The sequence below is a fragment of the Siphateles boraxobius genome, unplaced genomic scaffold (assembly GCF_051911475.1).
Source record: "Siphateles boraxobius isolate OS27281-9 unplaced genomic scaffold, OSU_SipBor_1 61, whole genome shotgun sequence".
In the NCBI taxonomy this organism is placed as follows: Eukaryota; Metazoa; Chordata; class Actinopteri; order Cypriniformes; family Leuciscidae; genus Siphateles; species Siphateles boraxobius.
Genome location: NW_027509188.1, coordinates 289,555 through 361,643, shown reverse-complemented (window position 1 = coordinate 361,643; position 72,089 = coordinate 289,555). Strand labels below are relative to the sequence as shown.

The following is a 72,089-nucleotide window of genomic DNA, read 5'->3' as shown; positions in this document are numbered from 1 at the left end:
GTCACACAGCTTTAAGGGCCACATGAGGCGATGGTACAGGGTGAACTGGTAGCACCAGACCTTAAACTTGCCAGGTAGAGGGCTTTGGTCGATCTTCCTCAGACCAGCAGTGAGCTGTGCAGTCACCGAGAATGCCATGTTTTTGTCTGACAGGTCAGCTGTGTATAGCCTTCCCAAGCTTTTCACCGGCTGTTTTGCCAGGCGTGGAATCTCCTCGCCATTCACTGTGAAGGAGATGTCGTCTCTCCTGGCTCCTTTGCGGATTGAGACACTGCGGGATTTGGATGGCTTTATCTTCATCCTGGCCCATGTCAACAGTTCCTCAAATCTCTTTAGGAGTCTGTGAGTGCACGCTAATATACCAGCTACTGGCCAATGAGTCATGGAATTTGTAACTGCTTATCAAACCAAATTCACATATAGATGCCAAATAAAATGCTACTAGGATGCAAAACGGCTTTAATGATGTGAACATGAATTTCAAACAAATAGTAAAACAAATGCATAAGTTAAAGCTTAAAGTTAAAGTGATTTGACAGTAAAGGCAAGTGAGTTGCATAACATTTGTTGTACAGTAAAGTGTAAAGTATTGGTGTTTCACATCAAAACAGTATCGATTAAACTGACAACATGAACATAACATGGAATTTTGTGTTAACTTTTGTACATTCTCCTACACTCAGTACCTAAACTAATGAGTAAGTAAAGTATGTCAATGCTTATACGTGGTTTAAGCTGTGGTTATAAATGTTAAAATTTTAACAACAATGGTATTTTTAGTACAAATTGAAAAAGAAATATTACATTGTCCATGTACAGTAGCTGGGGAAAAGTCTAACCTATGTCAGGTTGTGACAAACCACTTCATTCATAACCATAACGGCTGTTTAAATCTGGCCCCTCCACTGTTTTTATGGAAAGCACCACTGAGGAAGCTTCAGGTCTTGATGCTACATCATAGTGCAACACTGTATCAATAAACCTGTACTTTTCGTGTAGATGTTGCAAGGCATGTGGTGGCACCTTTGTTGCCATTAGACTGCACAACTGTCTTTGGTTTTTTACTGTCCATGGCACTGATTTTGTGAAAATCTCCAGGTAAGTTGCTCCAAGAGACCAGATGTCTGAACCTCTGGAAGCCTGTTCAAACTCGACCAGACATTCTTGGGCCATATAAAGAAAGCTTCCACCCATTGGCCCTATTCTTCCTCCAGATTTCCATTACACAAAAGTAGATGTTAAAACTTCATGCTGATTTGTACTCAGCTTTCGCCAAGATAAGCACCAACTAAGACGTAGCTCTACAGCAACCTATGCTTCTCTATCCATTTACGCTTCTTTCCATATGGTGATGTGAATCTACTTCTGTCTGGTGTTAATAGCTGCAGTGTATTTGCGCGTCAGCACACACAACGGCTGCAACCACAGTGCCGTCCCCCATAACAACCCTCTGGATTGAGCTGAGTAGGGGACATCTCTAGGGTCTTCAAGTGGGCACCTTCCGTCCTCAGTGTTTCGTCGATTAGCCCACGACACCTCAAGAGGGCTCGACAGTGACTCTGGCATCCCAGAGTAACCCCCCTCCGTCCCCCACTCAACTCAGCCCAGCTTACTTACCTTTACCTCCCTCCTGCTGCTGAGGTTGCTCCTTCCTCATAGTTCACATGTGACCTAACCACAATCTCTCCGCAACCCGACCATATGCGCCAAACCGTTTGACTAAGGCTGTCGAGCCCCACTGCCGTCATTAAAGCAGGTTCAGGGCAACGGTTCCGTATGGCATACTACCGCAAAACACAATATCTGTCCAAACACGAATCCTCATTCACGCAAAATACACAGGAACATAATATTACGATGCAAACTATTCAAATAAACCAACAGACTCTTCGAGTTTTCAAGAATTCTTCGAAACCGTAGCATGGCGGCCTGTACACAGCCAGCCAGAATCTTTCCGTCTCAACCACAGCCAGTTGCTGCTCCTTTCTGCTGCTTCAGATAAGTTCTTTACTGTGTGACGCAACTCTTGGCCACTGAATCTGACGTCTCCGAGGAACCGGGTTGTAGCGTATGCCACAAATCCTCGACAACCCACTTCCACTGGATAAACCCTGACTCTCCATCCTCACTGTTCTGCTTCAGTGGCCAGATGAGCACTCTTCACTCTTTCTTCCTCTCATATGCCTCATCTACAGCATCCTCCCAGTAAGTCTGCTTCCTTGTCGCAGTACAACAGTGACTCTGATGTTGGCAAGGCCCCAGTCTGTCAGTACAGCCTTTTTGAGAACTGGTCGATCTGTTTAAAGTAACAAAATAGTTGAAATAATCATTTAATAATAAAAAAGTAATTATTAATTAATTAATTTATAATTATATAAATAATTATAAAAAACAAAATATTAAATAATTTTGTTTGTAACTAGAAAAATAACTTTTTTTAAAAAATACATAATATATTATATTACCAAAACATTGTCTGGCTTTATGCCTTGATGGATGACATTTTTGGAATGGATGTACTCAATGGCCATTGTGAATTCCAGGGCAACAAAATAATTGTCATCTCCTTCAATCTAACAAAAAATAAAATTGAAATTGAAATTACAAACTTATAAAAGGGTTTTACATTTCAACGAAGAGAGATACATATGCAAAACCTTCACACAAAAAATTACCAAAATTCAAACTTCCACATACAGAGACAATTTTGTTAAGGTTATGTTGTCTCCTCTGGTTTGCTATACATATGTTATTGTTTTACAATTAAGAAAGTTGTTATTACATGATTAGAACCAACAGGTAGATACGATGTAATCAGCTATGACAAAGTTATTTAGAAATAACAGTTGCCTATGCATAATAAAGATTACAAAATACTAACTCTCCTAAGTTTTGGCCTGGTTTAATAAACAGGGCTTAGAATCAAATCTAAACTGTTTTCGCTTTATTAGAGGAGAGTTGCCACATCACACGGCTTTATTGTTTATGCATGCAATGTTTTTTTCACATTTGTCATACTGTATTACAGCATGGTCACAAACATCAGCGTCCACTTTGAAACCAGTCACTTCTCTATATAAACAGGTAATTAAGATATTTGATAAGAAACCTATGATATGGCATATTTGTGATATAATACAAAAGCACAAGATTTTTACTTTTGAAAATTTTGTAAATTTTTGCATTTTGAAATTGACTTTTAAATGTTTGAACAACTGTGTGTCACCACTATTCTCTGACCTCATAGAGAGGCGTCAGGGCTCTTTTAGATCTTCCACCAGAGCCTCAGTTAGTGGGGATTGTGTGCTACCAAAGTTTAGAAAATCTTTTGGTCAGTCCAGCTTCTCCTTCCGAGGGGCTACACTATGGAATTATCTACCAATTGGATTCAAACTGCAGAACAATATTAACATCTTTGCCAGAGAGGTCAAACAGTGGCTTAAATCGGGCCAAAGTTGTTCTAATGTGTAAAATGTGCCTTGTCTTGTTTAAAAATGTGTTTTTTTATCTGTTGTAAAAGCCTATGGACAGGTGTTGAAAATTAGCACATGTGCTATTACTCTTTAAACAATGCATCTGGTTTGTCCAATGTTATTGCTATGTCCATATTTAATTAATTAATTAATTAAGCCAGGATGAGACCTTAGGTCAATTAGGACATTGAAGTAGCTTTTATAAATATGACTGATTTAAAGAAAATGACTGGTCTAAATCTTGAGACAAAACAATGGCATTGACATATTTTAAGAGTCGAACAATATTGGGATGGCTCAGTCACCTATAAAATACAACGAAGTGTAGAGGCATTAAGTAAATTAGCAAAACACTTTATGCACAGCCAAACTGTTACAAAAATGAAAACAATCTAAGTACCACACAGTAAAAAAGCATTATGTTGTTGTTCCAAACTGTTCCATTCTCCCCAACTGTTAATTATTATATAAGATTTAAATTAAAAATAAATCTTTAATTAATGATGCAAATTAATCTTACAGTGAGACGAGAATCTCATGCTGGATGTCTTGGTCTGGAAGACCTGCTGTGTACAGAATCTTTTTTATGGCAGCTGGGGTACCCTGAAAATAACCTCTATATACTTTTCCAAATGCACCTTCACCCAACAGGCTCTCTGCATTGTAATGGATTAGGGACTCATCCACATATGGCAGCCTCGGAACATATACTATATGTGGTAAAGTTGAGATTGGAAAAAAAATGATATAATTTAATGCATACGAAACATAACACACTTGATTTTGTGGACAACTGTCTTCATCTACATATCCTATGCCTTCTTGCATGGGTTTCTCTGCAACAAGTTCTGGAGGTGTGTAGCCACTTGCACTTTGCTCTGAAAAATCAATCAGATCCCCTTAAAATGGAAATTCTGCAGTGATTAAGGCTGCTCGTACTTACTTATTTCCACTTAAAACACAAAATGTATACAATTTTCTACACAAGGACAGTTCATTGTGCCCACAGATGTCAAGCTTCAGAAAGGACAAAAACTAGCAATTTAATATACATTTAATTTATGCAATATATTTAAAGTATTCTGGGGTCTGTTGCACCAGCTGTGTAAAATTTTAAACTATTTGTGGAGTAAACAGCACTAGGTTTTTTTGCAATACTAAATTTTACTAATTTAATTTTACTAGTTAATACTAAACTAAATATTCATGATTTTCACTATTACGCTTAGTCGTTAAAAAGTAAGCCCACATATGAAGTAGAAAATTATGGAAGCTTTTGATCAGCAGTAACAGTTGAAATACAAAAGCAGACTGACTGAATTAAACTAAGAACTAATTTCTTATCTCACAGACCGCAATCCTTTTCAAATATGATGATGTTGTAGTGACTTTGACATACATAATTCACCTTTGTTCTTGGCATTGTTCCTCACTGTTGTTCAGGGATCGTGGTCCCTTTAAATCTTCTGTATGCGTGATGACGTGAGACGCTAGTCAGCGCCATTTTGGAGTTGAGTGTTTTTGTTTTCAATAATAAACGACACACGCATTCGTGTGCTCAATGTGAGAAGTTGTCTCTTGCGATTTACTACAATTTCCACACTGGTGACCCCGACATTAGTCTACTGGACGTATCCAGTGACCCAACACGACCATGGCCACTAACGCTGTCACCCTCAAACTCCCCGAATTCTGGGAATCGTCGGCATCGGCTTGGTTTGCCCAGACTGAAGCGCAGTTTGCGTTACGAGAGATCACCGCGGATACAACAAAGTATTACTACGTTGTGTCGGCTCTCGGTAATGCAACAGCATCGAGAGTGGTGAGCCTTCTTACAAACCCTCCGGAAACTGAGTAGTATGCAGCACTCAAAGCCCACCTGTTAAAAACGTTCGGACTGACGGACGCTGAGAGAGCCGGTAGGCTTTTCTCCCTTCAAGGATTGGGTGACAGCAAACTGTCCGAGCTCATGGATCATTTGCTGGATCTTTTGGGTGAGCACAGACCCGATTTTCTTTTTATACAGCTTTTCCTGCGTCAGCTGCCTTCACAAGTGAGAGCTGCATTAGCCAACACCACAATCACTGACTGTCGGAGACTGGCCGAGGAGGCTGATAAATTTTTCCTGGCGAGTCAGGGACATTGCGCGGCCGCGCTTTTTCCCGCGCACATCGCTTCGGTGACACGGGACGGCTCCACCTTTATCGCGGCTACCACTTCTCGGCGGCAGCAGTCTTCTGGCCCCCAACAACCTTCAGGCTTGTGTTTTTACCATGCGAAGTTTGGAACTAAGGCTAACAAATGTCGCCTACCATGCAGTTTCGGCGGGTCGGGAAACGCAGGGGCCGGCGCTCAGTAGTGGCCATGAGTGTCGGCCGCGTAGGCAGGCTGCTTTTCATCCATGACAGCATCTCCGGACGGCGTTTTCTGTGCGACACAGGAGCACAGAGGAGCGTCCTGCCTGCATCCCGTTTGGACATGGTGACTGACAGCCACGGCCCCCCTATGGAAGCTGCCAATGGAAGCCCCATCCGCACTTATGGACAAAGGTACGTCGAATTGTGTTTCGGAGGACAGCGCTTCGGCTGGAACTTTGTTACAGCAAAGGTGGCCGTTCCCCTCCTCGGTGCTGATTTTTTGTGTGCACATGGACTGTTGGTAGATGTAAAGAACCGCCGCCTGATTGACGCCGTCACGTTTTGCTCTTATACATGCACGCTCAGCGGGCCCGACTCCATACGACTGTCTAGCATGCTTTTAGTTTCTGATAATTTCCACCGTCTGCTTGCCAGGTTCCCAGCTCTCACTCAGCCCACTTTCTCTGCATCTGCCGTGAAGCATGGTGTGGAGCATCATCTCGCCACTACTGGTCCGCCCGTGTATGCCCGTGCTCGGCGCCTCGACCCGACCAAGCTTGCCGTTGCAAAGGTTGAGTTTGCGAACATGGAGCGCCTGGGAATAGTCCGCAGATCCGACAGCCCATGGGCATCGCCTCTTCATATCGTCCCCAAACCTGCTGGCGGCTGGCGTCCGTGTGGCGACTACCGGCGGCTTAATGAGGCAACGGCACCTGACCGATACCCAGTCCCGAACATACAGGATTTTTCAGCACACCTGTCTGGCAAAGTGATTTTTTCGAAGGTGGACCTTGTTAGAGGTTATCATCAGGTTCCGGTACATCCACTGGACATTCCCAAAACGGCAGTGATCACACCGTTTGGTTTGTTTGAGTTCCTGCGCATGCCGTTCGGCCTTAAAAACGCCGCCCAATCTTTTCAACGACTCATGGACTCTGTGTTGCGGGACCTGCCTTTCCTTTTTGTGTATTTGGATGACATCCTAGTAGCGAGCACGTCCAAGTCTCAGCACCTCGCGCACCTCCAAACCCTTTTTGAGCGGCTTAGCCAGCATGGACTGATTATCAACCCCGCCAAATGCCAGTTCGGCTTGACCACCATCGACTTCCTAGGACACAGAGTCACTAAGGACGGGGCAGTCCCCCTCCCGTCAAAGGTGGAGGCGGTCGCACAGTTCCCGCGCCCTCTCACTGTCAAATCCCTGCAGGAGTTCCTCGGCATGGTAAATTTTTACCACCGTTTCATCCCTCGAGCCGCTCAGCTCATGCAGCCTTTGCATGAGGCCTTGAAGGGTAAACCCAAGCACGCTGTATCCTGGAATGAGAGTAGAGACAGGGCTTTTGCTGCCACTAAGACAGCCCTAGCTAACGCCGCCATGTTGGCACATCCTTCTCCAACAGCCCCCATCTCCATCTCCTCGGATGCCTCGGACTATGCTGTTGGTGCTGTATATGAGCAGTGGGTAGACGGGGCCTGGCAGCCGCTGGCTTTCTTTAGCCGTCAGCTGCGCCCCTGTGAGCGGAAGTACAGCACATTCGACCGGGAGTTGCTGGGTCTCTACCTCGCTATCCGACACTTTCGTTCCCTGCTGGAGGGCCGACATTTCACCACTTTTGTGGATCACAAGCCGTTGACTTTTGCCATGGCCAAGGTGGCTGAACCGTGGTCCGCCCGCCAGCAACGTCATCTGTCCTACATTTCTGAGTTCACCACGGACTTGCAGCACGTCGCCGGTAAGACCAACCGGGTGGCGGACTGCCTATCACGGGCTGTGGCAGTCCACCTGGGTTTGGATTACGACCGCATGGCAGCGACTCAGGCCACAGACCCAGATGTGCAACTCCTGAGGACCTCGGCTACAGGGTTGCAGCTCGAGGATGTGGTTTTTGGCGATGCCGGCACCAAGCTCCTGTGTGAGATCTCCACTGGTAGTCCTCGGCCGGTCGTTCCCTCGGGATGGAGGCGACAAGTTTTTGATGCCGTCCATGGTCTCTCCCACCCGGGTACGAAAGCGTCACAGAGACTGGTGGCAGGGAAGTTTGTTTGGCACGGCCTCAAGAAGGACGTTAGGGATTGGTCTAACACCTGTGTTGAATGCCAACGGGCCAAAGTCCATCGCCACACTAAAGCCCCGTTAGGGTCTTTCTCGGTTCCGGAAAGACGTTTTGACCATGTAAACGTGGACCTGGTTGGTCCTCTGCCCTCCTCTCACGGTTTCACATATTTGTTCACCATGGTTGACAGGACCACCCGCTGGCCCGAGGCTGTGCCTTTGACGTCAGTGACGTCTTCCGAAATGACACGGGCATTTATTGGCACCTGGGTTGAACGTTTCGGCACTCCTTCGGACATTTCCTCTGACTGAGGCGCACAGTTTACTTCTGAGCTGTGGGCCGCTGTCGCACAGAGCCTCGGAGTGAAACTCCACCGTACGACCGCATATCACCCGCAAGCTAACGGACTCTGTGAACGTTTTCATAGGTCAATGAAGGCTGCCCTGCGCGCTGGCCTCAAAGACAGCAACTGGGTCGACAAGCTCCCGTGGGTGATGCTGGGCATCAGGACCGCGCCAAAGGAGGACCTTCAGTCCTCATCCGCGGAGTTGGTTTATGGACAGCCACTGCGGGTACCAGGGGATTTTGTCCCTAGCACCACGGTTCCCTGGTCTGCTACTTTTCAGCGGTCCACTCTACTGGACAATGCGAGGCTTTTCGCACCTGTCCCTACTTCCCATCACGGCCTTCCTCAGTCACACATACCCGCTGGACTTCAGACGGCTGACTACGTTTTCATTCGCCACGATGCCCACAGGGGACCTCTACGTCCGCCCTACGAGGGCCCATTTCAGGTTCTGGAGAAGGGGGACAAACATTTTGTGGTGGACAGGGGCGGGAAACCGGAGCGACTCTCTATTGACCGCCTCAAACCGGCTCACTTGGACGTGGCCAGGCCTATTGACCTGGCCCAGGTCCCACGGCGCGGACGGCCTCCTGCTCTGCCCCCACCCCTTGCTCCCCTCCCTCCCAAGCCTCCCACACTCCATGTCCCACACCCGTGCCAGGGCGGGTTGCCGGCTGCAGTGCGGTCTCCTCCTCCTTCCGTGCAGCACAGCCGCTGTGGCAGGTTGATACGCCCACCTCCCCGTTGACTGTTATTCACCACTCCTGATATGGTGAATTCTGGGGGGACGTGTGTAGTGACTTTGACATACATAATTAGTGTGAATGCTTTCAAGCATTCAGACTATTGAAATCCAAATCTTTATTATTAGTGTGAATGCTTTCAAGCATTCACACTATTGAAATCCAAATCTTTATTATTATTATTATTCCGTATTCTTCCACGGTCGCTTATAACTCCTCTCTACTTTGTGCTACAAAAACCATTCAAGTATCAAAATGTTCAGCTTTTCAAGGACATGTGTGCTATTATTTTTCTTTTTTATAACTTTTATACTTTTTAAATTATTAATCTTTTTGTGCATTTTTTTAAACATGTAAGTCAATGGAGAATTCTTCAAATCCTGCTTTATGCTCCTTCTGCTTTCAAAGCCCACTACTTGTGCATACTTTCAGCTATTTTTGTCATTTCAACTTTAAAATGTTGAGAAATCTTTAAGCTATTAACGTTGTATTCAACTTTTTGAAATCTTTTATACTTTTTTCACAATCTCTACTTTAGTCTCATGAAGTTTTTCAAGCCGTTTCTCAGATTTTAATGGAAGCGGATGAGAGAGACTGTTCAGAGCTAGAGCACGTGATGTCATCTGCTAGAGTGAGCCAGCTTGAAAACTAATCGTAAAAAATAATTTTTAAATCACTGGCCTGGCCACAATTTTAACTCTTCGGGCATGTAATTATACTTGAAACGTAGGTATTTTTGTTGTGCTTCCTCGCGTGTGTTTAGTAAATCCCTCGGACTTACAGTTTTTCCTCTGTGTCCTTCCAAAGGACAAGAGTGACAGACAATCCTCCATTGGCAGCAATTATAAATTCAGGTCAAACTTTGGTCCGTAATGCTCTGATCACTAGTTTTTCAACTTGCCAAAGTGGTCTCTTTTTTCAACTCTATCCACACAAAAAATACATCACATCGTTCACAAAGGCCTTGTCTCGCTCACGGTCAGGTCATTTCGCCGATACAACCTATAGTTTTGTCTCTAGGGAGGTTTGTTCGAGGCCAAGTATCAGCGATTTTGCCCTCTGTCTAAATAGGAAAGCTGATTGCACAGGTGATGTTGATTAGCACAGATCAAAGGGGCACAGATCAAAGGGAGACACACATAATTGGTCCTGTGTTCTGATTGGTGCACAGTCACTGAGCTCTTTTCTGAAGGAACTTTACAGGTTTTTGTTGCATTTATGCTTCTGCTTCTCCTGTTCTCCCTCCCTCTTTCTTTCTCTTTGTAACTAATCTATCTTTCTTTCTTTCTACCTAATCCTTATTTCTTTCTTTCTACCTAATCTTTCTTTCTTTCTAACTAATCCATCTTTCTTTCTTTCTAACTAATCCTTCTTTCTTTTTCTTTCTTTCTTTCTTTCTTTCTTTCTTTCTTTCTTTCTTTCTTTCTTTCTTTCTTTCTTTCTACCTAATCTTTCTTTCTTTCTTTCTACCTAATCTCCTTCTTTCTAACTAATCCATCTTTCTTTCTTTCTAACTAATCCTTCTTTCTTTTTCTTTCTTTCTTTCTTTCTTTTTTTCTTTCTTTCTTTCTTCCTCCCTAATCTTTCTTTCTTTGTAACTAATCCATATTTCTTTCTTTCTAACTAATCCATCTTTCTTTCTTTCTAACTAATCCTTCTTTCTTTTTCTTTCTTTCTTTCTACCTAAACTTTCTTTCTTTCTACCTAATCTTTCTTTCTTTGTAACTAATCCATCTTTCTTTCTTTCTAACTAATCCATCTTTCTTTCTTTCTAACTAATCCTTCTTTCTCTTTCTTTCTTTCTTTCTTTCTTTCTTTCTTTCTTTCTTTCTTTCTTTCTTTGCATTTCAGTTAAGCATTTTAAGCATTCACACGCATGTTCCGCAGGAAATGCTCTGTTTCTAGTTCACCTTTGTTCTTGGCATTGTTCCTCACTGTTGTTCAGGGATCGTTGTCCCTTTAAATGTTCTGTATGCGTGATGACGTGAGACGCTAGTCAGCGCCATTTTGGAGTTGAGTGTTTTTGTTTTCAATAATAAACGACACACGCATTTGTGTGCTCAATGTGAGAAGTTGTCTCTTGCGATTTACTACAATTTCCACAATGTTGCCTTTTGCATTACTTTATATTATGTAAATATGAGCTTGAGAGTGGCAACACTAACCAAATGAAATACATGACATGCTAGTAACTGAAATGCATGATATTTCAACACTGTACTGTTTACAAATTTGGAGGTGTATGTAACTAAATTAAATACATCATGAAGGAAAGATATAATGTAATATAATAATGCACCAATTTTGATTTTTCTTGATAATCTTGACCTTTTTGGATTGGATTTGGAGCTCTGTTTAGTCAAAAAGCATATTGGCATTATTGATACATTTTTGTGTTGTAAGCAAATAAGGACATGTTTGAATCTGCTAAATCTGGAAAACAACCACTGATTGAGATTCTGTTCCACGCTAAAACCTATCACATGGCTTTGAAAGACTTGAAATCTAGTGTACAACATGCAAGGAATACTTTTGGTCTTTTCCAAAAAGCATTTGCTACTATAAGCTGAAATTTACATCAAATTTTAATTTGGGGTGAACTACCCGTTTAAGGATATATCAGCACTAGTGGATCTCACTGCATCTGATTCTGAATTTAGATCTATTATTAGTTGAGGATGTTTCTCTCACTGCATCTGATAAATTAATGAATAAAGGAAGGATTAAATAAAGGAATGAATGAATTAATAAATTCATTCACTATGAACCTAGAACTTAATCAGTGCTTTCTGATCTCCAAGCACATTGACCTGAACCTAAGCACCTCACTACACTTTGGTCTGTAGGTCTTCCTAAAAATCTGGATCTCTTTGGTTGTAAATTCTACAAACAAACAACCATTAAGATAGATCAATCTTATCTAAACATCCAAATATTCAACAGTAATTTCAGTAAGACTTTATTTACAAATATAAATGAGAAAACTGAAGTTACCAAAGATAAGTCCACTTCACTTTCATCAATTCTTTGAAAAAGAAGGGAGCAATACATAAATAAATGGAACACATACTAAACATTATAATCAATGAACAAATATTATGTATTACAAAACATACATGGTATTTAAAATGTAATCAAAACTTATGGTACATACCTGATATTGAGCTGGTTTCATCAAGGCAAATTAAATCTGTAGATACATCATGCAATTGGTATTTTATTAAGATAAGAGCAAGTTTATAACACACATGACATATAATTTCAACATTATGATACCCATTTCTCTACATCCAATGTAAATTGTTCGCTTCCAGAGGGTTGGGATCTCTGCCATGGATCCAAATTCCTGGTTGAACTGTTCATTCCTCCACCTAATCCCATCTGGATTACAGAGGGTAATCACACTCCCCTCTCTCTCTTTGTCTGACCAAAAGGCTTCCCGGCCAAGTTTTAGGAGCTCATCATACCCCTCAGTGCCTGTGATAATCATCCGTGGTGGGGCCTCTTCAATGATGATTTTTTGATATCTGCCTGGTCTTTTCGCAGTTCTTGGTTTAAACTCCATGGGAGTCATTTTTATCTTGTAACACGAGAGAAATAATAGGTTGGTCTAACTGATGACATAACGTCTCGGTTACATATGTAACCCTCGTTCCCTGAGTAGGGAACGGAGACGTTACGTCGGATGACGACGAATGGGGGTTTCGCCTAGAAAGCCAATCATCTTCGTGTATTATAAAACGAGCCAATGGCGATGAAATGCCATGGGTCTGCGGAATTTGCATAGCGTAACTCCGCCCCACCTCGTGGGTATAAAAGGAGGACGCTCGGCAACATGCAGATATGTCTTCGCTGAGGAGCCGAGACTGAACTCAGGCGTCTACCCAGCGGTACAGCGGAAGTGGCAGGGAGACGTAACGTCTCCGTTCCCTACTCAGGGAACGAGGGTTACATATGTAACCGAGACGTTCCCTTTCGTAGTCACTCCGAGTTACGTCGGATGACGACGAATGGGGGTCCCCGTGAAATCACGCCACCTTCACAGCTGTCTTCCAGTGCCCTGCGAAAGTCTGATCCCCCTGTCGTGATACTGGCACAGACGAAGGAGTCCTACTTAACACAGGAATACCAAGGTACACTGGGAAGCATATCTCAGAGGAGATATGCCGCAGCATGCCTACCCGTAGGGAGGACTTAAGATACACATATGGCCGGAGGGCTACATATGGAGGAACACTGGAGTGACCAGCCCGAGGGGTGGCAACTTTCAACTCCAGGAGGGCAAGATGGCTTGCCAAGGGAAAGACACATGCTCAAGGAGGCTTACAGTGGAAATACACATGTGGGGGTTACTCAGGGAGGAACCATGCACACGGAGGCACCTAGCCGACGCCCAGGCAATAGACACTGGCGCCAGCATCAACAGTGCTGGAGGAACTCAGGGCTTCAGAGAGGAAGGCTCACCTGAGGAATAATCGCACGTATCCAGTCCGTGGAGTGGAAAGGCGAGCAAGCGAAGACACCTGAGCGGGTCCAGTACTAGCTGACTGAAGCGAGTACACGAGAGGACACAGGCTCCACTCGGAGATTATAGAATCTGGCGAATGTGTTGGGTGTCGCCCAGCCTGCAGCTCTACAAATGTCTGCCAGCGAGGCGCCATGCGCTAGAGCCCAAGAGGAAGCCACACTCCGGGTGGAGTGGGCTGTCACACCAAGGGGGCACGGTCGGCCTTGCTGTTGGTAAGCCAAAGCAATGGCGTCCACTATCCAGTGAGACAACCTCTGCTTTGAGAGAGCCTTTCCCTTCAGTCTCCCACCATAACAGACAAAGAGCTGGTCTGAGGTCCTGAAACACTGCGTTCTGTCTACGTAAGCGCGGAGAGCGCGTACTGGACAGAGCAGTGCCAAGGCTGGGTCTGCCTCCTCCCGGGGCAGCGCTTGCAGGTTCACCACCTGGTCCCGGAAGGGAGTGGTGGGAACCTTGGGCACATATCCAGGCCGGGGTCTCAGGATCGCGTGAGAGTGACCGGGCCCGAATTCCAGGCACGCTTCGTCAACGGAGAATGCGTGCAGGTCCCCTACCCTCTTGATGGAGGCCAATGCAACCAGGAGCGCTGTCTTCATAGACAGGAACTTAAGCTCCACTGATTGCAGAGGCTCAAAGGGAGCCCTCTGCAGGGCATTTAAGACCACTGAGAGGTCCCAAGAGGGAACGAGAGGAGGACGAGGAGGATTTAGTCTCCTCGCTCCTCTCAGGAACCTGACGATCAGGTCGGCATCCCCAGAGACTTACCTTGAACTGCTTCGTGATATGCGGCGATAGCGGCCACATACACCTTCAGGGTGGAGGGAGACAGCCTTCGCTCCAACCCCTCTTGCAGGAAGGAAAGCACGACAGAGATCGAGCATTTCCTGGGGTCTTCTCGACGAGAAGAGCACCAGTTGACGAAGAGGTTCCACTTCAACGCATAGACATGTCTCGTGGACGATGCTCTAGCGGAAGTGATGGTAGCCGCCACCGCTGGTGGCAGGGTACTCAAACCTGCCTCGTCCCGTCCAGGAGCCACACGTGGAGCCTCCAGAGATCGGGTCGAGGGTGCCAAAGGGTGCCCCGTCTCTGAGAAAGGAGATCCTTCCTCAGAGGAATTGGCCAAGGAGGTGCTGTCGTGAGGAGCACCAGTTCGGAGAACCAGGTCCGGGTGGGCCAATACGGCGCAACCAGAATGAGCTGCTCCTCGTCCTCCTTGATCTTGCACAAGGTCTGTGCGAGAAGGCTCACTGGGGGAAACGCATACTTGCGTAGGCCCCGCGGCCAGCTGTGCGCCAGTGCATCCGTGCCGAGAGAGCCCTCGGTCAGGGAATAGAACAGGGCGCAATGGGTCGAGTCGTGAGAGGCAAACAGATCTATCTGTGCGTCCCCGAACTGGTCCCAAATCAGCTGAACCGACTGGGGATGGAGTCTCCATTCGCCGGAGATGGGCCGAAACCGTGACAGCTCGTCGGCTGCAAAGTTCCGATCTCCCGGAATGTAGATAGCACGAAGGGACCTCAGGTGCTTCTGACTCCATAAGAGGAGGTGGCGTGCGAGTTGCGACATACGGCGGGAGCGTAGACCACCCTGACGGTTGATGTACGCTACAGTCGCGGTATTGTCTGAACGGACTAGTACGTGTTGACCCCTGAGCAACGTGAGGAAATGGTGCAGGGCAAGGCGTACTGCCAGCAACTCGAGGCAATTGACGTGCAAAAGGTGCTGGGGTCCTGTCCAGGAGCCCGCGGCAGCATGTCCGTTGCACATGGCGCCCCAACCCGTGGAAGAGGCATCTGTGGAGACAACAACATGCCTGGAAACTCGTTCTAGGGGAACTCCGGCCCGTAGAAAGCTGAGGTTCCTCCACGGAGTGAAGGACTGACGGCAGGTCGGAGTCACTGGGACTCGGAACGTGCCGTGATGCCATGCCCACCTCGGGACTCGATCGCGAAGCCACAGCTGAAGCGGTCTCATATGAAGCAATCCGAGCGGCGTTGCTGCGGCTGCGGATGCCATATGCCCCAGGAGCCTCTGAAACAATTTCAGTGGGACCGCACTCTTGCCATCGAACTGTCGAAGGCAAGTCAGCAGCGAGTGTGCGCGCTCGCTCGTAAGCTGCGCGGACATGGCGACCGAGTCCATCTCCATACCGAGAAAAGAGATCCTGTGCACGGGGCAGAGTTTGCTCTTCTCCCAGTTGACCCGAAGGCCCAGACGGGCTAGGTGCCGAAGCACAAGATCCCTGTGTTCGCAAACCTGGTCTCGAGAGTGAGCTAGGATCAGCCAGTCGTCGAGATAGTTCAGGATGCGAACCCCGTGTTCCCGAAGGGGAACAAGGGCAGCCTCGACGATCTTCGTGAAGAAGCGAGGAGACAGGGCTAGCCCGAAGGGGAGAACCGCGTACTGGTATGCCTGCCCCTCGAAAGCAAACCGTAGGAACGGTCTGTGTCGAGGTAAGATGGAGACATGAAAGTAGGCGTCCTTCAGGTCTATGGCTGCAAACCAATCCCGTGGCCGCACACATTCAAAAATGCGTTTGGCCGTGAGCATCTTGAACGGCAGCCTGTGAAGGGAGCGGTTCAAGACGCGCAGATCCAGGATTGGCCGTAACCCACCGGATTTCTTGGGGACAATGAAGTACGGGCTGTAAAACCCTGACCTCATCTCGGCTGGAGGGACAGTCTCGATTGCACCCTTCGCCAGCAGGGTAGCAACCTCCGCTCTCATGATAGGGGCATTGCCACCGACCATAGTGAAGCGAACGCCCCTGAAGCGGGGAGGAGACCGTGCGAACTGAATCGCATAGCCGAGCCTGATAGTTCTGGCGACCCAGCGAGAAAGGCTGGGAAGCTCCAACCAAGCTGTCAGATACTGAACCAGCGGGGTCATACGAACCACAGGCGTCCCCCCGGAGGGGCAGCGAAGAGGAGTGACCAGCCCAGGCGAGGGTGGCAAAGCGGCCCGGAGCGGGGGCGCGGTCATGCTCCGCGTCCTGACAGAGGAGACCAGGGAAGGACCAGCGTTCCACGGGGGTCTGCTCTGCCAGGGGTCTGGCGATAGAGGGGGACGAGAGTGGTGAGGTCCGGAGACGGCACACACTGTCGCCCGCACCCTCCGGGACAGAGGGGGACGGGAGTGGCGAGGCCCGGAGGCGGCACACACTGCGGTCCGAGAACTCTGTGACAGAGGGGGATGAGAGCGGCGAGGTCCGGGGGCGTCGCGCACTGTCAACCGGCTCTGTGTGCTCAGTGATGGGTGTATTGATTCTTTCTTTGACCATAATAGGGTACTAGGGTAATAGGAGAACAAAAGATTCTCCCCCGGCCCTCCGCCGGGGGAAGGAGGGGGGCTGCAACCACCTCCTGGGAAAAAACCGACACCATCACTGAGCAGCCCGTCTCAGGAGCGCCGCTTAGCCTGGCGTTTAGCGGGGCGCGGGGCTGGAGAGGGCTGTGGCGCCTTCCTGCGGCCGCCTCCACGACGCGGCCCGGGTGAAGGCTGCTGCTGGGGCCGTGCGGGAGGGGAGGGAGCCACAGGAGGGCGCCCTCGGCGGCGAGCAGTCTAAGGTGTCTGTACCGACGGCTGGGTGGAGGCAGCAGCAGGCCGTCGGGGCAGAATATGTTTAATCGCCTCAGACTGCTTCTGTGCGGTTGAGAACTGCTGGGCAAAGTCCTCAACCGCTCCGCCGAAGAGGCCGGCCTGGGATATGGGGGCGTCGAGCAGACGGGTACGCTCGGCGTCCCGCATATCAGCCAGGTTCAGCCATAGGTGACGCTCCTGGACCACAGAGGTGGCCATCACCTGACCCAGGGAGCGTGAGGCCACTTTCGTCGCTCGGAGAGCGAGGTCAGTGGCGGCACGCAGCTCATTGAAGAGCCCTGGGTCAGTCCCCGCCTCGTGCATATCTCTGAGCAGCTGGGCCTGGTAGACCTGCAAGGTGCTCATCGCATGCAGAGCGGCAGCCGCCTGTCCTGCAGCTCTGTGAGACCTCGCCACTAAGGTGGACGAGAATCTACAGGCCTTGGACGGGTGCTTAGGATTACCACGAGATGAAGCACTCTGAGGACATAGTTGCATGGCAACAGAGCGTTCAACCGGGGGAATCCCAGTGTACCCATGGGCGGCTGCCCCATCGAGGGGAGGAAAAGCGGAGGAAGCTGACGAACGTACACGGGAGGTCAAGGGAGCCTTCCATGATTTCGTCAACTCCTCATGCACCTCCGGGAAGAATGGCATTGGGGTTGGCTGTGGCCGTGAGGCGGCAGCCGCACCCAAAAACCAATCATCCAACCGCGAGCGCTCAGGGCAGGGCGGAGGGTTCCACTCAAGCCCGATGCTCGCGGCGGCCCGGGAGAGCATGGCCGTCATCTCGGGATCTGATACGGGCAACGCTGGAGCTCCAGAAGGAGGCAACGCAGCCGCATCGTCACTTCCCGATGACTCTTGCCCGCCTTGTGATGCCGCGATCGACATCGAGTCTTCCTCTGGAGCGCCGAATGAAACACCCGGGGCATCGAAGGATGAACCCGGTAGAATCACAGCGGCACTCGCGGGTTGCAACACTGTAGAGGGGGGCGTGGTCCGAGGACGCATCGTCGGATTGTCCCACACCGTAACCCTCAGATCACCCTGTCCACCAGCCGAAGTACAGCCTCTCGTGGAGGATGTAGATCGGGGTGTGGATGAGGGGACTCTCTCCCGAATGAGATCATTGAGTCTAGACCTCAGTGTTGCGATGGCCATGTTCCCACAGAAGGAACATGAGTCATCCACAAGCGCTGCTTTAGCGTGCTCTAAGCCCAAACACGCAAAGCAGCGATTGTGCCCATCAAAGGGAAGACAGGAAACGACCGCACCCAGAAGAACACGGGCGAGACATCTTTAAAAAGACGTGCCACGTGCAGCTCTTTTAGAGAAAAAACTCAGCGATGCTGAGGCGACCAGGGAGAAACACACAGACTGGCAGATCACTGCTCAGATCGCAGGCAATGTGAACTCGCTGGGTACCGCCGTCACACCAACACCGGAGAGTTCGCTCGTCACAGAAGATGAAGTCAGGATTGGCTTGTGGAGTGAAGAGAAGCTCTTGGCTCCGAAGCGAAAACATATCTGCATGTTGCCGAGCGTCCTCCTTTTATACCCACGAGGTGGGGCGGAGTTACGCTATGCAAATTCCGCAGACCCATGGCATTTCATCGCCATTGGCTCGTTTTATAATACACGAAGATGATTGGCTTTCTAGGCGAAACCGCCATTCGTCGTCATCCGACGTAACTCGGAGTGACTACGAAAGGGAACTTTAATTTTCCCACACATATGCTATATAAAATCACAATGGTACAACTACATAGCAAAATTTGACAACTTTTATGCTGGCTTGAGAAAGTTTAAATTAATTTTGACAGAGTTAAGTTTGAAATTTTTAAACTCGTGAAAGTTTTAAAAGCTCAAATTTTGGATGTATGGATAGGCCAGAGTTTGGAGCTTCAAGCTTGAAAGCCCAAGCTTAGACCACTAAGTCTAAGCCCAAAATTAGAGTCAGACATTTTAGTTTCAGAATAATAATAATAAATTTAAATAGCATTTTAGTAATTTGGCTTTTTCAAACCAATTTAATAATAATTAAATGCTTAACTAGTAAATTAATAAATTGGCTTTCTAAAGTCGACTTTATAATTGCAGCAACTAACCTTTAAAAGGGGGTTTCCTTTTTGACGGAAAGGAAACTGGCATTTCTTCACCTTTGGTTTCATTGACTGTTTTGCTTTGGTAAAAATCAGTGGCGGCTGGTGAAAAATATTGTAGGTACGGCTGTCTGTGCCGGGGGTCTGGGGGTTCTCCCCCATAAAATTTTGAATTTCATAGATGTGATTTCCTGCATTCTGGTGCATTTTAGGCCTTAGGCCATGCCCCTTGCCTATACCAATAAAAGGTAATGATAATGAACAAGTTGCATGTCTATTATGCTCCGTGTCCAGATAGAAAAAGTGCAAATGCATAACGATAAATTATAATAGGGAATACAACAAATAATAGGGAATACAATAATCTAGTTCTTTTATCAATCCCCATCTGTAGACTACATATCTTTAAAGTTCACTGTAGACAAATTGACAATTGGATAATAGTCTGTGTTGATACTAGAGAAATAGAGAAGGCTCTCAAAGAGAGGGTGGGACAACATTCTTGAAGTGAACACCAAGTATGAGAAGAAAGATGATTTTATCTAGTATGAAACACAGTAATCCAGCTCAGAATTTTAAAAAACAACAAAAAAAGCAAAGCAAACATAGTTACATTCCTATTGAGATCACTATTTTAATGGCAAATGTGTGTGAAACGTGTGTATGTGTGAGAGAGAGAGAGTGACAGAGACAGCCAATAAAGCTTATTGAATTGAGATTGTGTGTGTGAGAGAGATAGAGAGAGAGAGAGAGAGAGAGAGAGAGAGAGAGAGAGAGAGAGAGAGAGAGAGAGAGAGAGAGAGAGAGAGAGAACCTGGAAGTCGGTGTGCCACCACTTCATCCAGCACTGCCGTTCGTTTGAATGACTTGGAAAAAAATTCAGAGAACCCCCCAATGTGTGAAAAAAAGTAGTCTCTTTGACTCTTTCTCGTGTGCGCCGGCGCCGCCATTGTCAACTTGTCAAGAAAGACTAGCTCCGCCCGCCGAATCTCACTGCCACGTGACCACACCAAGTAGAGTAAAACTCCATGTTATTCTCCGATGGGCACAGAGGCAAAGCGCCCATCGGAGAATTATTACTGCGCGTCACTGATTGGTTGAATTGATCATATTTAGTGACGTTTTGATAGCATATCAAAGCTCCATTGGTTAGATAGCAAGGGCGCCCTTTCTCGGCGCCCCGAGCATAAAACTACACATATATGATGTTATTGTTATGCGGCACACAATGAAGCTGGCAGACAAAAATACCCCCACTCCCTCGTTCTAGTATGTAAAACACGTACACCTGTCCTGTACAGAAGAAAGTCATGTTTTTGTCAAACTTTAAACTTTTTTTTTTTTTTACTTGGTAGGAGCCCCAGCGCCCATAATAGACCAGCCGCCACTAGTAAAAATATGTGCTGCATCTGTAATACAGACATAAGATTACCGTTAAACTATCCTTTTGAAATGAAAGAATTGGCAACCAAGCAAACAAAACAACTCTTTTATAATGAAAGTTGAATTTACTTTCCTTGGCACCCTTGGTAAATATGAGCAAACCAGGGTATGGGAAAATGTGTGTGTATCATTTATTCAAAGTATTCACTAACTATCTGTAAGGAACTCAGCTTTTTGGAAATATTAATAATCAATAATATCTTGTTATTATAAATTATAAATATTTGGGTCAGTTAATTGGATTAACTTGATGTGGCTGAATTAATATTACAATCAATTAATCAGTTCTTCCAACGAACTCTTTTGATTATTAATTTATTCTAAGAAAAGGGTATCTTCCATGGCCACCGAAGAATAATTATTTCTTCGCCTGTACAGTACTTTGAGCCAGTAGCAAAAACCGTGATCGTAAAGTGACTTGTATTGCAAACAAAACAGAATCAAATACATATTATGTACCAGTTTTATTAACTAAATATAGATATTTATATGAATATAAATAAACCAAACAACATACACACATGAATACATAAATAGGTTAGTGATAGGATGAAATTGGAAACCGGAAGAGGGTCTATGAGAAGAACCATCAGAATTTCATTTTCACATTTCATTGAATTGAATACTTGCATTTGTAATGGGAACAATTCTTGAAGTTATTGAAAATTGAAGTCGTTGATGGTTCCGGCAGTGTCAAGTGGAAGTGGGTTGAGCGTTCTCTATCTCCAGGAACGCATGACTGGTTTGGTGAAGGCCTGGGACTCTGTTGAGGCCACGCCGAGCACCCAGGAGAAGTGAGGAAGTCGGAAGGATGGGTGATTGGAGTCTTTGTTGGTTGGAGTCTTTGTTCCAAAACTCCTGAGATTGTCCTTGGTTCTTTGTGAGAGAGTCTTCTCTCTTTTCCATGAGGCCGGATCTGGTTGGAATCGAGGCCTGCTGGGCCCTGGGGCCCCCGTGGAGGGGGAGGGGGTTCCCCAGAATCACCAGAACAGTGTTGCGGCTGGATGAAAGAACTAAGAGAGGGAGGTCACATGTGGACTGTCTCTAATAAGGCCTGGAAAAGATCCTCCCCTAAGGGTTGAACTCGACCAATCAGAAAGGGGACATGTCTGAGAGGGAAAGTGGCTCTTAGTTGATTTACGGATCTTTGTCCCTAGCATGATTATACCCTCATTAATGCTCAAATAGCTATAACACATCCACACTGCATTCTAGAAGAAGGTGATGTACATCAAAGTGTGAGTCATTAAATGAGGATTAATTAGGTAGGAGGCATGATACAGGTGAGGTTACATTGATCGTTAGTTGGTTGTATACCAGGATACATACCATAATATATACCTAATAGTACAACAGACAGTAAACCATTTACACTGTTTCTTTCACAGTTTTATGCATGTTCATTTATAGATCAGTTAGTCTATGATTAATGCAGCAAAGTCTGTTTTAAAGAGGGTTTCTGTTTCATAGTCTCTCTCTTGAGTATGTGGCCACATTCCTCGGAGGTTGTAAAATCTCCTTATCATGCCCTGTAACATGACACTGTTTCTGCCCTTGTGTTTGTTCATTTGGGCTGTGTGAGGAGTTTCATAAACCTTTGTATATAATGAATAATTAGTATGTGTCTGATTGGTCCATACCCTACATATGTAACCCTTAATCATTTTTTTTTTAAATGTGTTACTCATGCTTGGTGTAAGCCCCCTTTGGCAAAATAACAGCTATGTAGAATGCATGACAAGGTATCTGAGACTATTCCTCCATTCTTTAGATTCAGAGGTCTAATGGACTCATTTCGTCAGGTCATTCCACAGGTTTTAGATCAGAATAACGAAAAGGAATGCCATGACCTCTTTAAAGGTTAAAGACTAGGCCCATTTTGCTCATGTTTACCAAAGGTGACAATATTCTGTAGAATGCTATACATTTTCTTACCCATGAATGCCTTCTGATTTTTTACTTTGCTTGTCTCTAGAATGTTAAAGAGAAAAACTAAATATATAGGCTAGAAGAAAATTAATTAAATACATTTAAGTATTTTAAATATATAAAGATAAATAACAGGATACCTGATGTTCCTTCTCTTGCGCTGTTCCTCTCCTCCAATTAATAAATGGTTGACTCTGGCATCAAAGCCCTTTTGTGTAAGCTCATCTACAAATCAGGCAGAAGTAAATACAATTTGTATAAGTTTCCATTCTATGCACATGTAATGCTAAAATATCCTCATTAAAATATCATAAAACAGCCCATTACATACCATTATCCAGTTGTTGTCTTAGACTGTCATAAGCCTTCACCTTATCCATATTTCTGTTCTGAAAACGTTGTAATACAATATGACGTTAGCAGGTTAAGTGGTGGAAATAGCTGATTTAGTGATATTCACTGAGCGGACTGACGTCTGGGGTGAGGGGAGATGGTACCTACTCTCAATGATCTTTCAGATGCAATTAAATATAAAAACGTGTATTAGCCTATCTATCATAATAATATATAACAATATAAAATAATTCACTTATTTCCATCCGTCACCATCCCTCATTTCTAGCCTTATTAGCCTACTTGCTTTTGATGAGTCTAACGCTATTGATTGTCTAACCTTTAAAAGGGGTTTTCCTTTTTGACGGAAAGGAAACTGGCATTTCTTCACCTTTGGTTTCATTGACTGTTTGAAATATAATAGGGTGTCAAAAATGCAATTAAATATAAAAACGTGTATTAGCCTATCTATAATAATATATAACAATATAAAATAATTCACTTATTTCCATCCGTCACCATCCCTCATTTCCAGCTTTATTAGCCTACTTGCTTTTGATGAGTCTAACGCTATTGATTTGTTTTAAAAATGTTTAAAAGAAGTTTTAATCAAGCAGTCTAATAGCTCGAAAGAACGCTTTAACTTCACGATTGTGAAAACTATTGATAGTTTGCCTACATACAAGCCATAGCTAGTTGAAATATGTCATCTAACTTTTTAAACGTGCAAACTCGTGCGCGATGGGCATGTTCTCTTCTGTATACAACGTAATTAGTGTAACATCTGATAAAAGCAAATATATCACTATTACGGGTTACCTCCTCCATCAGCTGTTGCTGTATCTGATCTGAACCGCGTACAGGTGACGTCACATGGGGGGGGGGGGGGCAATGCGAACCTCTAAACTCCACCTGAGTCCGTTTCGCCCGATGCCTTTTAGTCTGATGCTTTTTAGTCTGATGCCTTTTTTTCTGATGCCTTTTGGTCTGATGCCTTTTAGTCTGATGCTTTTTCGTCCGATGCCTTTATGTCTGATGCCTTTTTGTCTGAGGCTGTTTTGTCTGATGCCGTTTCGTCAGATGCCTTTATGTCTGATGCCTTTTTGTCTGAGGCGGTTTCATCCGATGCCTTTATGTCTGATGCCTTTTTGTCTGAGGCTGTTTCGTCTGATGCCTAATTGTACTTGACCTGACACCTGACACTGTTTTTCTGAGACCTGAAGCTTTTCAGTCTGAGGCGCGATGCCCCTTTGTCGTATGACTGAAGCCTTTTAGTCTGAGACATGATGCCTTGTCTTCATATGTCTGAGGATGTCCTAAAATGAACACCGTACTATTGGTATTATCAACAAATTGCTTAGCTGGAGAAAACAATGATAAATGTGCACATTTAATAAAATTTTCTATTTTCTTTTCACTAGTGGATGAGTGCAGAAAAAGATGAAAGTCTCTTAGAGACACATTCAGAAAAAAAGGAGGCAGAGAGGAAGCGGAGTGGAGCAAGGGCGAGCAGTGTCCGGCCCAGTGTTAATTTCGTTGACGAAAATAATGACGAAAACTATTCGTCAACGACATTTTTTCACAGACGAAAACGAGACGATAACTAAATAAAACCTAGTTTTGAATTACAAAAACTATGACGAAAATCTATTGACATTTTCGTCAACGAATAAAAACTAGACGAAAATGTTAGATAGTGACGATCTGGGAAGCGATCCAGTCAGAACTGATGTCCTGCATTTGAGGTAGATGCGCACATTTGTAGGCTACTGTAACATGCTGATCTACCCAGCGCTCTCATAAAACGTTAAAAAATGTAGAATTAGTAAAGAATGAGTAGAGCAGACATATAGATCTGAATAAGAGTGACGACGCAAAAAAGTACGAAAAGTACGAGTACGAAATTGAGCTCTCTTTCGTGTCTGAATGGACAAACATACACAACATTATGTCTAAATTTCCGTTTTGGAGAGTATTCATGTAAACTATGTCGGTTATGTCTTAAACAGTTGTGAGTGTATAGGATGTGCATCAGTGCAATTGGATCCGCATGTAATTGGACATGATCCGACGTCTTAAAGTGACGGTGGATAATAAACCTAATGCGGTCTGTGTCCTTAATATTGATCAAGCAACAAAAGAAAAAGAGAAACGCATTCAGTGCTCGTTAATAGCTTTAGTAAGGATTAATTATATTTAATTCATACTAATAAATATGTCTGCTTGAAAGAATAAAGAATGCATGCAAGTAGTTATAAAGAATGCATATATCATTCATTGAAAAGAAGACTGTTTTACTTTAGGAAAAGTGGTTTTATTTAATTTTAAGATATTTTTTAAGTCACAATAGTTAAATCTGTATCTGTATTCATGTTCAAACTTAAAAATCATTCATATTAAAAGGTTAATAGATATTTTCTCCTGGAGTATATGGGTTTGGACATTTAAGAGAAATTCTAAATTAATGCACTACAATTTAACTAAACCCATTATATTTTAGTCGTTTAGTCGTATGGCTGTGGGCCATCATAAATGTTAACTGTGGGTCTTGCCACCTCTTCCTCATCCCAGTTAGACGCCATAGTAGTCAGTGCCAGTCTGCTAGAATTAGTTCAAGTAGCTGAGTACGGCTGAGGCTACATTCCATCGCGACTACCTCGTGTGACGTCATCGGGCGAGTTGCGTAAAAAATAACCCTTACTAACCAAAAACTACAAAAACTAGACTTTAACACCATTTTGGAGACATTTCTAACTTTATATACATATCTTGACTGCTATATCTACCCATTAATCGACAGTGGTGTTTAACCTGCACCATGGCCTTTAAATAGGAGGGATTCCCTGCTGATAGGTGCTCACTAATGTCAATCATCTCATTCATTCGGTTACACTTAATTTGATATACAGCTGACTTATTTACTGCATCATCATTACTGAACACTGAAAGAGTTTACCAAGACACATGAAAGCTGTGATTGGAAATTAGGGTTATTCCACCAAATATTGATTTCTGAACTTACCGTGGCAATTTCTCGCTTGCGGCAGACGGTGTCTCTCGACCTCGGGACAGGGCAAGCAGAGAGGTTTGCGTTCACAGACGGCACGGCGGTAGGAAGTAATTTAGCACTTCTCTCACTCTTTAAACCAAGTGAGACCATCTTAGCGTCCCCTGAGTTGTAATCCTCCTCTTTGAAATGCGCGCTGCATATTCTCGAGTAGGCGGTGACAGAGCTAGCTGAAAAATCTGCCCGCCTAATCTTCACAAACTGCACCCAGTTTCGGAAGATCCCTTTGTCCTTGGGGAAGGAATGGACCCTATGTCCAGTTTTGCTGGAGTTCTTGCACCCGCCACAAACACAGTAATAAACCATTTTGACTAACGTTATTTATGATTTACTCTTTATATATCTCTAAGCTATCTGTTATGCTATGCTATCTCTCACTATATATACTATGCTTATCTATCTATCTATCTATCTATCTATCGTTATCTATCTATCTATCGTTATCTATCTATCTTTACTTATAAATCTGTCACTGTCACTCTTTCACTAGCTAGCTACTCCTCGCATCACTCTCCCTCAATTGTAAGGCGGGCCGTGGGCTTTCGTCTGTCGTCCAACAGTCATCAAGTACCTCATGTGACGTCATGGAATGCATTGTGGGAGAAATAAGAATCATCGCTAAGCTGTAGCTAAATGCTAGCATATCACCTACTTTTCCGTATTATATTTTAATTTTTGAGTACCCTACAACATCAAATACAATGGATAACTGTTTAAATGTTTATTACCAACTAGAAAATTGCCACAAAAAAAAAAAAATACCTGCACCATGGCCTTTAAGAGCTGGTTGGTTATGGCCTGGGATGCGTCACGTCCGACTCCTCCTCCTTCTGTTGTTGACAGTGGCTGTAGGTATGTGCGTTAGCGTGTAGTAATTTTTTTGTTTTTTGTTTCTTGTATGTATGGGACTGACAAGTAGTGTTGTGTTTAGCCTGTCTTTCCTCTCTGGTTTCCCTCGGCTTGTTGCGGTGGGTGCATTCACTGGCTGCTCGCCTTTCAGGTATGTGCGAACTGTTTGGGGAAAACGTATTGTTTGTTTTCGTTCGGGGGTTAAGGAACGGCTGATTGTTTTGAGTTATGTACAGTGTCCCTGTAGTCCAGCTGAACAGCGGATTGCATGATTTGAGTATCCGTGTCTGTGAAAGGGCAAGGACATTGTGTGAACGCATCATCCCGTTCTGGTAAGTGTTATTCGTAGTAGCCTACGGGCTGAAAATTTAACAATTGAGGCATAAACTCTTAGTGATGTTTTTTTTGCATTGGCTTAGGATTTTCCCTCTCATCTGGGCGATTTGTTTTGCCTGCTGGTGTTATAATCGGTTCTGGTTTTTGTCTTTTCTGCTGTTGCTACAGTTTACCTTAACTTGTTGCTTCCTCGTGCCGTCTGTGAGAAGATCCCACTGACGAAGGGGATCGTTGCTGTCTGGTTTTACCTGATATATTGAGCTAACTCTACTTTGTGTGCTGAACTTTGTAGGTGGACGCTTAACGTTATTAGTGCCCAAAAATCGGAGCACCAAAAACCATCTGCTTGTGAGCCCATTGCGGGCATTGAGTTATTTGTTTTCCTTTTCGTTGTTTACACCTTTGTATGATAATTGTGATTGTTTACTAGTTGATATTATTACTATCTGCTCATGATTGTACCATAAACACCATCCAACTGAGCTTGCTAGAGTTAGTACTCTGAAGCCGGTCATTAATTTGTTTTGTTGCTTTTTCTTTTGTTATCTCCTTTCAGGTGCTGGGGTTCCATGGGTTGAGGATCTCTTGTGGTGGTGGTGGTGGTGTTTCTCCGAATGTTTGCCGTGACACTTTTTGAAGTCTTTGGTGTGAGTGTGCTTTCGGTGAATTAGTTTAGTGATCCCTCTCCCCGTGGTTTACCTCAGCCCTGTCAGTCTGTGTGTTCTTTTTTTGTTGTTGTTTTGTCTTTGTGATAAGTGTAGTAGTAAAGAAAATGTGGTGTGTGTGTGTGTGTTTTCATTTATTCCAATGTGTATGTCTTTGTTTATTTTGAATGTGTTTTTGTTACTGAAAAACTTGCCAGTAATGCTCCAAGTTGTCTTTTTTTTATGTGATTTATCCTGCTGCTTTAAATTAACTCCTTATTAATAAAACTTTTGTACCGTTGTATGTTGTCCATATTTCCCGGGGCGCAATTTCCAGGGTGGCGTAGTCGAAATTCTCTTTACCTGTAATACCAGCCTTCCGCCACATAAGCATAATTCTAACATCTAACCTTACATCTCCTTTAGGTCTACCACTTTAACCAAATTTACTCTGAAGTTTGTGTCGAAACCAGTGGAAACTTCTGAGATCCTGGCTAGAGAATATCAAAAATATAACAGTCTAGAATAGTCTCATGACTGTCACAGTGTTGAGTGCAGGTTGAAGGAGAAGGCTGAGTCAAAGGCTTCAATTCAAACTTTTTATTCAAATAACTCACAGGAACAGATAGGCAGGATGATGGGCATGAACACTCACAAGTAACGCAGTGGGTGAGCGCCCTGAAGGCTGACCAGGGCGTGACTTAACCGGGGCAGGAAGCCTCCAGGGCGGAGCAGGATGAGCAGGCGGCCATAGCGGAGTAGGTTGCCAAGGCGGAGCAGGCTGTGCAGACGTCCAGTGTGGAGCAGGACGTGCAAACGGCCAGGGCGGAGTAGAACGTGCAGGCCAACAATGCGGAGCAGGACGTGCAGGCGGCCGTGGCAGTGAAGACCCCTCGGGCGGCCGTGGCGGTGAAGACCCTATAGCCCCCCCCCCCCAAAAAAATACTTGGGGAGAGTGACTGAGTCAGGACAGTGTTCTGGGCTGGATGGAACCAGCAGTGAAGGCTCTGTTCTGGACAGGACCAGCGGCGAAGGCTCTGGAAGGGCGCTGGCGAGATCCTCTTCTCCTGGACCGACGGTGAAGGGAGAGTTTCAGCTCGCTAATACCCACTCCACAAAGGCAGCGAAGTTCCCCCGAGGCCCATCTCCGGGCAGGCGTGCTTTGGTCTCGGCGTTGAGGCCTGCCCGGAAGAGCACACAGAGGCTGGTGTCATCATAATGAACTAGAGGTACCAAGTCCAAATATCTCTGTGTGTGGGCCTCGAGGGACTGATCCTCTTGGGAAAGGAGAAGGATCTGTACTGCTGCAAAATCCATATTGTTTAGTAGGTCGGTTCTTCTGTCACGATGTTGCATTATGCCTGGTTGTTCCGTTCCGTTCTGTTCTGACCTGTTCTGTTCCTGTTTGTGAGAATTAAAGATTATAATTGTGAACCTGCTTCCTGTGCCTGCTTCAGCCAGCCCGTGACAATGACATATTGAGTAATCAACTGAACTTATAACCTTTTCCATTTTTTTTTTAATGATTTGAGATCTAAGTTTGCTTCTACTTAGTAACAGAAGGGTTTGCATATGAAGAACCAATCCAATTGTAGGGAAATTATGTAATGCATCATTTTTGCCATGCTCCTATTCAATAAAAACTGTTGTATTCTTTTTGCTGGTGGGATTCTCTCTGAATTTTGTCTGAGATCCTCCGGCCGTGATTAAAGCAAATTCAAAGGCATTGTCTGAAGTCTGTCTAGTTAATGCTGCGCAGCAAGTTAGTTATGGAAGCTTACTAGATACTTTGATAGTGTTTAGGAAAAGGGACGAGACGTTGTCCAACTCAAAGCCAGATATATTTGAGTTCAGCTCATGAAAAATGGGGGCAAAAACAAAAGTGTTGCGTTTATAATTTTGTTCAGTTATATATATATATATATATAGTTTAACCATTTATTTAATTGTGTTTGACATTTGTTAAAATGAAAAAAATAAGTTAAATCTTTGCTGTGTAACAATACTGTTTAAATTAAGTATATTGTGGGGGGATGTGCTGTAGAGACTGCCTCACTGTTGGTGTACTGATCACATGACCATGTAGGTGTTGCTTTCACACTTGCAAATGAGGGGGTTGACAAGGTGTGGCCAAACAAATGTTTTTTCAAACTTTTTATTTTCAATACAAATCCCTCACAATTCACAGAACTTAACATTATGATAGTAAAATACAAATGTACAGGGTTTAATGACAAGTCTTTTCACACCATTCTGTCCTGCCAGGACACACTGCCCTCGGGGGAGGTGAAGAAAGTGGCAAAGCTCTCCCTAACAGCACAGTCTTCTCTTGATGCCCTGTTTCCCCCCATGTTTTTTACTGGCGCCATGTGTCTCTCCAGTTCCTCTGCCTCTTCCAGCAGCCGTACTTGGGGCAAGGAGGAAATTGTGCAGGATGCATGCTGCCACCACAAGTGTGTCCACATTTTTGGGGTGCAGATTAATCTTGCGATGAAAAATCCTCCAATTTGACGCCAAAATACCGAAGGCATTTTCAACTACCATCCTTGCTCTGGAGACTCTGTAGTTGAAAATCCTCTTCCTGTGGATGAGACTCTGTCCTGAGTCTCATTAGGTATGGCTTCAGAGGGAATGCTGCGTCACCCACCATGACATGTGGGACATCCCCAAGGTGAGCAGCACGAGGCAGAGAGGTACCAGGAGGAACGTGTAGAGTGTTGTTCTCCATTTCCCTCCCCAAATCTGAACCTGCATACACCCCACCATCAGAGGTTCTTCCAAAGTCCCCACCTGTATGCACCTGGACCGGTGGTCTGCATCCACGAATGCCAAAAGCACGATGGAGAAAATCTTTCTGTAATTCAAGTACTGACTACCGGACAGGGGTGATACTTGAATCACAATGTGTTTCCCATCAGGTGGTTCCCACCAAACGCAATTTGGCCACAAGATGGTAAAAATCTCCTTGTTGAGGCCTGGGATAAGGTCTAGGTCTGAAATAAGGTCACAAAACACATACTAAACATGTGTCCACAAGACTTTGACTAATGGATGTTGTCGCCTAGAGTTTTTGCTTCAAAATGATCTGAAAATCATCCTTCCTAATCATTCACATAAAACAATACATTGATTTAAGTTTTGTAAGACACATTTTGTTTGGAAAGGCAATATGCGTGAATGATGAATGATACATGATCATTCATGCCCCCACGCATGTTTTATGTTTTATCCTTTCAATAAAACATAAAACATGTGTGGGGGCATGAATGATCATGAATAATGCTGTGACTCACACCTGAGAAGACAATGACATGCATAATGAGCTTTTCAGTCAGGTGTGTCACTGAGAGGGAACAACAAGAAAGCATGCAAGGACAAAAATATATATATATATATATAATTTTGCAAGTTATTGCTAATGCCTGTATATATGTTTGTTCATGTTTGCAATGCAAACTTTATAGATCAAGCTGATAAATTGGCAGGGGTATTTCATACATTGAAGTGGGGTCAATATTACAGTCAGTGAAGCACTTGTCTGCTATGATAGCTAGCAGTTAATACTTTAGCATGTTCACTCGTGGATAATGGTTTAACGCTAGCTTCTAGCTAGCTGTGCATTAAGTTTGCATGTGGTCAATTACCGCAGTAAAGATAGTTTGCGGTTTGATATTCAGATTTCGTTTCACTGTGGTCGCAGTGCAATGTCGTAGACGTGCAAATAAAATCTCATGTCGTTATTCATGATTTGTCAATTTTTTGTGGCGACTTCCGGTCCAAAATCAGTGTGTTTTTTTCTGAATTTTGTGATGAAATAACGATGATGGTTCAATTGCAAGTAAAAAGTATTTATTGTGATCAGGGTGATGACAGGGAGCGATATGGAAATAATGTCCAGAGATGATGAGCACTTGGCAACACAGGAACGTGGGACAGCCCGTCCAATGGTGAAGACTGAAGGTAGGTGATGATGATGAAGAGTAATCCGGGTAAATGGCGATGAATACAGAAACCAGGAACCAGGAAGTGGGTAGCGGGGAGGATCGAGTTCTGGACGAACAACGAAGACACAGGAACAGAAGACCAGCAGGAACACAGCGAGAGACAGGCAGGAACACACAGGAACATCCACAACGCTCTGACAAAAACAGTGTGAAAACAGAGAGACTAAATGGTGATCGCTTATCAGCTGCAGCTGGCGCGCTGATTAGACGCGCCTGATCAGAATCAGCGGCAGTGATCAGCGACACCGCCCACACGTAACACACACACATAATACGAGAACAGAGACAGTGAATTCATGAACCGTGACAGTACCCCTCCCCCTAGAACCACCTCCTGGCGCTCCCAGAAGAACTTACCTGTTCATTGTAATCATCAATAAGGGAGTGATCCAGAATGTCCCTAGCCGGAACACAGCTTCTCTCCTCCAGACCGTAACCCTCCCAGTCCTCCAAATACTGGAATCCGCGTACCTTCCGTCTCGAGTCCAGAATACGATTAACCGAATACATAGGCTCACCGTCTTCGAGTCGCGGCGGTGGGGGAACCGGAGCCGGCGGATTAAATGTAGAACGAAAAACAGGTTTCAATTTGGAGACATGAAAGGTGGGGTGAATTCTCCTGTACGCTGGAGGAAGTTTGAGGCGGACTGTCACCGGACTAATGATCTTGGTGACAGTGCACGGGCCAATAAATTTAGGAGCTAACTTATTAGACATGGAACGGAGCGGAATGTTCTTGGTAGAAAGCCACACTTTTTGACCCACGACATATGGGGGAGGCCTTGACCAGTGGCGATCGGCCTTAGCCTTAGTGCGCGCCCACACCTGGAGCAGAGTCTCACGCGCTCTGGTCCATGTGGGGTGGCACCTCTGGACGAGTGAGCAGAGGGAACCGCGACTTTGGATTCCAGACTAGAAAAAATTGGTGGCTGGTACCCTAGACTACACTCAAATAGAGAGAGGCCCGTGGATGACACTGGTAACGAGTTATGTGCGTACTCAACCATAGAAAGTTGTTGGCTCCAGGAAGAAGGATTCTTGGACACCAAACATCGCAACACTCTCTCCAAATCTTGATTGGCTCAATCGGTCTGACCATTGCTCTGGTGATGGTAACCCAAAGACAGACTGACTGTGGCTCCCAGGAATTTACAGAACTCTTGCCAGAATTTGGATACAAAATGTTTTGACATGCCCTGACATTTGTGCTTTTTTCAGTTGCTTATAAACATATTAATGGCAAAGGTGTAATTACACTCTATTTAGCACAAACAGGGCTACCATAATATGTGGGCAACATGTATGTACATGTTTGCATTTTTCAGGGAATATTGTTTATTCATGGTTATTGAAAAAACTAAAACTTAAAGTTTCTGAAATGAGGCCACAAAACACACACTAAATATGTGTCCACAATACTTTTGACTAATGGATATTGTCGCCTTGAGTTTTTACTTCAAAATTATCTGAAAATCATCCTGCCTAATCATTCACATAAAACAATACATTGATTTAAATTTTCTAAAACACTTTTTGTTTGGAAAGGCAATATGCTTGGAGGCGTGTTCACACCTGAGAAGACAATGACCGCTTAATGTGACGCATAATGAGCTGCATATTAATGAGCCTTTCACACTTGGTGTGTCACTGGGTACCAAAGAATGCAAGGACACAAAATAAATTATTTATATATATGTATTAGTGGTGGGCCGTTATCGACGTTAACGTGCTGCGTTAACGTGAGACTCTTTAATCTGGCGATAAAAAAATATCGCCGTTAATCTATTCTCAAAGCTGGGTTGGGATCATAAAATAGCTTTTTCAAATATCGTTATATTTTCGCGCAATTCCATGTGTAGCCTAGTATATTTGACATAATTGACGCCGCGCCTACTGTCACAGAACGCGCAGCAGAGTCTTTTCCTGTCAGGGACACAAGGTGTATACTTTTACATGTTATGTTGGGCGACGTTCATCTCGTTACTTTATTTTAATGCAGTTACATGTTGTCAAATGAGTTTATTCCAAGCGCGCTGTATCTTTTTATGGGCATGAGCGATACTCAATTTACAAATGAATCACTCTTTTGAGTCGATTCTGTTCAAAGACTTCATCAAACAAGTTGGCAGATCTGTCTAAATCGGTTCGCAAATAAGTCTGAATGATCTGTTCAGTTCCTCATGCACTGAATCGTCTGAAGCGCGTTCAATCACACTCGACTCGGATTCGTAAAAGGCAGATTTTTACGCCACGATAGCACTACTAAAAAGTATGACATTATCCGTTTTTTGGACATATACTTAAATTTATAGGCTACAAAAAAACGCTTCAGAGCGTCGGGGCACTGGCAAAGGTTAAAGGGTTAGTTCACCCAAAAATGAAAATTCTGTCAGTATTTACTCACCCTCATGTTGTTCCAACCCCGTAAGACCCCCGTACTCCTCCTTAGGCTTCTTGAGGGACTGAACTTGCAGGCCCCGAAAAGTTATTAAAGACATTGTTAAAAGTGACTACAGTGGCTCAATCTTAAGTTTATCAAACGAGGAGAATACTTTTTGTGCGCAAAAAAACAAAAATAACGACTTTATTTCAACTATTCATGTCCTTCTCTGTGGGCCTCGAGTCAGTTCACTAGTGTAAAAGCATAGAGCTTTTGTTGTTGTCGGCACACGCATCACCCACATGACCAGCATCGGCCAATAGTGAGCCTACGTGTGACGTAGCTCTACGCTATTACACTAAGTTAACTGACTAGAGGCCAACAGAGAAGGAAATGTATAGTTGAAATAAAGTCGTTATTTTTGTTTATTTTTGCGCACAAAAAGTATTCTCGTCGCTTGATAAACTTAAGATTGAGCCACTGTAGTCACTTGGACTATTTTAATGATGTCTTTAATAACTTTTCGAGGCCGGCAAGTTTCAATCCTTTTGAAGCCTATGGAGTGATCTAGCTCTCAGATTTCATCAAAAATATCTTAATTCATGTTCCGAAGATGAACGAAGGTCTTACGGGGTTGGAACAACATGAGGGTGAGTAAATACTGACAGAATTTTCATTTTTGGGTGAACTATCCCTTTAACAGGTTAAATAAGCAACCATTGTGTAGTGTAGCCTACAGTTTATGAAATGAACACCCGCCATCCCGCGTTAATGTGTGTGTATTGGGCAGGGGCATAGTCACACGAATAGTTTACATTGATTGAAAACTAATTTGTTCAAAAAGGAGGAGGCTATTGCAGGTTCACATAAAATCATTATGACATATGACATTATTTTTTGATCTAACAAGCATCTGGTTTGGCGATGCAAAAACGGACTGTAGCTACGTCGTGCTTATTGTTTCTTTTCTTCTTCCAATTAGCCTACTATGTAAAAAAAAACAACGAAAACATGTTACTTGTTCAATTAATAAACAGTTTGTTTGATGACAAATCGCTAAAGATGAAATTGGGCTCCCTTTCTGTCATTGTGAGTGTGCGTTTTTTTGGGGGGTTTTTTTCCCTCGAACGATATTCGACTTTTGCTCCTCTATTGTCGAATGGCATTTTTGGCAGAAATTCACATCCCTACGCGAGGCGAACTATTCTCAAAGACTTACTTTTAGTCATAATTTGGGTAGCACACATATTCTGAATGCCTTCGGCAGAATTCAAATGAGCCATTTTAATCTAGATTAATCTAGATTCAAAAAATGAATCTATGGCCACCTCTAATATGTGTATAATAAGATACACATATTAGCTCTTCTCAAAGCCAGCTCTATCAGTCCATCAAGACTCTCAGGCAGGTCCAGGATAAATATTTCTCTCTGGATGCGGTCAGCCAGCCCATGCAGGAACATGTCCCACTGCGCCTCCTCGTTCCATTTGCACTCAGCGGCCAGGGTACGGAAGTCGATCGAGTAGTTAGAGACCGAGCGGTTACCTTGGCGAAGGTCGGCAAGTTGACATGCTGCCTCCCTACCTGCTACCGCTCGGTCGAACACACGTCTCATCTCTTCCCGAGAGTGCCTGGAACGAGGAGCAGCACTGGTGTTGGTTTTCCCACACCGCCGTTCCCCACAGAGCCACCCGCCCTGAGAGTAGGGTCAGCACAAATGCTACCATGGACTCCTCCGTACTGAAGGTCTGTGGTTGGAGGGCGAAAAACAGGGTACATTTTGTCAGAAAAGCTCTGCAGTAAATAGTATACTCACCAGAGTATAAATCCGGGGTAGGCAGGCCTGGTTCGGGCTGACAACTGGGTGCTGGTGTGGTGGGGGGAATCGGCGGTGGGCTGGGTGCAGTGGAACTGACGAGTTGTTGAATCTGTTGGGTCAGCTCCGACACCTGTGTTACCAAGGCTTGAACTGCTCGTCCTCTGATGGCCAGTGATCTTGCTGGTCGATTCTTGAAGTGCTGTGTGATAGAAATTCTTGAAGATCTGAGTTACTTGCTGAGTCCATTTCTGGTCAGAGCGTTCTGTGATGAAATAACGATGATGGTTCAATTGCAAGTAAAAAAGTATTTATTGTGATCAGGGTGGTGACAGGGAGCGATATGGAAATAATGTCTAGAGATGATGAGCACTTGGCAACACAGGGACGCTGGGACAGCCCGTCCAAAGGTGAAGAGTGAAGGTAGGTGATGATGATGAAGAGTAATCCGGGTAAACGGCGATGAATAAAGAAACCTGGAACCAGGAAGTGGGTAGCGGGGAGGACCGAGTGCTGGACGAACAACGAAGACACAGGAACAGAAGACCGGCAGGAACGCAACGCGAGACAGGCAGGAACACACAGGAACATCCACAACGCTCTGCCAAAGACAGAGTGAAAACAGAGAGAATTAAAAGTGATCGCTGATCAGCTGCCGCGCTGATTAGACGCAACTGATGGGAATCAGCGGCAGTGATCAGCGACACTGCCCACACATAACACACACACACACACACACACACACACACACACACACACACACACACACACACACACACACACACACACACACAAGACGAGAACAGAGACAGCAAATTCATGAACCGTGACAAATTTTTATTTTAAATTGGGTATAGCTCCAAAAGATCCACAGTGCAATTGGGGTCAGTTATCCCTTCCCTGAGTGTTTAAATTAACTATTCTGATTTGTAAAAGATTCCACATTGCAGTTTGGGTCAGTTAACCCTTCCCTGAGTGTTTAAATTAACCATTCTGATTTGTGGAAAGTTCCACAGTGCAGTTGGGGACAGTTAACCCTTCACTGGGTGTTTAACTTCACCATTATGATTTGTGAAAGGTTCCACAGTTCAGTTGGGGTCAGTTATCCCTTCCTGAGTTTTTAAATTAACCATTCTGATTTGTGAAAGGTTCCAAAGTGTAGTTGGGGACAGTTATCCCTTCCCTGAGTGTTTAACTTCACCATTCTGATTTGTGAAAGGGTCCACAGTTCAATTTGGGTCAGTCAACCTTTCCCCGACTGTTTAAATGAACCATTCTGATTTGTGAAAGATTCCACATTGCAGTTTAGGTCAGTTAACCCTTCCCTGAGTGTTTACATTGACCCAAACTGCATTGTGAAAGTTTTCACAAATCAGAATGGTTAGTTAACCCTTCCCTGAGTGTTATTGAGTGCAGAATGTATTTGCATGTCTACGACACCAGACTGCGGGACCATAGTAAAACGAAATCTGAATATCAAACCGCAAACTATCTTTACTGCGGTAATTGACCAGCACCTTTGGTCTCATGTGTAGTGTCTATCTGCCATCCTCTTTATAATGAAAATTAAGCTTCGGCATTTTAATCACTGTTTATAGTTGAGCGGCTAAGTAATATAAATGTTCAGTTTATGATACAAGGGTGAAAATTGGCATGAGCAGTCCCCATGGGTCACTTGACAAGAAAATTGTCCGAGCCACTTGAAATTCAAGATGGCGGCCCTTTTTCAAGATGGCCGACACCTTAGTGGAGCAGTTAAGTGATATAGTGGTTTATTTGGTAATACAAGCATGAAAATTGGCATGAGCAGTCTCTGATGGTCACTAGACATGAAGCTACCCACAGGTACTTGAAATTTCAAGATGGTGGCCATTTTTCAAGATGGCCACCACCTTAGTGGAGCAATTAGGCTTAAGAAATCATTTAGTTGGTGATACAAGCATGAAAATTGCTATGAGCTGTCTCAAAGGGTCATTTTACAAGAAAGAGGAGGAGACCTGTTCAAGCCTGACCTACAGACCAACATGGCGAGGGGGAGAATGACCAATACCATTCCCTGCTGGTGAGCAATAACTGACAAATACTGGAGGGTCATTCTGTGCCACAGATTTTGGAAAAAATTCCCACAACCATCACATATTTTCTTTATGAGTATATTATGAGTTATTATGAGTATTACTTCTATTATGAGTAATGAGGATAAACACTGAAACGTGATATATTTTATACACTACATTTTAGCTATATTTCATGTTGGTCAACAGCGGCTGAGGTCCACATCCTTAGCCTGCAGGAAACCATTAAACAGCAACAAGACCAGCTTGTGGCAAGGGTGAACTACCTCAGCAGCAGGCTTGAACAGCACCCCGGGGCCAGATGTTGAGATGCCTGACAATAACCAGTTTCCCCTGGAACAATTGGAGACAGTGGAGGCCATTTGACATGAACATGAACTGTCAAATGGCCCAGCTCGACAGCAAATGGTGAGGTTTCTTATAGAGTTGAGCCGGATAAAGCACTTTTGCCAAGTACGAGTATAATACGAGTAATACGAGTCAATATCTGTGTTCAGATTGAATAAAAATCATCATTGGGTAGCTGACTGTGTCTGCGTTCTGTGATAGGCTAGTTACAGCGCCCCTTCCCAACACGCATACAGATTAATTGTGTTGCTGTGTCCCGCTCTGCTCACTCACAAACAGAACACTGAGAACAGCTCTCTCTCTCTCTGTCTCTCCCTCAGTCACTCAGGTTCGCGGGTCTTTTTTCCGTTAACGTTTAGGGTTTCTTCAGCTTCAGGTTTGTTTTTTACTTCAGTTTGTAGTACACTACTTATTAACCAGTAGAGTTCTGGTAAATGTGGGGTTTGTTCAGACGTGGTGCTTGGTAGAATGCGACTCGTGTTGCGTCTCTGCCTGTCCGGGTTTTTTTTTACTTCACGCACTGAGTGTCTGACACTTTTTGCTGAATTTCATTAAAAAATAAAGGAAGTAGTGGTATAAAACTATATTACAAATTAATTAGCTAGCTACACACACAAACACACACACACTCTCTCTCTCTCTCTCTCTCTCTCTCTGCCGGTCATCTGAGGTTTTTTTTTCTGCTGGATCTAACCATTTTTTTTTGACTTCACGCACTGAGTGACAGTTTCTTGCTGTATTTTATAAAAAAAATAAAGGTAGTTGTGGTATAAATAATATTACAAATCAAGCTGCTACACACACAAACGCACTTCCGGGTTAAATCCCGCCCACTTCCGGGTTAGGCCCCGCCCAGTCCGAGTACAGATACAGATAATTCATATGGTTAACACAGATACAGATAATGCTGTACTCGCTCATCCTTAGTTTCTTACTTAATATGAATGGTGCCATTAGGTTTATTGATTGATTACAGGTGCTGTGAGGAAAAACACGGTGACACGGTCAGCCACAGATGCGGAGGTCACCAAGCAAGCAATCAGGTGGTTCAACCTGGCGGCGGATCAAGCAACGAGGAGACGTGTCCCGCCTCCATCCACACAAATGGAGTAATAGGAGAAATAAGCATTAAACAATCGTTTTATTGAACTTCTTGTCTTCTTGTTCACCAGTTATTCATTTTCTGATATTTCAGCTGTGCATAGCGCAGCATTTCATTGAAGTTGTAGCCTAATAGATACAATATTTTATGTTTGCCAACCAATAAATGAACATAAACGTATGTATCAATTTGCAAGGTTTTAATCGCGGATGCAGTGCGGAGACACGGCGGGTCCATGATCCGCCTTCGTTCCGGATCTGTCACTGCGCGCAAGTGGACGCTGTTCCGGAAGCCGATGTGGGAACAGCACGCATCTGTGCCGTTCATTCATTCACATACAGACACACAATTCATATTTAAACAGTCTTTTTACAGTTTACAGACACTATTCCATACCGCGATTAGAACAAAGCACTTAAGAATAAAGAACTTACTATTCACAATGCTCAGCTGGATCCGTTGCTCCTCGAAGTGAAACTAAACCAGCACTTCTGAGGTAAATGTTCCAGGATTATTATTACGCTAGTATTATTCCTCACAGTGTAGCAAGATGACGTAAAGTACATGAATCTGATAAAACTTGATAAGTTTTATCCAGCTGATGTGGGCGTTGACAGGTTTGCATGGATTGCCTCCAATCATTTGCGTTTGAATAGCGCGCGCTCTCAGTAGGCGTGTTCACATTAGCAGGTAATGAGCTGAAATGAGAACGACTGACATCTCTCTCTTTTAATACAGATTACATAGAGAATATTTGTTTTTGTTTTGAATGAGATAATTTAAAAGTACACACTTAAATGATTATAAATATATATTGTTCATGCCTGGGTGAATAATATTTGCTGAGTTTTGTGTACGTTTAGAGACAAGCTCCAGAAAAAAGGTTCACGGAGACGCTGAGGCAGAAAGCACAACCTGTTTATTTTCTTTATTTTACAAAAGCACATTGTTTTGTTTCGATTGTAAGTGGACACATAAAAAAGTAAACAATTTACAGTTTATTTTTTCATATTTCTTAAGTCTGTATGACCATAAATGACGGAGTATTTTAAGTCTATTTTGCTGCTATGTTAAAAAAAAAACTAGCAAAACGCGTTTGCTGACCCCAGAGGGTTAAATACTGTATTTAAGAATCCTGCTTATTTCTTCCGACTCAAACTGTTCTCTGAGAGTGCTGTACCCACATCAGCAAGCTTCTACATGAACATGATAAAAAAAAAAAACTCCATCACTGACTACTGATGGCAGGGCAGTATTTTCTTCAGTTCATGGCAAAAGAAAAAGTAAACACCTTTTTACTTTGTAAACCTTTTTTTACTTCTGTACTGTACCAGTACCAGTACCAGGTAGCCTACTGTATTCCTCAAATTGGGCAGATAATTTAAAAACTCTGTGGTGTGTTTGGATGTCTAAGAAATGCTTGGTGCCAGTTCGGTAAGGCCACTGTTACATATCTGTGGAAGCAGGTGGGACAGGGCCTAATTCACCCCATCGTTTCCCACCCCCCAAACCTGATGGAAACAACTGGACATGGTGGGATATTATCATAGGTGCTGCCACAATTTGTCGGATGATGTTGTTCTGCCTTTAACCTGCTTTACAAATATTTTGTGCTCTGATGTATGTCAGAAAGCATTTGGCTCTTGTGTAGCACTCCAGTTCTGTTAGCACTTGTTTTCTCATTGCCTTTTAAGCTAGATGCATTGCATAGAAATCATTACACAAAAAAAATCCATGTGATGAACTTTTGGTCAGGCGATGGAATGGGGGAAAAGGGTTCTTCCTCTTTAAATTGGTTGTGATTTATTCCCTAGGAGATACAATAAATGGTATATTTAAATTAGTCAATAATTAACTAGATCTTCTGAGTCAAACTATGCTTTTTTTAATAAAGGGTTTAACAGCCAGCTTTAAGTTTTTTGGGACAGCAGTTCTCAACTCTGGCCCTCAAGGTCCCCTTTCCTGCATAGTTTAGCTCCAACATTGATCAAACTCACCTGCCTGTAGCTTTCTAGTAATCCTAAAGACCTTGATTGGCTTGTTAATATGTGTTTGATTAGGGTTGGAGGTAAACTGTGCTGAAAACTGGATCTTGAGGGCTAGAGACACATATCATCCTCAAGGGTCAGTCTGGCCCTGTATTTGGTTTTAAGGGCTGTCATGGTTGAAAACCCAGCTTCACAAAGGTAGGTGGTACTGAAGGGAATCAGCACCTTCATTGCAGCTGTGTGACAGACTGAGTGTTCTTCTGCAATTTCAGACCAGAATAATTCCAATGGGACCTCACTGAAACGGGCTCTCAGGCTGGCATCAGAGGATATTTCTATAAGCTCTTCCAGAAGTCTCGATGGCAGAGTAGCTGGAAGCTTTGCTTCAATGTTCTCAGTGAAGGGATTTCTGATCCACAGAAAATCAGCTGCTTGCTCCTCAGTTAGAGCTGAGAAATACCTGTCAAATTTCACCAGTACCTTTGATAGATGCACTGTTATTTGACATTGAATGATTTTAAAATTCAAATGTCTGTCTGCAATTAATGCATGGGTGTGCTCGAACATGTCACTGATTCCGGAGGAGACACGTGTTTTCCACGTGTAGTTTTCTTTTGAAAGCCTCTACTCGTTCATGCTGCACCACAGTGTTTATGTTTGCACCTTGCATTGCTCTGTTAAGCTTGTTCATTTCACAGAATATGTCTGAAATGTAGCTGAGTTGAGCGAGCCATTTGTCATTGTCCAAAAACTCAGCAAGATCTGGGGCCTCATTTATAAACGTTGCGCACGCACAAAAGAAGGCGTACGCCGCTCTCTACGCAATAATTGGTATTTATAAAAAGCAAACTTGACGGGAAAATGTGCGGTCCTTCACGCAAGCTCTGACCCAGGCGTACGCACAAAAACGGGTGAAATGAGAAATGGCGACACCGTCGGCAGATGGAAGAAACACGTGAAAGTGTGTGAAACTGTAGACCGTTGTGTAAAATAAATGGCAATACTGCCCCTCATAAATAACACGAAGACTTCACAAAGCAAGTCTTACAATCAACAGCCTACACAAACACCCGTTTGATCGATCGTAAAACAGAAATGCAAATTAATATTTCCAAAAAGAAAAGTCAAATATGTTCTGCAATAATATTGGCATGTTATACAATTCATCCTCATAAATAAGATGGTAAACAGAACGAAATAATGTACAAAACTGATATTCTCGCCAATGTGTCCGTCTGGCGGAGCAGATATAGATGCAATTAGATAGTCAGTCAGATAGATATATAATTAGGGAGATATATAGCCTAGATAAGATTTATAGACAGATAGATAAATAGTTGTATTATTTGTCCTCTGGGGAAAGTTGTTTTCATACTAAAAATGTCTTCATCAGCTACGGAATCATGGTATTCATGCATATGCCTTTAGTTTGTTTTATTTTTGATAAAATAACGTATGACGTAGCCTATGTCTCAACCATTCAGAAAGCTGCAAGAAATTACATTTGCGCTGAACTAATTCCCATTTCCAAGTAGATTATAACCAACATCTGTAGATTGTCAGATGCAATTAAATGGATGGAAATAAAATGCCCCATCACAATGCGTAATGACGCACAATGGCTGATCTTGCGCTCTTAGAAGATGTGGCAAATGGAAGGATTCGGAGTGAACGCATCTTCAGACAGCAAGAAGATTTGCTGGCAAATGAGGATGAGTGGCTCATGAGCCGGTTCCGACTTCCTCGAGCTGTCCTGTTGGACCTCTGCGGTCTTTTGGCCCCCGCGTTACAGAGGAGCACTCGGAGGAACCATGCCGTGCCAGTCCCACTTCAAGTCCTAACAACACTAGGATTCCTGGCGACTGGCACTTTTCAGAGGGAATTGGCTGACAGGTCAGGCATATCTCAGCCGACCCTTAGCCGGATAATGCCAGACGTTTTAAAAGGCATAATAGCTTTGTCCCATGAGTGCATAAAGTTTCCATACACGGCGGGTGAACAGGCAAACAAGAAAGCTCAATTTGCAGCTATGTACGGTTTCCCAAACGTTATCGGTGCTATTGACTGCACTCATGTTGCCATAAGGGCACCGAATGTGAATGAAAATGCTTTCATTAATCGAAAGCATTTCCATTCGATTAATGTCCAAATTATTTGTGATGCAGACATGTTGCTCACTAACGTAGTAGCTCGGTGGCCTGGGTCAACCTATGACTCATTCATTTTAAGACACAGCAGTGTTGGGCGCAGACTCGAGGCTGGTGCTGTGCGTGATGGCTGGCTTCTAGGTAGGCTACGTTTGATTACTAGACATTTTACTGTACTTCAAAGTCTTAACCCTTTCACTATCCTTGCAGGGGACAGTGGATATCCCCTCAAACAGTGGCTGCTTACACCTTTCCTCAATCCACATAATGCAGAGGAAAGGCACTACAACATGTGCCACAGCCGAGCTCGCGCTATAGTGGAGCGCACCATCGGCCTGTTTAAGGGCAGATGGCGCTGCCTCGACTGCACTGGAGGGAGGCTATTGTACAATGTGGCACAGCTTAAAAACGTGCCTCTACCCCCTGACGCCGATTGCTGTGTTGGCCCCGACCCTGACCCCCATCCCCAGGCATTTGAGCCAAATGCTGCTGCTGTGCGCCAGCGTTTGGAAGTGATGCGTCGCTTGTAAAGAACAACAAAAGGTGTGGAAAAAATATATTATTTATTCAAGAATTCCCTCATTGTGCTGTTTATTTCAGTTAGGACAGTCTTGATTTCACCCAACTCCTTTGCCACCTCTCTGACTGAGTTAATGACTTCCCTCTGCATTTCAAGGACTGCATCGGTGAGGACACGCCCGCTGCTGGAGGGTTGAGAGCCGCGTGCCGTGGAGACGCTGGGCACAGATGGCTGCTCAGCTGCAGCCTCTGAACCACTGGCACTGGCCCAGCTAGAACACCCAGCGACTGAAATAAAGATTGTTCTATATGAATAAATTGTAATCGTGTAGCCTACATACATGTGACTTGACTGCATTCATTTGACTTATTTCACTTACCTGTGTCATCCGGTGCATCTGGCGCGTCAGTGTCCCCCTCCGCCTCAGTCACCACTCCACTTAATAGGGATTCCCCAATAATTGCCGACAGTCTCTCATCAAGAGGGGTCAGCTCCGGTGTCCCCTTTCCCCCACCCGTGGCAGACACACTCTGGCGATGGAGCGCTAGACGCTTTTTTGCCTCGACTTTGATGTCTGACCATTTCTTTTTTATTTCGGCCACAGTCCGAGGTTGTGAGGCTACAGCATTTACAGCGTCTGCAACCTTTTGCCACTCAAGTGCCTTTTTGGCATTAGTAATGCCCACACTGTGCCCTCCAAACAACATTTTTCTCCTCTTTTCCACCTCGCCAACGATAACTTCTACTTCACATTGAGTGAAGTTAAGTTTTTTTGATTTCCTCTCTATGTTTGCCATAATTTCACAATCTATGAATATTAACTTGTGGGCGTTTCACGGACTATTTATGGGCAACTGTGGGCGTGACATGAAGCCGCAAAAGCTGCGCTACATTTAGAATTGATTGGGATTTATTAAGGAAAAAATGCGTAGGATGTGCGTGCGCACGGTTTTATAAATCCGAATATTTCTGTGCATACGCACGTCCTATGTTTCATCCGTACGCCACTTCTGACGCAAAACCTACGCAAAGTTTTATAAATGAGGCCCCTGGTCTCTTGTCCGCAAGAAAATCACGCAACTCCTCCCTAAGGCTGAACAGACGCATCAGCAACCGCCCTCTGGACAGCCACCTTACATCAGTGTGCATAAGCAGGGTATGGTAATCAGCACCTACCTCTTCGCAGAGCGCAGTGAATAACCTGGAGTTGGTGGCTCTGGCTTTCACAAAGTTCACGGTTTTTATGGCCACATCTAAAACTCCCATGGAGATTGGGTTTCATTTCTTTGGTAGCAAGCGCCTCTCTGTGCAGAAAGCAGTTCGTTGAAATCGCAAGGGGTGCCACACCTTGATACGCTGAACTACCCTGGACTGCCTGCCAGTCATCGCAGCAGCTCCATCAGTACAGACCCCAGTACAGTCGCTCCAGTTTATCTCATTTGATCTCATGAAATTATCCAAAGTTTCAAAAATATTGTTTTCCGTCGTCGTGGTACGCAGCTCTTTACAAACCAAAAAAATCTTATTTTATTTTGTTTTCCCATTCATAACGAACGTATGCTAGGAGTTGTGCCATTTTTGACACATCAGTAGACTCGTCTACTTGAAGTGCGAATTTATTACCACGAAGTCGCACAGAAAGCTGATCCCTCACACTTCTGACATTGTAGCAATGCGACGTTTGACTGGATTATTCGATAATGGTATCTTAGCAAATTGTTTTAATTTATCCTCTCCAAATAATTCCTCGACAATCTCTGTTGCGCATGGCAAAATCAACGTTTCTGCAATTGTATGCCCTTTCTTTGCTTTGGCGATTTTTTTCAGCAACTGTATACGATATTTTTAAAAGTTTCTTGTCAGTAGCTGTGACTTCCCTCATCTCATTTTGCGAGAGTGTCAATTCTTTTGCCTTGCACTCAAAAAATGCCCTGGGCTTGTCGCGGTATTGTGGATGAGTTGTCTAAAAATGTCTTATCAGTTTGGACAGCCTCATGCATTCGTTGGCAAGGACTTTGGCGCAAAAAATGCATTGGGGCAGGGACTCTTTGCTACGAGAAAATGAAATAAAACCATAGTTCAGGTAACTATCTTGATATTTCCTACATTTCATGTGTCCCGTATTGCTAGCACTGCTAACACCGCGACAAGACTTGGTGGGAGCTTCCTCACCTGGGTCCAGTATCCCTGGGTCATTACTATCAGCAGCTGTAGGCGAATCTTTGTGACTCAGTCGTTTTTGTGAAGGACGAATTACAAATTTGTCCATTTTTTGGTCAGCTAAAATTAGCTAATCTAATATGATCGTTTCTCCTTAATGCTCACTGTTCAACACTGTTCAAAATATGACGCGACCCCCAACAGAGCTCACTGAGGCCCCCTTGATGCTCTGGAGGACCACCGTCTTGCAAAGTTAGCTCCAAATTCAATTAAACACACCTGAACCAGCTAAACAAAGTCTTTAGGCAACTTCAGAAACTTCTGGCAGGTGTATGGGGCAAGTTGGAGCTAAACTCTGTAGGACAGTGGTTCCAGGAGAAGGTTTAGATACCCCTGGAATAGGATCTAGCATATATGTTGCTGCATTATATATCTAAATGTTTTGTTGTCTTTTGTAAGCTTGTTTTGAGGAGAATTGGGTTGTAGCTCGTTGTCTAGGTTACTGTGATTGTAAATAGGTGTCGTTTGTGTTTTAACAATGTTTAGCTCAAGAATATTGATCTGGGAAGTTCAAATAGCCTATGTGAATATATTGCCAACTTCACTGAACTCCTTGAGTTAAGCACTGACCGCATTTCCGTGACGAAGGCATAGATAGCTAGCAAACTGTACACTGTAGTAACTAATAGTACTGACAGTAACTCGCTATTAGGGGAGGGGCCAGCCTCAGTGGCTCCAGTGCGTCATCAAGTAGGGGCGTGTCCAGGAGCTCAGGCACTCCAGTGCATCATCAAGACCCCGTTTTAGCCCCGCCCAAAAAATTCTGAACACAGCAATCTTGAGGAACTGTTTAACGGTCTAATTCCACAATTCAGTACTTCACAGTTCACAGTCTTTGTAATATGTTTTAGCAATACATTTCTAACATTTCTAATGTGTTTAGATTTTTTTTTAGAATTGCCTTTACAGGGACTTTAAAGTAGATTAAAGTTTAAAGTAGTTTAAAGTTTGAATAGATAGATAGATTAGAAACACTCACAGACACTTACAATCACTCACTCGCGAACACACACTAGTAATCTGTTAATATTTTCATATTTTAAAAAAATGTATCAGATTGAGGAGGTTGAGCCTACAGAGGTGGAAATTTAGGTTGTGGGGGTTGCAGAAATTGGCAACACCTGTCACATACTAATCAGCAATGACAAAATTTACAGGGTTCCCTCGCAGCTGTACTCAGGTACCATTGTAGACATTATCAAGCAGCTGCAAAAGTCGCTGAAAGTCGTCCTGCTTCATATAAACCATAGAGTGGTCAGCTTTAAAGCAGAATAGTAACTGAACAGTTTTGAAAAGGTATATAGTTATGGTTGTTTGACTTTTTTTTTTGCAGTCATTTGCTCTTATGTATGTTAAATTATGTTCATTTTGCTCAATTTTTTTTTCAATATTTCATTATTGTTGAAATTGTTTTATAAAACAACTTATAACACAATCATTAAAGGGAAAATGTGTAGTATTTTGGGTATTTTATTATCTAAAATCAATATTTATATTCATAAATATGTCCTCAATGGTGTACAAATACCTCTGCCAATTATCTGACTTTTCTTTGTAAACGAAGAATTTATTATCTTTATATACATGTGACGGGTAGGTAACTCCACCTGGAGCGTGTTATTTGTTTTGCAAAAATCCACCGCTCCCGGATCATCGGGTCCATTCAGCACAGGGGTGTGTGAGATCTGACTGTCAATCACAGGTCGTGCACACGCCACCCTTAGTGCACGTTACAATCACATGCACACGCCTGAAGTTCGCGCAGTAAGGAAGAGTGATGGCGGAAAAGATTCCAACTCCTCGGTTAACCTCAAGAGCTAGGAGGTAAAAAACAACACAGGAAAAAAGAACACCTGCTGAAAAGAAAGAAGTAAAGAAAGAAAGCGACCGTGCCTGTAAATAAACCAGGATCAACATCGGATCGGCATTTGAAAGGTGGGGAGATGTACGTGATTTAATTGAGTTCAAGCTGGATGCAGAGCTTGCAACATTTCTTCTCGACAGGTAATTGTGTTTTATCAATCAGTTACTTTATTTCTTAGTGTTATGTTAGTAATCTAAGTATGTTTGCCCTAATGTGTTGGTATGGATAGCTAACGTTAGCACTTGTTGGGCAGGTTCGTTAGCTTTGTTTGCACTGAAATCCGTGGGAACGTAACGTTAGGTGGATAAACCAGATGATGTCCAGATGAAGGGATAAAGTTCGGCTTTTTGGAAGAATCAATGCTACTCTATCTTTCTTACGAGAGTAAGAACAGTAGTAAAGCTACTGTTATTGTATGTGCTATCTGACTAGCTCCAAATAGTCCATGGTGTTGATGGATGCTGATGAGACGGGCGCATTCACAGAAAATCTGTTGCACACGCACTGACGAACACGAACTCGGTGGGAGGGTATTCGTTGATAGTGGGGGAGGGACATGAGGAGGGAGTTGTAAGCATTCCAAATTTTGTCTAAGTCCACTCAATCTGCCAGACTTACCGACTGCAGCTTTAATGCTATATAAAGTAGCAGACAAATTTTAGAATATTTAAATTTTGTAACGCTTTTTTTAAAATGTCTCTTATGCTAACAAATGCTTTAATAATTTGATCCAAAATTCAAATATTATTGCAATTTAAAATGGTTTTCTATTTTAATATATTTTCAAATGTTATATATGTATATACATCTCTTGTGTATATTTGAGCGACACATTTGTTTCCACAAAATTTCCACACATTTGCTCTTTTCACTTGTTCCAAACCTGTATGAGTTAAAGTAAATGATGACAATTTTTGGGTGAACTATCATTCTACTCTAACACCGCCAGTAGGTGGCAGCAAATAACGGACTAGACTAAGTGAGTAATTGGAGTCAATCTTTCAAATGATTCATTCAAAACGCTTATTCATTTACGAACAAAGCAAATTAAGGTCTTTATGAATGGGTCATTGAATCACTGTCTCAAACAATTGTCGATTCATTCAGAAACCGCTGTGTGTTGCAAAGAAACATTCTGCTCCGATTTTGTTTGGAAATATTTTTGTTGAAACATACGATAATGTAAGTCACTTATATTATTATACTTATATATTATTATATATATTGTCTTGTAACATGCCCATGTTAAGTTGTGACTTCTACTTCAATTCTGAAAGCCTGCACAATGCCTGTTATAATTTAACTTTTGCACTACATGAGTTTGGTATTATTGTAAAAATAAAAAAGGGATTTTATTACCTGTAATGACAGAAACATGTTTAAAGTCTGCCTGTGGTGAAAATCAAGTTTTTAATGGTGTTTATATATCTATGGGGTATTTTTAATTTGCTTTCAGACAAACCTTCATAAGTCAATACCATTGCTGAGTATTTTCTCCTTAAAACTGCAGTGAATCAAAGACTAAGTCTATGGGTACGTTTACACAACAACGATATGCTTTGAGTTTTCTGCGTACAGACGACATCGTAAAAACGATCCCCATTCACACGGATCCGCGAAAACAACTAAAAACGCTGTATTCTGCTGCCATTAGATGGCAGTGGAACACTATAGACTGAACACGTAATACACATGTGCATGACATCATCGTCTTCATGTTTTTGTTGTTTACATGGAGACCGTTTTCAAAAACTTGCACTTTGAAACACGATTTCAAAAGTTTGCGTTTTCAGGCACCCAAAACGCTGTTGTCGTGTAAATGAATGGCCGAAACACATAAAAAGTCTTACCTTTTTAGTTGTAAACGGTGACGTGTAAACAGCCCCTCAAAAACCCGGATTGAAATCGCTGCTGTTTCTGATGTATCACAAACTGCCATGTAATCAATCAGGTCAACGTGTGATCGTCAACGAGTGGAGTGCTGTGAGTGAGCGGAGGTGGGACTAATTTGCATATTCATAGAACCACGTATACTAAATGAAGCAAGGGTGTAGAGTTACATTCAAGCTGTTTCAAGGCATGATGATTTTTAAAGATAAGGATAAAAATGTTTAAATATGTAATTTTGGTGATCAAAGATGAGTTTTAAGGGATAAAATTGACTACAGAGGGACTTTAACAAAATGCCTATAAAGTTAGACTTGATACGGGATATAATCATAAACGTCAAAAATGTGGTACATTAAAGGGTCTCACATCTTCATGACTTTTCATGCAAGTGAGATGACAAAATCTGTAAGCTTGATGATTTTTATTACTCTTCATACAAAATTAAAAGTCATCATCCAGAGTGAATATGCAAGTGATTTCTGAAACTGCTGTATTTAGTAAACCTCTTACCATATGCAGAACACTACAGTTGATTTCAGGAATGAGTTTGCAAATGCTCTTTCAGGTCTCTTTGATATGTGAAACTTTTCTCACACTGAAGACACATGCTAGGCTTCTCTCCAGTGTGAAGCCTCATGTGAATGTTAAGGTTTCCTTTATGTATGAAACTTTTTCCACAGTGAGGACAGGTGAAAGGCTTCTTTCCAGTATGAGTTCTTATGTGAACCTCAAGGATTGATTTGGTTATGAAAGTCTTTCCACAGTGATTGCACATGTGAGGCTTCTTTCTAGGGTGAGTTATTACATGATTCTTAAGGCGATTGCTGTCTGTGAAATTCCTTCCACACTGATGACATGTAAAACTGTTTACTCTCAAGGGAATCTTCATGTGCTGATTAAGGTTTACTTTAAATCTGAAACTCTTTCCACACTGAGAGCATATGAAAGGCTTCTCTCCTGTGTGAACTCTCATGTGATTCTTAAGATATTCTTTTTGTGAGTAGCTCTTCCCACACAGTTTGCAGGTGTGAGGCTGCTCTCCAGTGTGAATGCTCATGTGGGAATTAAGGTTTCCTTTATGTGCAAAACTCTGTCCACACTGTTGGCAGGTGTAAGGCATCACTCCAGTGTGAATTCTCATGTGGGCTTTAAGGTTTTCTTTGCGTGCAAAACAATGTCCACACTGTTGGCAGGTGAAAGGCTTCTCTCCACTGTGAGCTCGCATGTGGACAGTAAGGGTTTTTTTTAGTAAAATTCTTTCCACATTGATGGCAGATGAAATAATTGTTAGATATGTTTTTCTGAGCTTTTCTTTTTTGTGATGAAGTCTTTTCAGTCTCTGTGGATTTTTCTCCAGTCAGGAAATCATGATGTTCATCACACCGATCTTTCTCATCATTTTCATTAAATTCTTGACTTTCTTCTTTTAGTGTCATTAGGTCTAAAGCAAAATAAAACAAAAAAACATGCAAATTAACACCAGTTTAATAGCACAAAAGGACATAAAAATACTGCATTGAAGCATCAAAGCCAACAACATGAAATATGCTAGATCCTATACCAATACGCTAATGAAAGTGGAGTTACCTAATCTCAGAATCTCTTCTCAATTTTGTTAACTGTTCACTTTCTTTAGGACACATCCAAAAAAGCAAGACAGTCTAAGAAATCTGGCAGTTATGATACCCATTACCACATGGCCAATCTGCCTTTCATGTCTAAAATATTTGAAAAATAGTGTCCTCTCAACTATGTCCAGTTTTAGAGGGACACTGTGCTTCAGTCAGGATAGACCACAACATTCTCTTGCTTAGCTTGAGAATTATGTTGGCATTAGTGGAAAAGCATTAGCATGGTTTAGGTCTTATCTGCCTGACTGCTACCACAATTGTCTGAATGAAGACGTCTCATCAAACAAGTGTGGAGTGCCACAAGGCTCAGTATTGGGTCCTCTGCTTTTCTCCTTACACTTTTTCATTAGTTTTTACTGTTATGGCAATGATACGCAGTTTGATATTTCCTTACAACCTGAAAAAAAGCTGCACAACTCTACAAGTATTTTGAATATGGCAATCCACAAAAGTGGGTGGATTGTTTTCCTGCCTGACTCCTAAACTTTTTAAAGGGAACATTAAACATGCTAAATAGCTATGGTTAAATTAGGCTGTAAAACGGTGCAAAGTAATATTTGAATAGATTCAGATTGTTTTATTTAGTCCCAAGGCAGCATTCAAGGCTATTTTCATGGCAAATTTTCAATTACAAAAAAACAAATATCATATAAATACAATAAAAACCAAACAAACAAAAACAATATTTGAATAGTCTTTATGAACAATGACCAGAAACAATGTCTTTTCTGAAAGTAAAAGTCCTTGTCCACCTTTCTTGGTGTGATCACAAACTGTTGAGCACCTTTGGAGTACTAGGTTACGCCAGCCATTTGTAAGTTCTTACGTAAATTTGAAAGTACAGTCCACACCAAAGGTTTAGTAACTGCTAGTTGGTTTGTAACTTACTCTGTACTTTATTTTGTTGCACCATTTGTTCTTAACGCAGTTCGTACCTAGTAGGTTGTAAATGCGCCATTAGATTAAGCCAGGATTAGGCCTTAGTTCAATTAGGACATTTAAAGGGGGGGTGAAAGACTCAGTTTCAGTCAATCTTATGTTAATCTTGAGTACCTATAGAGTAGTATTGCATCCTTCATATCTCCAAAAAGTCTTACGTTTTATTACATTTATAAAAGAAAGATAGGCTGTACCGAGTCTTTCCGGAAAAAAACGAGCGGGTGTGGGCGGAGCTGATTAATCACGAGCGCGCGAAGCTTTTGCGTTGAGAGCGTCTGGAAGCTGTGACATCCCAAAACAAACCATGGTTAACAATCAGATTCAGCCATACATCTTTGATCCCGAATCAAAGCCCGTGAGATGGGCAGTGAAATTGGGGAAAAACACAAGGTCTCGAGAGTTTTTTAAAAGTAGAAATGATTTGAACTTGAGCGCAGTGTTTTTAGAACGCCATGTCATGCGCGAGTTTACAACATTTGTGTGTGTTTACTCGTGGTTTATGAGGACATGATTTGGTTTTACAATAAACAAACAGACACCAGAGTGGCCAGCTAAACAAATGTATTTAAACACACACACACCATACACCGCATGCTCCATTGATACATTAACTATGCTCATGAAGAGCTGCAATACCCGTGAACGTGGTAGAGATGATAATCAAAACCAAACAGATGTTTTGTTAGTTTTTGTAGTATCTGAGGCACAAGCTGTAAAGGCACAGCCCTCTTCTGGAAAAGTGGGGTAGGGAGCAGCAGCTCATTTGCAACATGGTATAATAAATTATCTATAGGGTATTTTGAGCTGAAACTTCAGACACATTCTGGGAACATCAAGAGACTTATATTACATCTTGCAAAAGGGGCATAATAGGTTCCCTTTAAGATGCAACATTTACAACTGAGCTGAATGGAAGATGTAAATGTCACAACAGATGTTTATTTAGTGCACAATTTGTGTTTGATCGGAACTGTTTGTGTTGCTTTGAAATATTCAAATAGTTTGATTTAAAACATCCATTATGTTGAAGTTTTTTATAAAGTTTGTTGTGAAGTTAATGTAACTCTACCAAGATGTGTCAGCGGGAGAAATGTTTTATTATCTTGTTGTGTGCTAATGTTTTTGACGTATGACTAATTTATTGCTTGATTCATTCATTGAGTTACTGATATTCACACTATTTATGTTCAGGTATGATAAAATGATAATGTCTTGTTTGAAAACTGTTTATGACCCTCTGTATTTGATGTTTGATAGAGCGAGTTCTCCAAGACTGGTTTGATATAGATGAGAAGAAAACACATCCCTTATAGACAACAACTGAAAAGTTTATAATAATAATAATAATAATACATTTTATTTGTGGGCGCCTTTCATAGCACTCAAGGACACCTTACAGATTAAAACATCTGTAACATTATCACTAACATTTACTTTATTCAAAAATGTTCAAAAGAAAACCAACCTGTTTGTTCCTCAGTTTCTTCTTGTTTCACAATGAAAACTTCTTCAATCCTAATGTCTTCACTCTCCTCTTTAATAAACGGCATCTTTATAAAAGCGTCATGTGGATCTCAGTCGCTTCATCTGGAGTTTTTCTGTTTGTTTGTCCTGTTTAAGATAAGAATAATTAACAAAAAGAAAAATGAATCCACACTAAATCTCTGTGTCTCAATCCGCTCTAGTTCAGTTAACTGGTAAGAGAGTCAGTCAGAGAGCGTTAATGGAATTAAATCACCTGATTAGACCAAAAGCTTACTAGCACTAAAATGTAATAAAATAATATATATTACACAGGCACTTGTTTTCACATATTTATTATTTATATTTGGTATTTTAATAAGTACATTTAATATTTTAAACTATTTTAATAATCACAGTTGTCATTACACATGCTTTGTTTCTCGTTGCATTTAAACTGTTTTGACCAGCACGTGACGTCAGACGGTGGTAGTTCGAGCGCTCTGATTCAATGAATCATTTTGAAGAATTTGGTTCAATTGACTCGGAGTTTCAAAAGGCTTTGTTTCCTCATCACTACTTGCCATTGAGAGAATTCGTGTTTACCATAAACTGACATAGAGAGCTAAATGAGCCGCACATTTTCTATTACTCATGTGTATATTCGCTTTACTCATAAAAAATAACGTTCATTAATGTTAAATTAAGTATTTCACTGTTACATTCAACAACTATGGAGCCATATTACATAAAACATTTTTTTTTAAACAGATTGCCTCACCGGGTTGCATTGATTTAAACACTAAATGTTTAAGAATACAAACCTTTCTTCAGCCCAATTCCAACAGATACAGGAGGGCGGCACATACTTATGATGTCACATCGCCAAAATAAAAGTCCCGTTCAGACGCTGATGTCTAAAATCACAAAAGTGGATAGAAATTCACATACAATAAACAAATAATTTTTAAAAATGTCAGAATAATTCAGACTTTAATTATTTGTGAAATACATAATGTTGTCCAATGATGTGTTGAAAATATTAAGAACCTCTAATGAAAAAGAAAAAAATGCCTGTACAGTATACCGTTTTGCTTTTTAGACAACTGTAGCTAATCAATTTTAGACTACTTAAGAATATTTAATTTGATACTGAGAGAAATCACCCTAAATTTAAAACCAACCTTTTCTCCATATGACGTTTTTGCTTTCAAGATTTGAAAAAAAAAAAAAAAAAAAATTTACACTATTTGCCCAGACTTAGTGAATATCATAAACAATTGTCTTTTGACTGAGACATGACCGTGACACCCTGTGCTAAATTTGTACATAAATAATTTACAATGACGGCACAACTTCCCCCCTTAAATGTGAGGTCTGCTCATTCATTACTCAGTTTTAAATTGGCTCTTAAATTTTATTCGTTCTCTCTGGCTTTTGATTAGATTAGGCAATAAGCAGTAAGCACCAACCTATGATAGTGATTTTGAACTTAAGCTAGCTGATCAAAAATATATTTGCTGAGGGCCAATAGTAACACATAACCAAAGCAAGCAAGCGAATCTGTGTTCGAATCTGTGAATCACACAAGCAAGTGTGAAGCAAGCGTTTTCAATTAATTCCAATGGAAGCTGAGCTTTACACTCGCGGATGAGAACTGAACTGAAACGCTTTCTTTATGCCAGTCTGCATGCACCATCACCATGTAAGGCACTTGTTAATGCCAGATCATTTAAAAACAGTCTTACATTTAAGAGCAGAGCTTTCTGCATTGCCTCCAGACTCTCCTCGGTTTCTGATGACAGCTATTCTGGGCAAATATTCACCTCAGCTCTTTTTGCTTTTTTATCGCCAAAGGCAGCAGGTTTTAATTAAGGCTGCTGAAGTTTCAATTCGGCATCATAAGAGACCTTAGACACATGAAAAGCAGCTTCATCTTGCTGGAAAGTGGTGGGCCTGGCCATATCAATGACTTTAAAGAGTCCCTTTATCCTCTACTTCTGAAACTGAGGTAAGCTCAAGGATCTCAGTTCCAAACATGAAATCCATAAATTAAAGTCTAAAATTCACCTCAAGATGAAAGTTTTTTTTTTTTTTTTAACTTAAACTATAAGGTCATAAATTAATAAATCTACCATTGAGAAATGCCATCAGTCAAGATGATCTTAACCCGCTGGGGTCGGTGGAGTCGTCGGCGCAATCACTTACTTTTTATCCATATGACTTACTTAACTTTATTTGTCCCTTAAAGGGAAATTTGTTTTGGGCAATGCAGGTAAAAGCTGCATTACAAGATACTCACATCAATACCATAACAATCACACAGTTGTGTCCTTTGCACCAGAGTTTAACAGCCATGTAGCCAAAGGAACAAAAGAGTTTTTATAGTGTATAACAGCGAAAATAACTTAAAATACTCCATAATTCTAACAAAACTCTGTACTTTTATTTGTGTACACTCACAATAGCAACAAAACTTTGTGCTTTTGTTTGATCTTCTCAATCTACGAACCTCTGTTCACTGAAATGAAGATGGCGGTATTAAATGTAAGATCGATCTCAAATAAGACATTTATAATTAAGGAACAAATTTTATCTCATGGGTTGGACCTTTTGTTTATGACTGGGGGTACATTTACACGACAACAATTAGCTTAAAACTGAGAACTGTTTCCTTTGAGTTTTCTGTGTACAGACGACACCATTATCAAAACGATCCCCATTCACACGGATCCGCAAAAATGACTAAAAACACTGTATTCTGCTGCTAGGCCATCAGATGGCGATGAAACACTATTGACTAGAGCCCTGCACGGGCCAAAAAATCCACCCCTAACCCGGCCCTGGCCCGTGGTGTTCCAGCCCGAACCCAACCCGACGACGTCTACAATTTTTCAGCCCAAACCCGACCCGAGTCCAACATAAATATCACTTTAAGCTCTCTCTGACGTGCGCTCTCTGATTTACTTCTGATGAAGTAAATAAAGATTTACAGCCTACCTTTTTTGATGTTAAGGAACTACTTTACTGAAAAACAATGTTTCAAAAAACTCTTCACCAACTGGCTAACGTAATTTTTTTTAAAAAATAATATAAAAATCCATTGAACGGAGTAACATTAGGCTACATGTACGTTGGTCATCATTCACTGTTTATTTGCGAGTGTTGTGAAGAAAAATAATAGAATCCACTGTTGAAGGCTTCAGGCTCATTGTTTGCTGTAGTAATCGAATCAAAACTCTTCCAAAATGCAGCTTTTCCCGAAGAATTGGGAACTTTATGGGTTGTTATTGCTGCTTCCATAGACACCATTGTGTATTTTACAAACTATAAATGTATTGTTTTGCTATAAATTATATTCATTTAAATGTCTGAAACCTAAAATAAACATTTTGTGGTTAAAAACACTGAACTGTTGTGATATAGCCTATGAGAAGCACTGAGCCCGTCCGTCTTTAGCTCAGCGCCAGCCATAGAGCGAAAGCACAGTTTGAATCTGGCAGTGATGTCACGTCACTGTACATTCGCTCCTTAGTGCTCAGCTGCTGCAGAGCGTGCCGAAATTGAAATTGCTGATGAGATGTACAGGAAAATATCTAGTGGAAAATGAGAATGTTTCCCCCCACCACCCCTCCCCCTCCCGATGTCATCGTCCATCGCGATGTTTCACTGCAGACATCGTCTGATGCCAAATTGGTAGACATCGCCCAACCCTACCTCGCATACAGCTTTCTTACACAAAACATGTCATGTATTGTTTTATGTGAATAAGTGGGTAGGATGAATTTCACATAGTTATTAAGCAAAACATCTAGGATGTAAGATCCAGTTCCTAATATTCAGTATGTGTTATATGGCCTAATTTCAGTGACTCAAAAAACATTTCTTTCACTTATCATGCATAAATGTAATTTTCTCAAAACTACAAAATTGTATATGCGTACATGCTGCTCACATATTATTATAGCAGAGTTTGTGCTAAATACGGTGTAATCAGACTTTAACCATGATAATGTTACAAGAAACAGAAATAAGCACAAATGTCAGTCTTTCGAAGCACTTTTACGTCATCGGGACAAAATTCCAAACGAGTGGTTTTCTGAGCTTGGATTCAATAAATCTATTTTTGGACAAACAAGGAAGTTTTGAAGTTCTGAAACTTACAGGATGTAACTTTTCACTTGCATGTTAAAAGATAAAGGACATTTTTATTTCTCAATTTAATAAATTCACTTTCTCCACCTTGCACTGTGAAGCATTACTCAATGTATTCAATCAAAATATGTAAGGTACAACTGTTTGTGTTATTAGTGTAGTCATGTGCGTTTGTCTGTAATTGAGTTAAATTAAGATCAGACCACATTTTATGTGGATAGATTCACACAGATACATATTATTCTGGTGACACTTTACATTTCCAGGGAATTAAAACTCTTTCCACACAAAAAAAAAATGGAGTCTCACATCTGACCTTTCAGGTGTATCTAATGGCAAACAACTTTCTATTAGACCACAATGGTCTGCGTAGGTGATTTTTGAAATTGCTCCTTTTCCTGCTATTTTTCTCCAGAATGCGTTTGCAAATGGCGTTTCAGGTCCGCCCGATATGCGAAACTCTTTTCACACTGAAGACATATGAAAGGCTTCTCTCCAGTGTGAGATCTTATGTGCGTCCTAAGGCTTTCTTTAAGTGTGAAACTCTTTCCACATTGAGGACAGGTGAAAGGCTTCTCTCCAGTATGAACTCTCATGTGAACATTAAGGTTTGTTTTGTTTGAGCAAGTCTTTCCACAGTTAATGCACATGAATGGCTTCTCTCCAATGTGAGTTATTACATGATTCTTAAGGTGATCACTGTCTGTGAAAATCATTTCACACTGATGGCATGTAAAACAGTTCTCTCTTGAGTGAATCCTCATGTGGGTATTAAGATTTACTTTATGTCTGAAGGTATTTCCACACTGATCACATGTGAACGGCTTCTCTCCAGTGTGAATTTTCATGTGGGAATTAATTGTTGCTCTATGTTTAAAACTTTTTCCACATTGAGGGCAAGTGAAAGGCTTTTCTCCAGTGTGAATTCGCATGTGGCTTTTAAGGCATCCTTTCCGAATGAAAAATTTTCCACACTGTTGGCAGGTGTATGGCTTCTCTACATTGTGAATTCTCATGTGGACTTTAAGACTGTCTTTTTGAGTGAAACTTTTCCCACATTGTTGACAGGCGAAAGGCTTCTCTCCATTGTGAATTCTCATATGGCCTTTAAGGCTGTCGTTTTGAGTGAAACTTTTCCCACATTGTTGGCAGGTGAAAGGGCTCTCTCCAGTGTGAATCCTCATGTGTTTTTTGAGGTTTCCTTTTTCAGTGAAACTTTTTCCACACTGTTGGCAGGTGAAAGGCTTCTCGCCAGTGTGAATTCTCATGTGGACTTTCAGGTTTCCAAGTTGATTGAAACCCTTTCCACATTGAGTGCAAGAGAAATAAGTTCTAGTTGCCGTCTTCTGACCCCTTTTTTGTGAGAAAGTATTTTCAGTCTGTGAGCAACTAAAAGATTTTTCTCCGATTATGAAATCATGACTCTCATCCTGATCTTCCTCTTCATTCATTTCTTGACTCTCTTCTTTTAGCACCATCAGGTCTAAGTTGAAAAAAGACAAATACAAATGAACCACAATTAATTGGCACAAAGCAACAGACATCAAAACCAACAGCATGTACTTCTCAATATTGTCAGCTTTTCGCTTTCTGTAGGACACATCCCCAAAAACTTTCTAACTACCAGTTTTAAGACCCCTTATCAAAAATAATACTACTAATTATACACAAGAGAACTGGTTTGTTAGACAATCTCAATTCTCCCACTTATGAGCAAAATATTAGAAAAACAGTGTCCTCTCACCCATGTTTAGATTTGTGGAGAAACAGTATGGGTAATTGTGGAGAATTTCAATTATCATTTGAGCCCCATCACAGTATGGGATCTGATCACAGCCAGCTACATCTCTCCTAAAGTGCTATTAGATCTTTGTTCAAAAGTGACCGGACCCCTAAAATCGTTGTTTTTGCACATATTTGCTTTATTTTTTTTAGGTTGTGGATTTGAATATAGATTAAGCGATTTTCAAAGACTACTTTTGTCAAGTTTTTTGTTTGTTTAGTTGGTTTAAATGGCAATTTGAAGTGCCAGTTTTACTTTATAATACAGTCAAACCTGAACATTGCGTTAGAAAGAGAACAAATGGAAAGCATTTTGTTACCCATTTTTTTTATTCTAATTTAATAAAAAAACGCAAATCAGTCATAACATTTTTTTATTAACATTTTACAATAAACATTTTCATTAAATCTATTTTTTGTACAATTCAATGAACAGTAACTCATCTTCAAAAGGCAACAGCAATTATGAATAAAAAACTAAAATAACAGCAAAAGTATAATTATCAAACAGTAAATGGGAAATAGAGAAATAAAAAAAAAAATAAGTGTTTTAAACATCATCCTAACTATATTTACATATGTGCATATTATTTACATACTAACTGTAATTAGTGTTTGTTGCACGTGTCACAGATCACAGCTGAGTGTCTCTTGCCAGGGGCGTCACTAGGATTTTCATTTTAGGGGGGCTAAGCCCCCAACGAGGGTATGATTTTTTTTTTTTAAATAATAAAACAAGTTAACACTTTAGTTTAGGATCTAATGCTCACTATTAATTTCATTACCATGCAAAGGCAGGGTTTTATAATCACTGTGGTCTCAAATGTGAGGTAGGGCAGATAGGGGGGTTTGGGGTTTCCCAGAGAAAATTTTGATTTCTCTGATCTACATATTCGAAATCTACATGCATTTTAAGATGTTTTGAAGGCCAAAAAATTGGATAACAGCTTTAAAACCATGTCAGTGGGCAGCTGATTATTTTTCTCTCCTCATCACTCATCAGCATCACACTCTTTCTCTTTGTTTTTATCTTGCCCTGTCTCTTCCCCTCCTAAAGCTGACCTTTGACTGATATAGGCTTTTCATTTTTGTCTGTCAGTGAAGAAAGTAAAGGGTCAACTGATATGTTGATTATGCCTATGAATCATTTTCTCAGGCGCGTTTATTTACTGAAAGCTACTAGGTAATTAAGTTTATTAAATGCATTCACAATATATAGGCTACACATTCATTATTGATCGTATGCCTTATATAGGGCTGTAGACAGGGCTTTATAATCAAAGAGGTCCTAAATTTGAGGTTGGTAGGGGGTTCAATTTTTTTTATTTATCTGATATGTGCATTTCAAGACGTTTGAAGACCAAAAAAAGGGATAAGAAATAGCTTTAAAACCATGTCAGTGGGCAGTAGATTATTTATCAATACCTGCTCTCTCCTCATCTCCACCACTCTTTCTTTTTTTCTCAGTCTCTTCATCCCTTTCTCTTCCCCTCCTAAAGCTGAGCTTTTTTTAATTTACTAAAGGCTACAATTTGTAATATATTCTCAATATGTACACATTCATTATTAATCTTGTGCCTAACATGATGAAAACGCCTCTGTTAATGTTTATTGTCTCCTCACAATAACAGTAAACTAATTATTAGCCTACATTACATAAGTCACGTTACATAGGCCTATTTTCAGTTCAAAATGGCGAAAATATACAAAACTATATTAGTTTGCCTGATTATTTTTTCAATTTCAATTTTGTCATTCGTTTAACATTTATGACCTAAAAAAATGTCAAATATAAAATGTTATAAAATATATAATAATGTTAAGTTAAGCCCCCCTAAAAAGGGCCTAGCGACGGCCCTGTCTCTTGCAAATTGGATGATAGCACTTTGTGGAAATTGATGCTTGTTTTTACATCCCTTGGCAAGCACCTTTGGCATCTTTTTCTTTTGGCTGAGAGACCACCTGTGGAGGAAACTGCTTCCTCATCAGATTCCTGTACTTTCCTCATAAAATGCAGAGAGGCTTGTGTGCGAGGAATGTGCCACCTTGTTTTTATGAAGGGGGACATGAGTGCTCTTCATAGCTCCTCCAGAAAATACCTCTTCCTGTAGCTATCCCCGTCTCCAAGTGGGATTTATTTCCCTCCAGATTACAAAAGCATTGTAGGTCAAGAAAAATACTGCCATGGGCCAGCGAGCCGTCTTCCTCCCACAGGTATATGTTGCAACAAACTGGAATATCACACACAAGCATATACAAACATTTAGTATTACTATTGACATTTAGAATATATAGTGACAGTTCAATTCACTTTACGTGCCATTGAGCTTAGAATAGCAGTTAATAATGTTTATTATAATGTATAATAATGTTTATATGTGTGTATATATTATATATATTTTTTTTTTCATAATTGTATAAAATACTGTTGTTTATAAAATTGTTATTATTATTAGCAATAAAAAAATACAAAGTAGCAAATACCTTGTCAAGATTGTCCACTCCACTTTTGGTCCTGTTGTAACAAGATCATCTCTGGTTTCCTGTCTTCTCGTTCACTCACTGATGGATATTTGTGCACAGTGCTAATGAGAAGAACATCTTTTTTTTCGGACAGTAGGACACAATGGCGTGTGTCTCTGTGTAGGCAAACAGAGATGAGAACCGAGCCCTGCCTCTTGGATTCGTCAGTGCACTTGGCAGCTCTGGCTTGTTTTTTTGGACCGTTCCTACCATTCTTATTTTCTTCTGCAGGAGCTCTGTGCCAAGAGCATAAGAAGTAAAAAAGAAATTATCACATGTGACAATATGCCCATGAAGGTCATTCATCATTTTGAGAACTATTCTCTTGCTCAGGTTTCTCTCGTGCTGTATCCCTGCAGATTTTCCAGTGTACACCTGCATGTTGAAACAGTAGCTGTTGTTTGCATCACAGGCTGCCCAGATTTTAATTCAATATTTGGCAGGTTTTGTTTGAAAGGGCACCGGCCCCTGAATCCCACCAGGCACTCATCAAATGTAATGTTGAGACCAGGACGGTACATGAAAGGTAGTCTTACTACCCCAAATCTCGCGGATAGGTGCAAGCTTGTCATTTTCCCTCCTTGCAGCTCTTGTCCTCAACCCTTGATAGCCATGTGAAAATTTTCAGTGGTATGGTGGTTCAAAAAATTGCCCTCCCCATCTTACTATCCCATAAACTACATGCAGCTTCATGATGATATTTGAAAACCCCAGCAACAATCAGAAGGCCAATAAATGCTTGCATTTCAGTCCAATCAATATTGCACCATTCTACAGCAAACACTCATTACCCTCTAAATTCGCCATTTCAACAAGCATTTTTTGAATGGAGCTCAGAAAAAATTGCTCAAAAGTTGATTTTATATCTTCAGTTCTGACACAGGCATAGCTTGTGGGTCCAGGGGTATGTCTTTGGACCTCCTCTGCCCGCGTTCTCCCTTGTGTCTGTTGAGGAAATGAACTCCACAGTATTTCCCCGTTCTTGGAGAGGTAGGTTTCAGGGCCTTCTCTCTCAGGGGCAGGGCCTTCCTCCTCTGAATCCTCATCCTCTGTTGCAAAGTTTGAGTCAGCCTCTATAAAATCTTCCTCTTCAGAGGTTTCATCAACTGGGTCATCTGGCTCAGTGTTCTCTTCTTCACTAGAATGAAGTACTCATCTCTTTGCCATTGTGCAAAATGAACTCTGGGCAGGGCTCAAAGTGGCAATATTTATACCCAAGTTTTTGTTTTCATAAGCACATGCTGTGATTGGCTTTTTGTTTTTATTAACATGTGCTGCAATAGGGCTGGAGGTTGTTATTAGGGAAGACTTCCATCTTTTGACCTTACTCTGTGTGTGAGTGTTCAAGAGAGACTGTAACACATCCAAAATGCAAAAGTCACACTATCCTTTTACTAAAATCCTTCCACACTAAAAGTCTTCCCCTTTTTTTGATTTATTGATTTTATTTCACATTCTCAAAATGTTCTCTGTTGCAGTCTCACATTTCTCTCCGTGTGTGTGTGCGCGTGTTGATTGATTGATTTTATTAAACATATTTTTAATTTTCTCTGCTGTTACAGTATCACCAGTCTCATATTTCTCTATGTGTGTGTGTGTGTGTGTGTGTGTCTATTTTGCAATCTTGATAGCAATGAAAGACCGTGAGCCGTGCGCTTTTTTTCTTACATTGAAGATGAATAATTGATTTTATTTCACACATTTCCCAAAATCTGCTTTTACAATGACACACGTTCATTTTAGGGATGCACCGATCCAGTATCGGCTCCGATACTGCCATTCTTGCCCAGATCGGGTATCGGTTAGACGAGGCCGATCCAAATCCGATATTGTGCGTATACTATTCTGTGTTATTGTCAAGCCCCACAAAAGGCACAAATACATTATAAAGCACCATAAAGTTTCCGTGCATTATATTATAAGTGTTCAGAAGCCATTCTATAGTCTAATGTGAGGTAGAAATGAATATTTAAGTCATTAAATTAAAGTCATGTAAACTCTTTCCTCCTCTGCGGTCAGTCATTCTACATTCAGCGGTCAAACAGCGCGTCGTTTTCAGTTACGACAGTCGACACGATAAAACTCTCTCCAAGATGCTTCAATGTTAAAGGTGCTCTAAGCGATGTCACACGTTTTTTATGCCAATTTTGTCACAATTTTGTCATTTTTGCCAGTTTTTTATTTACATATTTTGTCACATACAGCAAACATCTCCTCACTATCCGCTAGCTGCCTGTCCCCTGAACACACTGTAAAAAAACGTGGTCTCTGCAGACACCCCAGGCTCCACAAACAGCAACAAAAACAAACTGGGCTAACCCGCACCACGAAACATAAGAAACTGTTCCAGCCAATGACCGACAAGAAGGATTTGGGGTGTTAGTGCGCGGATGAGGAGGAGGGAGGGTCTAGCTAGCCTCCGTTTTGTTTGACAATACTTTATTTTTGCATAAAATGACTTTATCTTGCTGGACTGTATTACTGTACCTTAATCGTTACTTTCTCCCAGGTGTCTGTTAAATCACAACACAGGAGTAGAGAGCACTATAATTGTTCTTCACGCACACAGTAACTGACATTTAAAACTTTTAAAAGAAAAAGCTGAATAAACTATTGCATAGACAGATACTGTATAATAAACTACGTATCAATATGTGTTTCCTCTTAAGTGTTTTGAACTTTTCAATGCGAACTCGACGCGCTGTGACTCAATGTTGCTTCAAGCGCATCATTCTGTGCTTGGGATGCGCATAGTGCCGCACTGTATTGGAGCCTTTCATAATAATACTTTTGCGAAATGAAAGATTATTAATAGCCTTTATTGTTCTGTCCTATACATCATATGTTGCTGCCTCATTAAACAGCTGCACAATACATTTTTATAGTTATTTTATCTTTTTTATTTTTTTTATCTTGTTTATCCATGAATGTATTTTTCAACAGTACAAAGCAATGTGTAAAGTTTTACCATATTTAAATGTTTTTAAATATGGTTTTTGTACCCTCTAAATGTTTTTTTCACTAACTGTTCAGATTTTATCAAATTATTGTGCACTCGTGATTTTTCTAGAGTAAATTGTACTGCTGAATTATCCACTAATCTAGTTTATAATAGCATTTTTGTCATAGATTATGATCATATATTTTTTTGATTTGCTGTTTTTCTTTATAACGAAGTTGTCTTTATTAAGTAGATTGTGTTTAACACACAAAAGAGTGATTATCATTTCAACACACAGAGTTATAGAAATTCTACTTGATTTAAAAAAAATCTGCGCTGGAATCGGATCGGCAGGCCCGGTTCTAGAACCAAATCACTGAGGGTATTTCTGAAAATAGTGAGGGTGCTTACATAAACATAGGAAATGCCTCCCAGTCGTCATCAGTCTGAAAATAGTATCTCAAAATAGGGCTGAGCGATACCTATGGTCTACGACAATATTGTAATTGCTGTTATGTTAAACGATATGCGAATCTGTCATGATCGAGTAGCCTATGTCCCTCACTTTGCAGAAAACAAACAAAAACATGCCACTTGCTGGGATTTATCGCCGGTGTTTGAATGGGTGTCATGCGGTGAGAGTGAGGTTGTAGGGCTAGGTTTGCTGCTGTCATTGGCAGGCGGTGCCATTTCGTCTTCTTGTGATGTATTTCCAATTTACAACTTCCAATTTCGTATGTCCATTATTAAAAATGGACAATTAATATTTTTAGGCTACCTTAAACCCCGTCTCAGAAAGTCAGCTAACGAATTTCCTGAGCGGGAAGCACACACGCAAGCAAAGTGGGCAATTAAAGAGACAGCTTCACCTATGCGTATCACGATCGCGAAAGGACACAACAAATCAAATGTAGGGGTGCACCGAATGTTCGGCAACCGAAGTTATTCGGCCGAAAATAGCAAAAAAAGCATTTTCGGTGTTCGGCCAAATAAGTAAAAAGGCCGAATAAATTTGACCGAACAATGACGATTTTAATGACGCGATCACATAGTAACCAGCATAGAGTGAGAGGCACGCGCTTTATAAATGCAGCAAACATGCCCCCTTTGAGCAGATAACAAAAGAGAAGCTCATCAGATGCATCTGTGGCAGACGTTATACTCTTACTTGCAGCACTAAAGCGTCTTTTAACCCTCTGTAATTGACAAACGCGCCGCCGCGTTTTGCTGGATTTTTTTCACATAGTAGCAAAATAGACTTAAATACTCCGTCATTTATGGTCACTTAAATGCAGACTTAAGAAATATGAAAAAATAAACTGTTAAATGTCTACTTGTGTCCACTTACAAGCGAAACAAAACTGTGCTTTTGTAAAATAAAGAAAATAAACAGGGTGTGCTTTCTGCCTCTCCGTCTCCGTTAACTTTTTTTCTGGAGCACGTCTCTAAACTTAAACAAAACTCAGCCAATAGTCACACAGGCGAAGGCAATATATCATTATAATCATTTAATCGTCTAGTTTTAAATGATCTAATTCAAAACGAAAACAAATATTCTCTGTTTATGTATCTATGAAAAGAGAGAGATGTCAGTCGTTCTCATGGCAACTCCTTATCTGCTAATCGCCACGGAGAGCGCGCGCTATATTGAAATGATCTGAGGCAATCCACGCAAACCTGTCAACGCCCACGATAAAGTGTAAGTAAACCGCAAAAGTAGGCTTATGTCTAAGACAGTTATTGATTTGTTGTGGGTTCATCCACTTTTTTTTGCACTTTTCAATGCACTTTTTTAGTTACATTCTTTCAGCAGTCAGTTATAGGCCTGACATAGGCTATTCAAGAAGGGGGGCTTCAAAGATGGCCAAATAAAAATATATTTTTTATTTTACTAATTTATTTATTTTAAGTTATATTGTGCTTTGTTTAAATAATGTCTGCTGGAATGTAAAAAAAAATTCAGTGTTAAATTGTATTTTTGCAATTTGATTTTTTTTCTCTGAAAAGCAAGACAAAATAGTAAAAAGGCTTATTTTTACTATTTAATTAAATGCAATGGTGAAAAAATTGGAAAAAATGTGAAATTCGTTAGCTGACTTTCTGAGACGGGGTTTAAGGTAGCCTAAAAATATTAATTGTCCATTTTTAATAATGGACATACGAAATTGGCTCAAGAAAGCTCAAACCTCTACATCACAAGAAGACGCAATGGCACCGCCTGCCGATGACAGCAGCAAACCTCGCCCTACAACCTCACTCTTACCGCATGACACCCATTCAAACACCGGCGATAAATTACACGTATGTGTACATGATCAGGCTGGTACCACCTCTGCCTCATTTTGAGCCAGGAAAAACTCTGCTGGTGCTCTTTTAAAAAAACTATAACATTGTATTATTATGTCCAAGTAGTAGCATTAACTGCCTGTTTTAAAATAATGGAACTAGTTTCAGGGCAGGTAAAATCTCCCAAAATGCATTTTTACTGAGACCAGAGTTACGCTGCTTTTTTATGTATTCAGTAATACCGAGTAAGTGCTGAATAAGTGACTGTGCACAAGTGATCCTAAAAATGTAGGCTTTGCGTACAACCCTGAGAATGAAACTAACCTGTTTGTTCCTCAGTTTCTTCTTGTTTCACTCTGAATGTTTCTTCAATCTTCATGTCTTCACTCTCCTCTTTCATAAACGCCATCTTCATAATAGTAACGTGGATCTCAGTCTTTTCACCAGAAGGTTTTCTTTGTGATTGTTCTGTTTAAGATGAGAATAATTAACAGAAAGTAAAGTAAAATCCACACTTAATCCGTGTTTCTCAATCAGCTCTAGTTCAGTAGTTCAGCGCACCCAAAACATAAACCTCAAATTATTAAAAGAGCACAATTTACACATATTTTAGATTTAGATTACTAAATTGATTACATTTAATATATTACACTTTCATGAAAACAGTTGCTACTGGTAAGCAAAAGTTAGCATTACACAAATGCGGGTTTGTTTTGGTTTTTTGTTCCATTTCCACTTTTTTGACCAGAAGGTGACGTCAGTGCGGGTTGATTCGAGCGATTCGAATCAATGAATCGTTTTGACTAGCAATTGATTCAGTTGACTTTTGAGTTATAAAAAGCTCCGTTTCTCTCATCACTACTTGCCAGTGACCGAATTCACTTTCAAGATGAGCGGATTCACGATATAGGGAGAGAAATAAGACGCACATTTTCTCACGAATGATTGCGCTTGACTCACGGAAGAATCACATTCATAAATGTATTATAAAGCATTAAAATGTTACATTCATTGATAATATTCATTTAACTGTTTTACAAACAGTTTGATAAAACTATACAATTACCTGAGCGGTTTGAATTGATTAAAACACTTTGCTTTGAACACAAACCTTTCTCCAAACGAATCACAACAGATGCAGGAGCGCAGAGCAGCCTTGTGACGTCTTATCGCCACTCCAAAATAAAAGTCCTGTTCACACGCTAAAATCAAATGTGCGTAGAACTCCACATATAAGTAATACAACATATCAGCAGCGTTCAGAGTTGAATTCTTGTTAAAATACACATTTAAATGCATGTTGTGAAAACAATGAACCACGTATAATGTGAGATTATGTTTAAATTGCTAAACACTAATGTTTGTGTGCTGAAACAATTTAATCAGTTGTTTGCTAAAGAACTTTATCATAAACTGAATATAATTTTTTCCTGAATGGAGACATTACATGAGGTTTTCTGTCCATCAGTTTTATTTAACACGGACAAGTATCTCACCATTCACGAGTAATTCTAGAATTGGGGATACATTTCAAGTCTCCCAGATAAACCTTTTATTTAAAAAAAAAACTGTTTTGAATAATAACACAAATTATATTACACTATCACTAAAAATAATGCTTTATGTATATTTAGAAAAAAAATGAATGGGAAATATTAACTAAATGACTCCCACTCCACCTATTATTGACTGTCTCTGCCTCCTGATTCATACATGGGTGGATGACGTGACATGGCAGTTTTTGAATCAAAAATATATTTGCCAAAAACCTTCTCAATATTGTGCAGAACATTATGCTTTACGTGAACATATTCAACATTAAAACAGTTCATCACTCATTTTTTCAGAATTTTCAACCAAACATAACAAAACTCATATGGTGTGACTGTCCGGCACTTGTTTCTCAAAGTGAGAACTTGAATAAAACAAAACAAAAATAAATGCAAAAATTCTCAAACAAATACAGAAAAATAATACAGATGTCTATTTGTGAGCCTACTCTTTTCAAAGTCCAAGCATTATGTTTTGAGTCAGTTCTAATCAAAAAGATTTTGTCACACAAATCAAAATCATATGGTGTGACACTATTTTGGGATTTTTGAACGGGCAACTGTTTTGACACCCTAGGGAAGGAGAGGACCTTCTTCAGCAATGTTGTACAGAACTAGCAGTGTATTGCTCCTGTACAACCTGAGGTGAATCATCATTTTTATATTTACAATAAATCAGATCTTGTTGGCACTCTGACAAAAGTCCCACTTCCAGATGTCTTTTGGTGTGACACATTTTTTATAAAAATGCAAAATAAATGTTATTATTTTGTCATAATTATATGTAAATCTATGCTGCTTAGTTATAGCTAGCATGTTGTTAGTATGCTAATGTGTAGCTACAAGACTCAAGGTTGTGCAAAGTGCAGAAAACATATGGTGTGACACTTCATCATATGGTGTGACATGTCTGCCTGTCACGCCATATGATTTGATTGTCACATCATATGATATGAATTGTAATTCCCTGCATATATAACAATAAATAACAAAGTCCAATGTATGTTTTGCCTTTTAAACATTTATTCGGGTCCATCATCACATAAAAGCTGTAATTATCCACCATTGATTGTGTTTAGTTTAGTTTAGTTTTATTCGGTGATACAGATTTCTAGTTCATCAGACAGACACAGCAGACCCCTTCACAGAAACCTTAGAATGCTGTTTAAAGGATTAGTTCACTTTTTAAAAAAACTTTTGCTGATAATTTACTCACCCCCATGTCATCCAAGATGTCCATGTCTTTCTTTCTTCAGTCGAAAAGAAATTTAGGTGAAATTTTGATGAAAACATTCTAGGATTTTTCTTCATATAATGGACTTCACTGGGTACCAAACGGTCCAAGGTCCAAATGACAGCTTCAAATGGTTTTAAACGACACCAGACGATGAATAAGGGTCTTATCTAGCAAAACGATCGGTCATTTCAAAAATAAATAAAAAAGTTTAAGTTTTATAAGCACAAATGCTCGCCTTGTTCTGTTCTGTTGTGAACTCTCCTGTTCGAACTCGTTCGTCAAAATGAACGCATCTTTTTGAAGAGATAAAGAAGCTGAATGAATCATTAAGGAGACTGAAGGATCAAAACATATGTTCATATTGTTCATACAATATTAAAAAAAATGTTTGTTTTATTGTTAAATATCAAATAAATCAATAAAATTTGAATATTACCTTCCAGCATTTAAGAGTGGTTAAATGTTTCCTGCCATATGAGTGATCAGTACTCACCAATAAGTAGGAAAATACATGGTTTGCATTGACACATGGCGACATTATCATATGGTGTGACACTATATCATTTGGTGTGACATTCCAAATTGTGAAAATAACATACCTTTATTAATGATAAAACCTGAAAATATTCATGGAATACATAGAAAATAGTAGCAGCAAGAGTCACAAATATTTTAATAATTTTCTAGCAAGGTTTGTCACAATAAATAGAAAATATGTTGAAAGACCGACGACATAGGTCTCACATTGAGCAATGTTTTAGAAAATAATACACAAATTTAATTAATTTTCACAAAGCTATAATGGATCACAGTTTAGTTATGATAAATGACTTTGATAAAGTGAGTAACTTAAGAAAGGTATAATCCATTTTCAGTTTATATACAAATATTTTTTCATGTCACACCATATGACGATTGTACGCACTAATACAACAAATTGTCACATAAATTCTGATTCCAATTGAAAAATTTTAAACAACATATGTTTCTATAAAGATGAGAGTTAGTAGGACATAAGTCAACCATTTTTATGCCTGTTATTTGAAATTTGTGAAAAAACACTTTTGTATGGTATATGTCACTGACCCACATTCAACTTGAATTATCATGAAACAAATAAGTCTAATTTTCAAATATTTTTTGTGTTTACTATACGTTATATAAACAATTGCATAGAATATATATTTTCTGTATTATTTATAATTTAATTAATAAAAAAAATAGATTTTGTGTCTGTCCCTACGTTCTGGTCAACGCTGTTATAAAACAAAACAAAAAAAACTCCAAAGCATTTGTAGAAAAAACATGTGACTTGCACCAAGTGATGTCACTTCCTCTGGTGGGAAACTCTGGAAAGCAGTGAAGTATTGGTGCGTTCAAGTCCTCCTGGGAAGTTCGTACGTACGAGATGGGAAGTCGTGTTTACAACGTGAGGTGCGTT

General features: G+C 41.4%; 1 protein-coding gene and 1 pseudogene across 3 annotated transcripts; both read right to left on the bottom strand.

Moving 5' to 3' along the window:
• Positions 1-50,549: 50,549 nt before the first annotated feature.
• Positions 50,550-55,093, bottom strand: LOC143718581 (uncharacterized; annotated as a pseudogene). Its single transcript, XR_013196444.1, has 3 exons — positions 54,999-55,093; positions 54,179-54,324; positions 50,550-51,584 (listed from the first exon to the last, which is right to left on the bottom strand). The product of XR_013196444.1 is annotated as an uncharacterized LOC143718581 (transcript).
• Positions 55,094-58,069: 2,976 nt separating this feature from the next.
• On the bottom strand, positions 58,070-69,045 carry LOC143718577 (uncharacterized). 2 transcript variants are annotated; one of them, XM_077209596.1, is made up of 3 exons: positions 68,973-69,045; positions 68,186-68,329; positions 58,070-59,812 (listed from the first exon to the last, which is right to left on the bottom strand). In XM_077209596.1, the coding sequence occupies exons 2-3, from the start codon at positions 68,274-68,276 to the stop codon at positions 58,731-58,733; spliced, it is 1,173 nt and encodes a 390-aa protein (XP_077065711.1). In that variant the 5' UTR covers positions 68,277-68,329; positions 68,973-69,045; the 3' UTR covers positions 58,070-58,730. The 2 variants fall into 2 exon arrangements, with proteins under 2 accessions (XP_077065711.1, XP_077065710.1); XM_077209595.1 differs by having other exon boundaries at positions 68,928-68,994.
• Between the last annotated feature and the right edge of the window lie 3,044 nt (positions 69,046-72,089).

Bases quoted from the DNA above. Each gene is read 5' to 3' on its own strand.
- LOC143718577 (XM_077209596.1), bottom strand. From the start codon at position 68,276: ATGAAGATGGCGTTTATGAAAGAGGAGAGTGAAGACATGAAGATTGAA. The intron at 59,813-68,185 runs GTTAGTTTCATT...TTTTCAACTTAG, and splicing joins AGAAACTGAGGAACAAACAG to ACCTGATGGTGCTAAAAGAA.